Raw genomic sequence first — 70,843 nt, forward strand, 5'->3', positions numbered from 1 at the left:
GTCTGTAGATCCAGGCTAGGATCTTGGGTCGGCAGGGGTCAGCTGTGCAGTAGGTGATCCGGTTCAGAGAGTAGAGGTGGGTGGGCTTCTTCTTGCCTGTCTTGTCTGTGCCCATCCGGATGCCCTGAAGACCCACTGTTAACCTCATCTTGACGCTCTGCTCTCCGTAGTTACTCCTTTGCCAGATCTTAGCCACAGGGTCCTGTGTGCAGCCTCCTCCTTTAGCTGTGATGGTGACGATGCTTCCCAGGTAACGAACGTTGTAGGTGTGCTCCTCTTTATTGAGCTCCACCGTTTGCCTCTTGGTCTGGAAAACGGAGCCCAGCCAGTCAAAGGGAGTGGAGTCAGGGAGCAGGTCGGGACAGGAGCGCACCAGGGAGGAGAGGATGGACTGGTAGGTCAGCCCTACTCCCAGGCTCTTAGGCTTAGTCTTGGCCTCATCCTCCACCAGAACAAACTTACTTCTTCTCCAGGGCAGCATGGTGCAGGCGCAGTGAGTTTGAGGGAGCGAGCCCTCCTGAGAGAGAGAGCAGAGAGAAAGAGGGAGAGAAATAGAGATGCCGCTCTGCCAAGCACAGAGGAAAGACTGAGAGCTGCGAGCATCAGCCAGTCTGTTCCACCGTTTGCTCCTCCTTCCTCTCCTCCTCCCTCCTTCTCCTCGTCTGTCTGCATCATGCAGCTCTGATCAGTGCTGGAGACTCAGCCCCGTGCTTCATCAGCCCCCATTCTCCTCCTCCCTCCTTCACTGTTTTCATTCCAAATAGCTCGCCAACCCCTTTCATTTATCCGGCCAGGTCTGAGAAGGAGATTGGGATTTCTCTGTATTTATGTTTGTCTTAACCCTGAGCACCCTGAGACAAAGAGGGTTCATCCGGATGTCATTGTGTCCTCAGGGGGCTTGATTATGTATTTGATTAGCTGTTACATTATGATATGGAGGTCAAAGGTTGGAACAGTGTTCTAATTAATTTAACTTCCTTGTTTTGGAGAGTGTTAATAGTGACATTGACAACGTGTTAATTACAAAAAACGATTATCATCACCATGGGAATGTCTATGGACTGAAAATGACCATACCAATCCTATTACTATGATTCCCAGCACATTTAGCTGAAAACACATACAATAGAAACACTATAAAGGTTGAAACCCAGCAGATGCTTAGTGCTGAATTATGCATAGTTAAACTCCAACTGATTTACTCTATATTGGGAGGGGACATCACAGGGCAGCGTTTCTGGTAGACCAGTTTTGCAGCAATTAATCATTGCAAGTATTATTTCTATCTGCCACCAAGGGTGCCAGGGAGTAGGACTACATTTGTCATGTGTAGATGAAGTGAGAGAATGACTCAAACTGAGAGGAAGTAGCTGTGTAATTATATGGGGGCAATTCTACGATAACAGAGTGATGCTGAGTCTTACTTTTTCACTTTAAAATGTATGCCAAGCAAAAACCATAGATTGCGAATTTAACAAACCATACACCTATTTGCAGTATACTTTTAACACCATTGGAATTTTTACTAAAATACATTTACTTGAAGAACAGTGCAGATGCAAAGTTTAGTAACAGAATGACAAAAAACTGAGGGAGATTTTACCATGTGACCACGTTTTCCAAAACTCTGTTAAATATCTACTCCGAATTAAGATTCAAAGAACCCACTGGGCACAAACTGGTTGAATCAACCAGTGATGTGTATTCATGGAAGCCAAGGAAAGTCAGGCTTCCCCAAAAAATTTACCAATAAAAAAACATACACCTTTTTTTTGGGGGTCTCTCTGTGTTTTCATGATTTTCCTTCAATTCACAAGAGGCTGAATGTATCTCACCGGAGAAAGCATCTGAGCAAGCAAAACAGTACCCGTCTGTCTATGTATGTGTAGAACATCTATCTGATGCTGTCTGGTCATAAAGAGTATGACATTGTTGCCACCCATAGCATTGAATGCAAGGGAAGCCAGCAAGCATTTGTCCTCCCTTGATAAAAAAAAGGGAGGACAGTTTGGATTTGGGGGAGCCAGTTTGGATTTGGCTTCACTCCTATCACATAGAAATACTTCACCGACAGAAACAACTTGAATTGTTGTATCTCGTTGTGTTGTTGTCCTCCGGTGGCTAGCTAGCTAGCTAAAATTGTCCCTTTCCTAAATTAGCCATGGATGGAGATAGGGATTTGGACTTGTGGTTATACTTAATTCTCCGTACTGGACAATTATTATAACGGCAATTCTGGTCCAACCATAAAATACATTGTGCCCCTGGACTGAGAGGATGGAAGCTCAATATGTAGCTAGATGTAGAAGGCTAATGTTAACTAGCTGATGCTTTATCTTGGCCAGGTCGCAGTTGTAAATGAGAACATGTTCTCAACTGGCTTACCTGGTTAAATAAAGGTGAAATAAATAAAATAAAATGTTGCCCATGAAAGGAAGTTAGGTTAGCGAGCAAGCATTTAGCCAGGTAGCCTAGGACAACAAAAACTAAAAGTGTGTACTGTATGACAGAGTCATAGACCGTTTCGTCAACATGAAATAGAGGAGAATGGCATTGGCGTTTCTCTACAAGTGGGGTGAGTCAACATGTTTTTTCTACTTGCACGAACACACGCATGCAAACACACACACACACACACACACAGAACCATGGACAGCCACATCCTATTTAGCTTACGTTGTTTGGACTAAATTGTTTTTGGTATCTTTTAGTCGTCACTGTATAAGCCTAAGCATAGGTGATTTGATGATGTTGAAATGTTGAAGTTGAAATGGTGCTGGAATAGTGGAGGCAGCTCTTGTTTTCTTTGCGACTTGCAGTAACTCTCCGTGGTTCTAAATCAATAGTTGTTTAGTAGTCTGAAAATGTTGGAAACATGAACTTGCTTGACCATGCTGTAGGTCATGTAACTGTTTGTTACATGCAATATGCTTTGTGGAGTTCACCGGACAGAGGTTGCTCTCCGGTTTTGTGATGAAACAAAGGTGTGGTTGAATTTATTCTGCCACTGTGTCTTCTTATTGTCTCGGCCTTAGGCCTATATATCACGGTCGCAAGGTATATGAACTAACAGGTTATAGAGCAAACAACGCAATTATCACAACAAATAGGTTGTAATATGTCTTTTTTTCTGTCTTGGCTTCCCCAGTGATTTTACCCACGCACCGCTACTGGAATCAACGTTGGTTCAATGTAATTTGTCAACATAGTGTGATGTGGAATCTACATGGAAAATACATTGGATTTGAAAAAAGTCATCAACTGTTGTTTTGAGGGTGACATTTTTACCGCAGGATTATGTCATCATTTGAACACATTTTTAACTTAGACAAACCTTGTATAAAATATGTTGAATTTGCACCTTTGAAACAACGTCAGATCTTCAACATTATATCCACTATTTAAAAAACTATAGGCTGGGCTGCACCTCCTGCGGGAGAGTTGATCTATAGCTTTTAATTTGGTCTCCCATCCAGGGTTTTAACCAAGCCAAGCTTTTCTATTTGTCACTGACAAATGTCACTGATTTATTGAGAGACCTCTTAATTATAAAATATATTCACTGTTGTTATTGAAGCCATTCCAAAGTGTAGGTTTAAAGAAGCAAATGAAATGTAACCATACTTTATAAGTCATCAACAGCTATTGTTGAAATTCAACCCAGGGTTCAACTAAAAATAGACAATACATATACAGTACATTCGGAAAGTATTCAGACCCCTTGACTTTTTCCACATTTTGTTACGTTACAGCCTTATTCTAAAATTGATTAAATTGTTTTTTTCCTTCATCAATCTACACACAATACCCCATAATGACAAAGCAAAAAACAGATTAAAAATGTTGGCAAATTAATAAAAAATAAAAAACTGAAATATTACATTTACATAAGTATTCAAACCCTTTACTCAGTACTTTGTTGAAGCACCTTTGGCAGCGAATACAGCCTTGAGTCTTTTTGGGTATGACGCTACAAGCTTGGCACACCTGTACTTGGGGAGTTTCTCCCATTCTTCTCTGCAGATCCTCTCAAGTTCCTGAGTGGTGCAGCGGTCTAAGGCACTGCATCTCAGTGCTTGAGGCGTCACTACCGACCCCCTGGTTCGATTCCAGGCTGTATCACAACCGGCCGTGATTGGGAGTCCCATAGGGCGGCGCACAATTGGCCCAGCGTCGTCCGGGTTTGGCCGGTATAGGCCGTCATTGTAAATAAGAATTTGTTCTTAACTGACTTGCCTAGCTAAATAAAGGTAAAATAAAAAAATTAAGATCCTCTCAAGCTCTGTCAGGTTGGATTGGTTGCATCACCGGACAGCTATTTCCAGGTCTCTCTGGAGATGTTCGATTGGGTTCAAGTCCGGGCTCTAGCAGGGCCACTCAAGGACATTCAGAGACGTGTCCCTAAGCCATTCCGGCATTGTCTTGGCTGTGTGCTTAAGGTTGTTGTCCTGTTGGAAGGTGAACCTTTGCCCCAGTCTGAGGTTCCTGAGCACTCTGGAGCAGGTTTTCATCAAGGATCTCTCTGTACTTTGCTACGTTCATCTTTCCCTCGATCCTGACTGGTCTCCCAGTCCCTGCCGCTGAAAAACTTCCCCACAGCATGATGCTGCCACCACCACACTTCACCGTAGGGACGGTACCAGGTTTCCTCCAGACGTGACGCTTGGCATTCAGGCCAAAGAGTTCAATCTTCATTTCATCAGACCAGATAATCTTGTTTCTCATGGTCTGAGAGTCTTTAGGTGCCTTTTGGCAAACTCCAAGTGGGCTGACATGTGCCTTTTACTGAGGAGTGGCTTCCGTCTGGCCACTCTACCATAAAGGCCTGATTGGTGGAGTGCTGCAGAGATGATTGTCCTTCTGGAAGGTTCTCCCATCTCCACAGAGGAAGTCTGGAGCTCTGTCAGAGTGACCATCGGGTTCTTGGTCATCTCCCTGACAAAGGCCCTTCTCCCCCGATTGCTCAGTTTGGCCGGGCGGCCAGCTATAGAAAGAGTATTGGTTGTTCCAAACTTCTTCCATTTAAGAATGATGGAGGCCACTGTGTTCTTGGGGACCTTCAATGCTGCATAAATGTTTTGATACCCTACCCCAGATCTGTGCCTCGACACAATCCTGTCTCGGAGCTCTACGGACAATTCCTTCAACCTCATGGCTTGGTTTTTGCGCTGACATGCACTGTCAACTGTGGGACCTTATATAGACGTGTGTGCCTTTCCAAATCATGTCCAATCAATTGAATTTACCACACGTGGACTCCAATCAAGTTGTAGAAACATCTCAAGGATGATCAATGGAAACAGGATGCACCTGAGCTCAGTTTCGAGTCTCATAGCATGGAATCTGAATACTTATGTAAATAAGTATATTTTCAAAAAAACTGTTTTCGCTTTGTCATAATGGGGGTTTGTGTGTAGATTGATGAGGAAAAACATATATTTAATAAATTTTAGAATAAGGCTGTAACGTAACAAAATGTGGAAAAAGTCAAGGGGTCTGAATACTTTCCGAATGCACTGTAGGCCTAGGGTTTCAAGCTTTGGTTGATTTACAATTTAATCTTCAAGTTAATCATTAATATGTTGAATTCACATCTCCATTTCAACCAAAGGTCAAAGTGAAAGCATAGGACTAAATCAAATCAAACGTTATCTAAAGTGCATTTAACGTTTGATTAGATTAGATTTAGTCATATTCTTTCATTTAGATTTTTGGTTGAGATGGAGATTTGAATCCAACATATCAATTATTCATTTGTAGACAAACTGGATATTGAATTGTGTTTGGTTGTCAACTCAACCAAATATAAAATGTTTAAGGAGATGTATCTTCTGCTTGGATAGTTCCATCTGTGCTACTGACTTAGTCTGGCTTTAATTCCAGTTTGTCTACAAATTAATAATGAAAAGTTAAAGAATAAGACTAAATCAAATCCAACTTTAAATGCACTTTTAAATAAAGTTTCATTTGATTTAGTCCTATTCTTTAACTTTGATTATTGGTTGAGATGGAGAAATGAATCCAACATATAAATACATACATTTGTAGACAAACTGACATTTGTTGACAACCAAACAATTCAATATCACTTTTGTAACACAGTAAATAGCCAATTAACTTGTCACCAAGTTAACAGATGTTATGTTGGATTCATGTCTCCAACTAAACCAAAAAAAGTTAAAGAATAGTATTAAGCCAGTGGCTCAGATGAAACTATCCAAGCATTAGATATTCTTTAAATGTTGATATTTGGTTGCGTTGTCAACAAATAGCAAATAGCCTATGTAACATTCAACCTTAAAATTAGTAACACATTCATGGCCACATTTTGGGGTCAGCCTACTGTAACTAATGTCTTCTTATGTAAACATAGAAAGCGTGCATGTTCAAGATAGCATGCAAAGCTCGCTGGTCTGTGGAGATCTTCACAATTGCTGTAATAATCTGTGCAGAATCTTGAACACCATTGATCACTTGCATGATGTACTTTTAATGTAATCTCAACTGCAATCCAGGTCATTTGGTAGTGTTATTAGATGAAGCACAGTGATAACACATTAAATAGTTGTATAAATACACAACATCTGACATTGTATTCCCATTTTAACTTTGTTGTGCTTTTAAATATTTGAAAGCGCAGTGATAACACTAAACAAAAAATCAGACATTGCTTTTCCATTAGGTTTTGCTTTTAGATGGTTGAAAGCATAGTGATAACACATTGGGAATTCAACAAACTCCTGGTTGTCTTTTTGATTGGGTGAATAAAGGTTGAAATCTGATTGATCAATGTCTGTCACACCCTGATCTGTTTCACTTGTCTTTGTGATGGTCTCCATCCCCCTCCAGGTGTCGCCCATCTTCCCCATTATCCCCAGTGTATTTATACCCGTGTTCTCTGTTTGTCTGTTGCCAGTTCGTTTTGTTTCGTCAAGCCTACCAGCGATTTTCCCCTTGCTCCTGTCTTTCTCAAGTTCCTGTTTTCTAGTTTTGACCATGCTGCCTGCCCTGATCCTGCCTGCTGTTCTGTACCTTGTCACACCACCCTGGATTATTGACCTCTGCCTGCCCTGACCCTGAGACTACCTGCCATTCTGTACCTTTTGGACTCTGATCTGGATTACTGACCTCTGCCTGCCCTTGACCTGTCGTTTGCCTGCCCCCTGTTTTTGTAATAAACCTTTGTTACTTCGACACTGTCTGCATCTGGGTCTTCTCCTGAAACGTGATAACGTCTATTATTATCAATATTTCCACTTTGAAATGATGTGGTGTGCCCAGTGGGAATGGGCTGTCAGCTATGATATGACACCTTGAGTTTGAAAAACTCTATTTTGGTTATTGAACTACAGCAAGTGAAGTGGATCAACCCCCGGTAACAGAATGACGGTAACATAATGACATCATGGATCCTTGATCTGTTGTACTATACAGAAATGAATAATTATGAAAGTCATTCTCTTCATGGTGATGTATCCTGAATAGGTACACATGTTTGGGTATTATTCTACAATCTGGCTATTATTCTAATGAGCTCCGTCCCCAAACAAGACCAAGACCGGACCAAATCTGTACCAATAATAGACGTCTATGTTTGACAGGTTTGGACCTCGCAGTACAGCACAGTACAGTACATTACAGCACAGTACAGTAGAGTCAAGTAGAGTTCAGTACAATACAGTAGAGCACAGTACATTAGAGAGTATAGTACAGCACAGTGCAGTGCAGTACAGTAGAGCATAGTAGAGTACAGTACAGTAAAGTAGAGAGTATAGTTCAGTACAGCACAGTGCAGTAGAGTACAGTAAAGAAAAGTAGAGTTGAATATAGTTCAGTACACATGACATTATACTGTACTCTACTCATGTGTGCACTGCTTTACTGTATTGTACTGAACTCTACTCTACTCTTCTTTACTGTACTCTACTGTCCTCTACTGTACAGTACTGTGCTCTACTGCAACTGTGGCTTGTGACTAATATGATTTCCAATTGTGGCCAATTCACTTGCAGTCATTCTGTTACTGATTATTTGGTCACTCTGTTTACCAATCTGCCGTTTTAATCACTTCATAATTCATTAATAAAATGATCAGTAAAAACACTAACTAATTGGTAGGTCTACCTTTACTTGTTACTTCTGTGAGCTTTTATAATCCTCCCTCCTCATGAGGGAGAGAAATTAGAACATATCTTAAAGATATGTGGGTTTTTGGTAACAGAATGACAAGACACTGGGCAATATTTCTTAAACTTACAGAAGGCAAATAAGTTCGGCAAAACTAAATACAAACGATGTTATTTGTCAGGGGTCTTTACTTCAACATTATTGCGTTTTGATATATTTCTAATACCTTAAGACTTTTTCTAGTAGATGTTTTTTAAGTCATTTTTTCATCCATTTGACCAAAATCAAAGCCTTTGCTTATTCCACAATTTTAGGATGGAAAATGGTTGAAAAACACATCTATGCTTTCATTTCCCAAAAATATAGACGCTTAGCTTTCATTTGACACCAAATTTGATATGCTCTTATAAACTTCACATCTTGGTGCTCATGGGCCCTTTTACATGGAAATGACAATTTACAAAAGTTTTAGTTTTGGCCTTGTGTGCATTGTGCAGTAAATGAAAATAAAGTACATGACTAAGTTAAATGCAGACTAAAGTAATTAATTTAAGACACTATAAAGGGAACGAATGTAGAAAATGAATTTACATCATAACAAGCATTATTTTGGGATTCAGAAGAGAAGCCATCTGCATTCACTAAACTATTTTACAGTATAACTATTTAAAAGCATATTCCATAACCCAAGACACGCTCAATTGAAAAGAGCCCTTTTCAACATGAACCAAATCCATAGCCAACAGCTATGACCAACTTTTAGATCTAATTTTACTTTGGGTTTGAGAGAGATTCAGAAATAATGAACTGCAATTCCCCCCTTTATGGTTAGAGGGGAGGAGGATGGGGGATGTGCTAGATACATTAGGATAGGAGACACACTTACAGTTCGCCCTCATGAGCAGCTCAAGATATATATTTTTTAACCTCAAACTAGATAGTTGAATATGTAAGTATCAAGCCCTACTGAGATCTGACCCATTATGAGTGTGTATCTTAAGATCATGCCTTCCCTTGTCTCTCAGTCTCAAGGGAGCTTGATTGAGCAGCTTTATCAGAACATTTGGGGCTCCATAAATCACTGCTGTGATTTGAGGCATCTTCTCTCTCAACTCAGGTGATTAACACAGGCCACATCTCAAATTGCATCCTATTATCTTTATGGTGCACTACTTTTGACCAGGGCCCATAGGGTTCTGGTTAAAAGTAGTGCACTTTTTTAATAGGGTGCCATTTGGGATGTATCCACAGACCTGTGCAGCGGCGCTGAAGTCATCCATGATCCATCACTGCTTGGCCTTTCGAGATGGATGCCTGTGTTCAGTATTGATTGAACTGCCATCAAGATTATCACACTATTGGAGAGTCGGTGAAGGAAATTAGGAAATGTTCAAGGGAAGATCGACTCCTAAGCCGTGTTAAATTTCCGTTTCCGTAATCTTTAGCAGTCCTTTTTGTTTATGGAATTGTACTCCGCTCATTCTGAGCCTCATAGAATTGATCTTACTATAATTATTTTGCATGTGAGGGCAAACTTCTGAACGAACTTCTATATCATAGACAGGAGGAATGAGCAACTGCAGCTATATGATCCAAGTATACAGTGCCTTCAGACCCCTTGACTTTTTCCACATTTTGTTGTGTTACAAAGTGGGATTAAAGTGGATTTAATTGTACATTTTTGCCAACGATCTACACAAAATACTCTAATGGCAAAGTGGAAGAACAATTCTAACATTTATTTTGTATTATTATGGAAAATAAATCTTGATTAGATAAGTATTCAACCCCCTGAGTTAATACCATATTAGAATCACCCATGGTAGCGATTACACCTGTGAGTCTTTCTGGGTAAGTCTCTAAGAGCTTTGCACACCTGGTTTATACAATATCTGCCCATTATTCTTTAAAAAAAGCTCTGTCAAGTTGGTTGTTGATCATTGCTAGACAGTCATTTTCAAGTCTTGCCATATATTTTTAAGCCGATTTAAGTCAAAACTGTAACTAGGCCACTCAGGAAAATTCAATGTCGTCTTGGTAAGCAACTCCAGTGTTTATATTTGGCTTGTGTTTTAGGTAATTGTCCTGCTGAAAGGTGAATTTGTCTCCAAGTGTCTGTTGGAAAGCAGACTGAACCAAGTTCTCTTCTAGAAATTAGCCTGTGCTTAGCTCTACTAAGCTAACATATGGAATTGTCTTTCCACGGATCATTTAGCTATTTGATTTGGAATTTTAGGACCCATTAAGTGTTAAAAAAATATACAGCGCATTCGGAAAGTGTTCAGACCCCTTGACCTTTTCCACATTTTGTTAAGTTACAGCCTTATTCTAAAATTGATTAAATTGTTTTTTTCCTCATCAATCTACACACAATACCCCATAATGACAAAGCAAAAACAGGTTTAGAAAATCTAGCAAAAAAAATAAACGGAAATATAACATTTTCATAAGTATTCAGACCCTTTACTCAGTACTTGGTTGAAGCACCTTTGGCAGCGATTACAGCCTCGAGTCTTCTTGGGTATGACGCTACAAGCTTGGCACACCTGTATTTGGTTTCTCCTATTCTTCTCTGCAGATCCTCTCAAGCGCTGTCAGGTTAGATAGGGAGCGTCGCTGCACAGCTATTTTCAGGTCTCTCCAGAGATGTTTGATCGGGTTCAAGTCCGGGCTCTGGCAAGCACACTCAAGGACATTCCGAGACTTGTCCAGAAGCCACTCCTGCATTGTCTTGGCTGCGTACTTAGGGTCATTGTCCTGTTGGAAGGTGAACCTTCGTCCGAGTCTGAGGTCCTGAGCACTCTGGAACAGGTTTTCATCTCTGTACTTTGCTCTGTTCATCTTTGCCTCGATACTAACTAGTCTCCAGTCCCTGCCGCTGAAAAACATCCGTACAGCATGATGCTGCCTCCAGCATGCTACACCGTAGGGATGGTGGCTGGTTTCCTCCAGACGGGACGCTTGGCATTCAGGCCAAAGAGTTCAATCTTGGTTTCATCAGACCAAAGAATCTTGTTTCTCATGGTCTGAGAGTCTTTAGGTGCCTTTTGGCAAACTCCAAGTGGGCCGTCATGAGCCTTTTACTGAGGAGTGGCTTCCGTCTGGCCAGTCTACCATAAAGGCCTGATTGGTGGAGTGCTGCATAGATGGTTGTCCTTCTGGAAGGTTCTCTCATCTCCACAGAGGAACTCTGGAGCTCTGTCGGAGTGACCATTGGGTTCTTGGTCACCTCCCTGACCAAGGTCCTTCTCCCCCGATTGCTCAGTTTGGCCGGGCGGCCAGCTCTAGGAAGAGTCTTGGTGGTTCCAAACTTCTTCCATTTAAGAATAATGTAGGCCACTGTGTTCTTGGGGACCTTCAATGCTGCAGACATTTTTTGGTACCCTACCCCAGATCTGTGCCTCGACACAATCCTGTCTCGGAGTTCTATGGACAATTCCTTCGACCTCATGGCACGGTCACCTGTGGGACCTTATATAGACGTGTGTGCCTTTCCAAATCATGGCCAGTCAATTTAATTTAGCACAGGTGGACTCCAATTAAGTTGTAGAAACATCTCAAGGATGATCAATGGAAACAGGATGCACCTGAGCTCAATTTCGAGTCTCATAGCAAAGGGTCTGAATACTTATGTAAATAAGTGTCTAAAAACCAGTTTTAGCTTTGTCATTATGGGGTATTGTGTGTAGATTGATGAGGGAAAAAAATTATTGAATCCTTTTTAGAATAAGGCTGTAACGTAACAAAATGTGGAAAAAGTCAAGGTGTCTGAATACTTTCCGAATGCACTGTATATACATTTTGGGGGGATGAAACATTGAATTTGACCTTACTGCTATTAGCCAATAGAAATGCATTGATTAACATATACATTTTCTTAACTGGTAACGGTCTTGTGAGGCTTATGGGCATCCTAGAGCAAAACTGTAACCCAAACTGTTCGGACGAACCATTGGAAAACCTCCCTGGACTTTGTGGTTCAATCTGTGCTTGAAATTCACAGCTCGACTGAGGGACCTTACAGATAATTGTATGTGTGGGGTACAGAGATGGGGTAGTCATTTAAAAATCACCATTAATGAACACAGAGTGAGTCCATGCAACGTATGCGTCTTGTTAAGCACAGTTTTACTCCTCAACTTATTTAGGCTTGCCATATCCAAAGGGTTGAATAAGTACTGACTGAAGACATTTCAGCTTTTCATTTGTAATTTAGTTGTAAAAATTTCTAAAAACATAAACTGGGGTATTGTGTGTAGATCAGAGACACAAAATCTCTATTGAATCCATTTTAAATTCAAGCTGTAACAACAACATGTGGAAAAAGTCAAGGGGCGTGAATACTTTCTGAAGGCACTGTATGTGTTCATGTATGCAGTCTGTAACATTGCTCTAACACCCATCATACTCTCAGGAGAGTATAATTTCTTAATTTGATAAAATAGCAGACATTCTTGCCCATGTGATTTGTGTTGTTTCTGCATTAATAAAGGGAACACTAATAAGGATAGAATAGTCACAAATACTACCCCCTTTCCATTCTGATGGGCATTATAATTGTGACAGAATATGCCATCCTATTTCCATTGTACGCACTTGGCCATAATGTCAACTTCTAAACATGCTTAATTTATTTTGGAGGATCAGCTATGTCCCTGTGTAATGTAATGAAGTATTTGTGTCCTCTGTTCATTAGACTACAGCACTGGAACAAAATGTCAATTGAGGAAAATGTGGCAACTGCATTGCTGCTTTATTATTTACTGGATTGTGACCGAGAGGGTGGAGTAGGCTACTGCTATTAAAGGCCAGCATCCACTTTGCTGAATGAGCTGCAGTTCGGGTTTGTTTACAGGAAGCTGGAGCCTTGGTATGAGTCTTAAATGGCATCCTACTCCCTATAAAGTGCACTATTTTTGACCAGAGCCCTATGCAGGCCCTTCTCTAAAGTACTACACTTTATAAATGACTAAAATGTATAGGGAGCCATTTCAGGATGCACACTGGGACACAGCTTCAGCTCCAACCCTTAGCCCCAGCTGGCTTTTTCTGGCACCCTCACCCATTTATTATCAGCTCTCGCATGTGCCCCAACCCAGGGTGCAGATGCTCCTATATATGGGTTGGTTGTTTAGCAACAAAACCGACGCGTGTGCAACTATGGGGCAAAACAGACAGGGTAGGCTTAGACTGTTGATAACATGTGAACTATATTTAGTCTCCAATGTTTATTGAAAACATAAAGTTGCACAATGGGCACTTCTCTCCAATACATTGTTACAGTTGTTGGTTAGCTAGCTAGCTAGCAAATTGTAGCCATATTAGCAAAACAAGACATGGTATCAAGAACAAGATCAAACTAGCTGAAATGAGCCACTTACAATTCCCCACATGGCAGTTTCTTGTCATTGTTGCTAGCCATCTGGCCATCCAAAACCATTATGCACAGCCTTCTGCCCCTTTGAAGCGCGCATAGTTTTTGCAATGTTGTCACCGTCTATAGCAATCCAATTACTCTTACCTGAGCCCCCCCTACATCTTCTTATTACCTTTAACTTATTTTCCTTGCCTTGTCTGGAACACTGTATGCTACTGTACATATTTTTGTCTAGCAGGGCAAGCTAATTGAATTCGGCTCCCTCTTCATACTTACTGTATCCATCGGGCTGTAATCAATGAATGAATTAATTAATTAATGAGAGAGAGAGAGAGAGAACGAGAGAGAACGAGAGAGAGGCCCCTTGCCTGCCTTCTCTTAGTTGTCAGATTCAGGGAGCTACACTAGGGCAGCTATCAGGAGGGACTATGAGAGGCTGGGCTCTGCTCACTGTAAAGAGTTGGATTGAGGTTGAGAACACATTGTGATCTGAAAACACCATGAATTCAACAGGGATTATCACCAATCCATGAAGTGTGTTGATTAGATGTTTAGAAGTAGTTGCCATTTTATGATGTAGGCTTCCTTTACCTTAAATAAGGATACGAGCCTGAGCTAAGAATAGGAAAACAAACTGTATCAACCAGGACCTTTCAGATGTTGCACACTCTTGAAAAGCACCCTGATATGCATACTACAATTCTAATCATGGTGCAAAATGTATCTTCCAGACATAGGGTCTATAATTCTGTGTGCCACAATTAGAGGAGTAACTTGGAACAGCATTGTGTAAATCTTAATCCATGTAAAAACTGTTATGCTATGTATTTTTGTCAAAGTCAAGAACGGTTTAAATTAATTTATTGCACCACAAAATAGATGTACTAGCCACATATCTTTTTTAGAAAACCCCCCCAAAAAATATTTCTGGCACAGGCTTCTGGAAATGCAAATTAGATATACAATAAACCAAAAATAGGCACTGTCAGAACAGACTTTGATGCTTTTAACTTCTTAAGAACTTCTTCATCCCCTTACTCATTGACCTTCCCACTTTCCCCCTTGAGGTCAGGTGCATATTTCAGGCAAGTTGACGTCGGCTGTAGTGTTTCTGCCACTAGCCTTTGATTCGCCAGGACACACTTGCTGTAAAGGGGGAAAACAAATATTAGCTAGAGAAGGTATTCAAATGTCATGATTTGGACTCAACTGTACCTATAATGACGCTGCAAAGGTTGGAGTCGTCAAAAGCCCTCTTCCCTTTGTTTCCATTCATATTGATCGTTGACATGAGGCTGTTTGTCAGGGTTCTGTATAGAACACAAAATATGTACTTTACAAGCAACACACCATTACCTAATTGAGAAGTGAAACAAATATGGTAATAGTTTACCGGTGCATTGCTCTCTTCACCCAGTCTGGGATGTCTCCTCCCCCCCAGCTTTGAGATATCTGTAATTTTACAAAAGGACAATAATGCATTACACGTGTACAGGATTTTTCCATCCAGTACTACATGTCATTCAACTCATACCAATGAAACATTTAATTTCTTACCATATATTTCTAAAATCATTAGCTCCGACTGTCCTTTAAAAAGGAGATAAAGGATTCTTTTTTAAAATTCTGAAACAAAGTAGTTTTACATTTGTTCACTTCCAAATCTAACAGCCTAATTTGAATATCATTCAAAATGGTTTAAAAAGGAAGTGTTGGTTTAAAAAGGAAGTGTCATACTTGCTTCCGGCATAGGAAAAGGGTCTGGTGAGGGGGATCTCTCATCTGAAGAGGCAGAAGGAGTCCTCGGCCTCCCACATGACCCATCCCTGGAGAATGAAGACTCAAGATTCTCTGCAGTAAAATATTGGACAGCATCATGGCAATTATTGGTACAACAAGAATACCAATGGGGTTGGCTTACGTTGTGAAGGGTCCTCCTCACTATAATTTATTCGTGGCTTGCAGGGTGTTTTTGCCTTTTACTTCTTAGTGGCACTGGCACAGGTTTTCTGGTGCGTCGGAGCAGATTTTAGTGGGTCTTAGGTAGGCCTAAAAACACAACACATAAGTGTAAAATAACATCCAGCATTTTTCTACACACATTTGTAAGGCAACCTAAAAGGCAACCTAAACACAATCTAATTTCTACCAAACTTTAAACTAAAATTCTAAATGGAGAGTTTCATACTTGCGTCTGTCACAGGAAAAGGGTCTGATCCTTTGCAGTGATTTGGTGAGGGGGATCCCTCAATTAAGAAGGCAGAACAGAAGGAGACCTTGAGCCCTCATGCTCCATGGTTAAGCCATGTGAGAGACCAAGATGATTCTCTGAAATAAAAGATTGGACAACATCATGCCAATAGTTTTTTCAATTAGAATACCTTTCTCAAATACAATGATCAAGAATAAAAAGTTGGCTTATGGTGAGAAGGGTTGTCCTCACCATCATTACTTGGTGGCTTGTGCTGCGTTTTAGCCTTTTGCTTCTTGGTAGCAGTGGCACAGGTTTTCTGGTGCTTCGTGCATATTTTGGTGGGGGGTTGGCTGAAAATAAACATGTAAGTGTAAAATAACATCCAGCATTTATCTACACACATTCGTCATGTGTTTAAGTTATTGAAGTGGAAGAAGACTTAAAGTCAACCTAAAAATTAACAAACTTGAAACCAAAATTATTCAACATGACGAAGTTACCCTCCCAAGCCCCTACCCCCTAGCTTGGAAATCCAGATGGATTTCAGATCAGCTTCACGTTTGTTTCGCTACACTAACAATGGTGAAACATGAAGTGATTCCATCTTCCCACTAGCCACAAACTTGTAGATTTGAAAGGATCAGTTAAAGTAATACGTCCTCCCAGTCTATCAAAAGGCAAGGTAGTTGTTCAGTGGCTAGGGTTTAGGGACAAGGGGTTGATTAGTAATCAGTATTGCAGGCTACCATACTTACAGTTGAAGTTGGAAGTTTACATACACCATAGCCAAATACATTTACACTCAGTTTTTCACAATTCCTGACATTTAATCCTAGTAAAAATTCCCTGTTTTAGTTCAGTTAGGATCACCACTTTATTTTAAGAATGTGAAACGTCAGAAAAATAGTAGAGAGAATTATTTATTTCAGCTTTTATTTATTTCATCGCATTCCCAGTGGGTCAGAAGTTTACATACACTCAATTAGTATTTGGTAGCATTGCCTTTCAATTGTTTAACTTGGGTCAAACGTTTCGGGTAGCCTTCCACAAGCTTCCCACAATAAGTTGGGTGAATGTTGGCCCATTCCTCCTGACAGAACAGGTGTAACTGAGTCAGCTTTGTAGGCCTCCTTGCTCACACACGCTTTTTCAGTTCTGCCCACACATTTTCTGTAGGATTGAGGTCAGGGCTTTGTGATGGCCACTCCAATGCCTTGACTTTGTTGTCACCATTTTGCCACAACTTTGGAAGTATGCTTGGGTCCATTTGGAAGACCCATTTGCGACCAAGCTTTAACTTCCTGACTGATGTCTTGAGATGTTGCTTCAATATATCCACATAATTTTCCTTCCTCATGATGCCATCTATTTTGTGAAGTGCACCAGTCCCTCCTGCAGCAAAGCACCCCCACAGCATGATGTTGCCACCCCCGTGCTTCACGGTTGGGATGGTGTTCTCTCGGCTTGCAAGCTACCCCCTTTTTCCTCCAAACATAACGATGGTCATTATGGCCAAACAGTTCTATTTTTGTTTCATCAGACCAGAGGACATTTATCCAAAAAGTACGATCTTTGTCCCCATGTGCAGTTGCAAACCGTAGTCTGGCTTTTTTATGGCGGTTTTGGAGCAGTGGCTTCTTCCTTGCTGAGCGGCCTTTCAGGTTATGTTGATATAGGACTTGTTTTACTGTGGATATAGATATTATTGTACCCGTTTCCTCCAGTATCTTCACAAGGTCCTTTACTGTTGTTCTGGGATTGATTTGCACTTTTCACACCAAAGTATGTTAATCTCTAGGAGACAGAACGCGTCTCCTTCCTGAGCGGTATGACGGCTGCGTGGTCCCATGGTGTTTATACTTGTGTACTATTGTTTGTACAGATGAACGTGGTACCTTCAAGCATTTGAAATTGCTCCCAAGGATGAACCAGACTTGTGGAGGTCTACGATTTTTTTTCTGAGGTCTTGGCTGATTTCTCTGAAAAAGCGTGTGCGAGCAAGGAGGCCTACAAACCTGACTCAGTTACACCAGCTCTGTCAGGAGGAATGGGCCAACATTCACCCAATTTATTGTGGGAAGCTTGTGGAAGGCTACCTGAAACGTTTGACCCAAGTTAAACAATTGAAAGGCAATGCTACCAAATACTAATTGAGTGTATGTAAACTTCTGACCCACTGGGAATGTGATGAAAGAAATACAATATTAAATAAATAACTCTCTCTACTATTATTCTGACATTTCACATTCTTAAAATAAAGTGGTGATCCTAACTGACCTAAGACAGGACATTTCTACTAGGATTAAATGTCAGGAATTGTGAAAAACTGAGTTTAAATGTATTTGGCTAAGGCATATATAAACTTATACATATGCACGCACCACTTTTCCGTGATTAATTTCGTATAATTTTTTGAAACAAGTTATTTTTTTCATTTCACTTCACCAATTTGGACTATTTTGTGTATGTCCATTACATGAAATCCAAATAAAAATCCATTTAAATTACAGGTTGTAATGCAACAAAATAAGAAAAACGCCAAGGGGGATGAAAACTTTTGCAAGGAACTGTACTTCCTTTTCATTTTCCGTCCACACTGCTCTGGCCCACATCCTCTGAGATTAGAACATGGGGAAATAGACAATATAATATAAGCCATAATTGCAAACCAAACTATTCCAATAGATCTGATCATACTTGGCAAAACGGTGCAACAGAGGGATCATTATGTATTGCCTATGATAGGGCAGACACAGCCTTGCTGATTAGGTCCTCGGGAGAAATAATGTTTATTTAGCATTTGCGGATATTTGCGATACTTGCGATGTTAGTCTTTGGAGGCACATGGAAGAATGAAGAAGTTGTCAGGTTGAGTATGGTGAATGACATCACAGACAAGGTTTCCATTGTCTCTTATGTCTTTGACAAATGTCCTGGAGGAGGAAGCAACCATCTTGCATGTTATTCTTGATGTATGCTTGGATGTTCTTGGCAATATGTTTCACTTGGTTTGATTCAGACAATAGCCTTGTCACTTGTACCAATGGATTATGTGGGCTTTTGATGGCACGTTTCAGCCACTGCTCTAAGCAATTAAGGTCATTGAGTGAGCAGTTGTGAAATGCAACATCTGCCAAGTGAGTGAGACCATGTACATTGTAAATGTATCACCATAGACACTCATGCTCATCTCAGCAAAGTGCATCAGCATCTGTTTGGCATAATCAAGGTAACGTCTCCTTTTGTCATCATCTGAATCTATCAAAATTGACATGGCTACACTGAGGGGCAAAGTCGTGATAAACCCTTTTGGAAATAACATCCTTCAATACTATTTTTTATTTATTTATTTTATTTAACCTTTATTTAACCAGGTAAGCCAGTTGAGAACAAGTTCTCATTTACAACTGCGACCTGGCCAAGATAAAGCAAAGCAGTGCGATAAAAACAACAACAACACAGAGTTACATATGGAATAAACAAAAACAAAACGTACAGTCAATAACACAATAGAAAATCTATATACAGTGTGTGCAAATGTAGTAAGTTATGGAGGTAAGGCAATAAATAGGCCATAGTGCAAAATAATTACAATTTAGTATTAACACTGGAGTGATAGATGTGAAGAAGATGGTGTGCAAATAGAGATACTGGGGTGCAAATGAGCAAAATAAATAACAATATGGGGATGAGGCAGTTGGGTGGGCTAATTACAGATGGGCTGTGTACAGGTGCAGTGATCGGTAAGCTGCTCTGACAACTGATGCTTAAAGTTAGTGAGGGACATAAGTGTCTATAGCTTCAGAGATTTTTGCAGTTCGTTCCAGTCATTTGCAGCAGAGAACTGGAAGGAATGGCGGCTAAAGGAGATGTTGGCTTTGGGGATGACCAGTGAGATATACCTGCTGGAATGCATACTACAGGTGGGTGTTGCTATAGTGACTAATGATCGAAGATAAGGTGTGGGATTTGCCTAGAAGTGATTTATAGATGACCCGGAGCCAGTGGGTTTGGCGACGAATATGTAGTGAGGGCCAGCCAACGAGAGCGTACAGGTCACAATGGTGGGTAGTATATGGGGCTTTGGTGACAAAACGGATGGCACTGTGATAGACTACATCCAATTTGCTGAGTAGTGTTGGAAGCTATTTTGTAAATGACATCGCCGAAGTCAAGGATCGGTAGGATAGTCCGTTTTACGAGGGCATGTTTGGCAGCATGAGTGGAGGAGGCTTTGTTGCGAAATAGGAAGGCATGGGCAAATTGCTGCAGAGGGTGCAGAGCTGGTGGCCGGGTTAGGGGTAGCCAGGTGGAAAGCATGGCCAGCCGTAGCAAAATGCTTATTGAAATTCTCGATTATCGTAGATTTATCGAGCCTCAGTGCAGTGGGTAGCTGGGAGGAGGTGCTTTTATTCTCCATGGACTTTACAGTGTCCCAAAACTTTTTGGATTTAGTGCTAGAAGATGCAAATTTTGTTTGAAAAAGCTAGCCTTTGCTTTCCTAACTGATTGTGTATATTGGTTCCTGACTTCGCTGAAAAGTTGCATATCGCGGGGGCTGTTCAATGCTAATGCAGTACGCCACAGGATGTTTTTGTGCTGGTCAAGGGCAGTCAAGTCTGGGGTGAACCAGGGGCTATATCTGTTCTTAGTTCTGAATTTTTTGAATGGGGCATGCTTATTTAAGATGGAGAGGAAAGCACTTTTGAAGAACATCCAGGCATCCTCTACTGACGGAATGAGGTCAATATCCATCCAGGATACCCGGGCCAGGTCAATTAGAAAGGCCTGCTCGCTGAAATGTTTTAGGGAGCGTTTTACAGTGATGACCCATTACGGACGCAGGCAATGAGGCAGTGAGGCAGTGATCGCTGAGATCCTGGTTGAAGACAGCAGAGGTGTATTTAGAGGGTAAATTAGTCAGGATGATATCTATGAGGGTGCCCATGTTTACGGATTTAGGGTTGTAGCTGGTAGGTTCCTTGATAATTTGTGTGAGATTGAGGGCATCTAGTTTAGATTGTAGGACAGCCGGGGTGTTAAGCATATCCCAGTTTAGGTCACCAAGCAGTACGAACTCTGAGGATAGATGGGGGGCAAGCAATTCACATATGGTGTCCAGGGCACAACTGGGGGCTAAGGGGGGTCTGTAGCAAGCGGCAACAGTGGGAGAAGTAGAAGCTCAAACTGTTTGGGCACAGACCTGGTTAGTATGCTAGAGCTCTGCAGGCTATCTTTACAGTAGATTGCCACTCCACCCCCATTGGCAGTTCTTTCTAGACGGAAAATGTTGTAGTTCGGAATGGACATTTCTGAATGGTTGGTGGCCTTCCTAAGCCAAGATTCAGACACTGCTAGAGCATCAGGGTTGGCAGAGTGTGCTAACGCAGTGAATAACTCAAACTTGGGAAGGAGACTTCTGATGTTAACATGCAAGAAACCAAGGCTGATCCCCCCCCCCCCCCCAAAAAAAAAAAAAATTATAAAATAAAAGACAAAAACAAAAAAAGAAACCAAGGCTTTTACGGTTACAGAAGTCAACAAATGATAGTGCCTGGGGGGTAGGAGTGATACTGGGGGCTACAGGGCCTGGGTTAACCTCTACCAGAGGAACAGAGGAGGAATAGAATAAGGATACAGCTAAAGGCTTTAAGAACTGGTCTTCTAGTGCGTTGGGTACAGAGAAAAGGGGCAGATTTCCGGGCGTTGTAGAATAGATTCAGGGCATTATGTACAGACAAGGATATGGAAGGATATGAGTACAGTGGAGGTACACCCAAGCATTGGGTAACTATGAAAGAGATAGCATCACTGGAGGTACCGATTGAGCCGGTCTACGCGTGTGTATGGGTGGTGGGACAAAGGAGCTCTCTGAGGCTGGTTGAGCTGAACTTGGGACTCTACAGTGAAATTGTATAATAAGAACTAACCCAAACAGCAATAGGCTAGGCATATTGACATGGGAGAGAGGCATAACGCAATCACGGGTGTTATTCGAGAGGGCTAAGACAACAACTGGTAATGGTGACGAAAGTGGTGATTTTAAAACAGTGGTTGTGATATGAGAAAACTGAGGATGGATCAACAACACTGTAGTTACTCCACAATACTAACCTAAATAAAAATATTCCAAAACATGCATTCTGTTTGCAACAAGGCACTTAAGTAATACTGCAAAAAATGTGGCAAAGAAATTAACTTTTTGTCCTGAATACAAAGCGTTATGTTTGGGGCAAATCCAACACAATACATCACTGAGTATCACTCTTCATATTTTCAAGCATGGTGGTGGCTGCATCATGTTATGGGTATGCTTGTCATCGGCAAGGACTAGGGAGTTTAGGATAAAAATAAACGAAATACAGCTATAAGCACAGACAAACCCCTAGAGGAAAACCTGGTTCAGTCTGCTTTCCCACAGACACTGGGAGACAAATTCACATTTCAGCAGGACAATAACCTAAAACACAAGGCCAAATATACACTGGAGTTGCTTACCAAGATGACATTGAATGTTCCTGAGTGGCATAGTTACAGTTTTGACTTAAACCTGCTTGAAAATCTATGGCAAGACTTGAAAATGGTTGTGAACAATCAACTTGACAGAGCTTGAAGATTTTTTAAAAGAATAATGGGCAAATATTGCACAATCCAGGTGTGCAAGGCTTTTAGGGACTTACCTAAAAAGACTCAAAGCTGTAATAGCCACCAAAGGAGCTTCTACAAAGTATTGACTCAGGGGTGTGAATACTTATGTAATTACATTTGTGTGTGTGCATCTTTCAGAACATTAAGCCCCTCTTCTCTGAGAATTACCAATAAACGACTTACTGCACTCCTGGTGAGGTTGTTTTCATTAGCTCAAGATACCAGCTTCACATATATACCACCCTTAGTTGCAGTTTGAGAAGATCCTGCATCACACACACTATCAGACGACCTCTCAATCTCATCACTATCAAACAACCTTTCAGTTTGCCTGGAAATCCCAGTTTGAATTGCATTGAATTCTACGTCGGGCAGAAATGAACGTTTGAATCAGGAAAGTTTCCTCTCACGACCTCTACGAACCAAAATGTTGAATAAAATTACTTTACCGGTTGTCTGTGCGGTTGATCCATTTGGCGGTCGGAATTAGGGCTGTCACGATACACTACATGAACAAAGGTATGTGGACAACTGCTTGTTGAACATATCATTCCAAAATTATGGGCATTAATATGGAGTTGGTCCCCCCTTCGCTGCTATAACAGCCTCCACTCTTCTGGGAAGGCTTTCCTCTAGATGTTGGAACATTGCAGGGACTTACTTCCATTCAGCCACAAGAGAATTAGTGAGGGCTCTGTGCAGGCCAGTTAAGTCCACACCGATCTCGACAAACCATTTCTGTATGGACCTCGCTTTGTGCATGGGGGCATTGTCATGCTGAAATAGGAAAGAACCTTCCCCAAACTTTTGTCACAAAGCTGGAAGCACAGAATCGTCTAGAATGTCATTGTATGCTGTAGCGTTAAGATTTCCCTTCACTGGATCTAAGGGGCCTAGCCCAAACCATGAAAACAGCCCAAGACCATTATTCCTCCTCCACCAAACCTTACAGTTGGTACTATGCATTGGGGCTGGTAGCGTTCTTCTGGCATCCGCCGAACCCAGATTTGTCCATCGGACTGCCAGATGGTGAAGCGTGATTCATCACTCCAGAGAATGTGTTTCCACTGCTCCATAGTCCAATGGCGGCAAGCTTTACACCACTCCAACCGAGGCTTGGCATTGTGCATGGTGATCTTAGGTTTGTGTGCGGCTACATGGCCATGGAAATCAATTTCATGAAGCTCCTGACGAACAGTTCTTGTGCTGACGCTTCTTCCAAAGACAGTTTGGAACTGGGTAGTGAGTGTTGCAACTGAGGACAGATGATTATTTACCATTGTTGCTCCAATATGTTTCCACTTCACAATAACAGCACTTACAGTAACTGAGCTCTTCAGTAAGGCCATTCTACTGCCAATGTTTGTCAAAGGAGATTGCATGGCTGTGTGCTCGATTTTATACACCTGCCAGCAACGGGTGTGGCTGAAATAGCCGAATCCACTAATTTGAAGGGGTGTCCACATACTTTTGTATATATAGTGTAACAGTATCGTGATAAAACGATACCAGATTTTCCATGGCAAAAAGAAAACACGAATTAGACTGAACTCTATGGTCCTATAAAAACCTACATACAGTACCTACCCTAATAGGAATGTGAGACAATATATCCACAGGAAAGTATAATTACATCAACTTTTCAAAGCGCTGGTAGTGCATTTCACTGTAAGGTCTACATCGGCGCATGTGACGAATACAATTTGATTTGATTTAGATTTCTATCACCTGAAGCATGCACAGAACCATGTAAACACGTGCACGAGCTCGGCAGGTATGCATGTGTCTCCTGTATGTATTTTTATCTTGTGCGCATGCTTCAGGTGATAGAAATCTGAACGCACTACCAGCGCTTTGAAAAGTTGATGCAATTATACTTTCCTGTGGATATATTGTCTCACATTCCTACCGCCAAAAGGACCAACCACTCGGACAACCGGTAAAGTACGTTAACACATAATTTTATTAAACATTCTGGCTTGTAGAGGTCGTGAGAGGAAACTTTCCTGATTCAAACGCTAATTTCTGCCTGATGTAGAATTCAATGCAATTCAACGTTGGCTTTCCAGGCAACCTATCAGTACAATCACTTGTTGTAACACCGGAGGAGGTGTCACTCAAGTTACCATCTACACTGTTTTAAAATGTCAGATGTTCCACTATTGCTGGACTCAGCCAGAGCTAAAACATCCACATTGAATTGACCGTTTATGATAAGCCATAGATAAATTGCAGTTGTCCAACAAACAATCAAACTAAGTAACATTTGCATTTATAGGTGACACAATGATTGTCCTCTTTGCCACAGGGCTTGATTAGCTTGAAATTGGTTATGCTCTGTGTTAATTATCCTAGGCTATCCATACTAATAAGGCAATCAGTTCAGATGATGTCGCGAATAGGTTGACAAGACACTCTTTTCACTTCAATGTAAAATTTGTAAATCACAAAACACCATATGGCAACTTAGCCCTATAAATAGAACACCAAATGTATGATATTAATATAATAAACATTTACATTTGGATATTGTCTTATCCATATATTTTATGAACAACATATTTATAAAAGACAATATCTAAAGGTAAAAGTTGATTATTAATATAATGAATTTGGCATCCTATTTATAGGGCTAATGGTAACTACTTCTAAACATCTAAAGATCAATCATGAATGAATGATAGCATACCTAGCTACACGTTGAAATGATGGTGTCCTTTGGGCAATTCAGCTGTCAATGTACTACATTGAATGTAGCCTACATAAACACAACTTCACTCTGAATTGACTTACACATAGCATGTGTAAAACAAGTTAGAGGAGTTACTTTCAACAATTCAATGTTAAGGTAGCGCGTAGCTACGCAAATGAGTATGAAAGCTGATCGGTATCCATATGTGTTGACATGATCACTCAGCAGAAAAGAACACAGCTTGTTCCCAAAGCTAAGCATGGTACATAGAGGTAGGCATCTGGGTGGTAGACTAGTACATTACCCCTCATTTACCAGTAGGAGCCACTGTTTAGGCAGGAATCGTTGGACTGTGGCTTCAGATTTTATTTCAATATACATTTACATTTTTAGTCATTTAGCAGACGCTCTTATCCAGAGCGACTTAAAGTTAGTGAATACATATTTTTATTTTTATTGTTTTTGTACTGGCCAGCAGGTATCTCTTTATTTAGGTTGATGGTATGACGTTGAAACAATGACATTGATTTAAACATACAATTTTACTATCAACATTGAAACAAGGTCAAATAAAATATGGCTAATCAAATATGAAATTCAACATAATTTCAACCACTCACTATACTGTATATTGAATATAGGATGAAAAACAGACATTCTGTGCTTCCAACTTTGTGGCAACAGTTTGGGGAAGGCCCTTTCCTGTTTCAGCATGACAATTCCCCTGTGCGCAAAGCGAGGTCCATACAGAAATGGTTAGTTGAGATCGGTGTGGAAGAACTTGACTGGCCTGCACAGAGCCCTGACCTCAAACCCATCGAACACCTTTGGGATGAATTGGAACACCGACTGCGAGCCAGGCCTAATCGTCCAACATCAGTGCCGACCTCACTAATGCTCTTGTGGCTGAATGGAAGCAAGTCCCTGCAGCAATGTTCCAACATCTAGTGGAAAGCCTTCCCATAAGAGTGGAGGCTGTTATAGCAGCAAAGGGGGGACCAACTCTATATTAATGCCCATGATTTTGGAATGAGATGTTCGACAAGCAGGTGTCCACATACTTTTGGTCATGTGTGTATTAATACACACTTGTACATGTGTGAAATAGGACAAATATAAGCACCCACCTAATTATCATATTAAGACAATTGGAACGCCTAAGAGTTGAGGCAACATCTTTAGAACTTACGCGAAGGTTCCCAAACATGACATTTACAGACAACTGTCACAGAAACATCTGACTCACTACACAAATAGTAGTTAATAGTGTTCAATATATCCTGAACCCAAGAGCCTTATGAGCAATAGATACAGCTCTGCTGTAGCCTACACTAATACAAATGTTCCGTACAGTATGTTCAGTACAGTTACAGAGGATGTTCTGTACACGTTCCATGCAGTATGCTCAATTCTATTCCAAACGTACAGCTTCATAATCAAAATCCTTAAATGCTCTTTCTTTAGATGTAAAACATTCCCCTAAACCCCCTGCTTATTGAAACACCTGACAGTGGCTAGATGAATGGCAACTCTGTTGGAATGATTCTGCATAATTTGCATTATGTAATTCCGTATTCTGCATGTATATTATAAATGCACTCCACGTTTGAGGTTTTCTAAAGGACAGACAGGAAGAGAAAATTAAAACCTGCCATAATACAAGCCTTGCCAAATAGCTTCATTACTCATCCTGTGCTGCTTTTGTTTGGTGTAATCCTCAAAGGCAACCCTCCAGGCTTTTAACATTCACCCCATACTGTACCTACCCAGAATGCCATCTGATTTTAATATCTGAGTGATATGGTTTCTGTCTGATCACATGCTTTATCACAGGCTTTTATATGCAGGAGAAGAAATTACAGAGTCGACTTTAGAGAAACACTCCAAAGCCATTATAATAAGTGCAGAGGAAAGAAAAAGGAGAGAGTCAGAGTTCTTTCTAAGGGTGTTTACAAGTTACAGGGAACATCTCCAGCTGTGCTCTATAATCAGATATGACATGTTTCTCATTGTAATATCATCAATAGTCAAAACAGTCCATATATTTTGATATAGCCAAGCTTCATTTTACATTACATTTACATTTGAGTAATTTAGGAGACGCTCTTATCCAGAGTGACTTACAGTTAGTGCATTCATCTTAAAATAGCTAGCTGAGACAAACACATATCACAGTAGATTTTTCCTCAATAAAGTTATCAGCAAAGTCAGTGCTAGTAGGAAAAGGGTAAGGTAGTTATGATACTGTAATAGAAGTAGCAGACATTACAATCACTCTGACTCTGCTCAGAGCATCATAGTTTATCCATGGTATTGTATCTTTGAGTTCTATGTTTAATCTGTGTCAAAATAATCACTGTCTCAGTTAGAGATCCTTATCCCCCTTTTTATGAAACAGAGGGAAATATCATAACAAATGTGGGATAAAGAAAACAGAGAATCCTTTACAATTTCTGTAACATTCCTCGCCACACAGATTTACTTTGCGCATTTTGATGAAAGAGCATGTAGAAAGAGCTGGTAGATTTGAATAATATTGTAGATTCTCTCAGAAATGACAGCATGAAAAGACAGTTCACAAGCACGGCAGAGACTGGAGGATGCACACATCTACTTGACTACCAGATGAGCATGTACATAATTCCCAATCAAAACAAGTATGCAGGCTACACATCCAGGCCTGGAGTTACATCACTGCATCAAGGTGATTAATATTGAGATAAAGCCCTCAGGCATGTTTGGTTCCCTTTTTCAGCTGATATGGAAGAGGTTATGCTACACCGCTCTTGTATTTGGAGTCGGGTAGCTCCAAGTTCTCATAATCTTTCAGCTGTCAGTTGAAAGATATCAAAGCCTGATTCAGTCTACTGATTCAGTCTCTCATACAGCAGTGTTTAAGGGAAATGTGTTCTTGTTGTCTTTGTCATAACCCATGTTATTCTTGTTGTCTCATTATAAACATATATTTCTATAATTTTTGTATTTCACTAAATGTATTTTTGTATATCAATAATATAATCTGGATATCAATGATTATCATTTTTTATATAAAAAGAATAATTTTGCGATATCCTTTATTTTTTATATAAATTAATAGGATTCAATGGATAAACCAATTTTTGATATCGATAATTAAATTTTGTATATCAATAACATTTTTGTATCAAATGTTTAATTATCGATATCAAACATTTAAATCGTAGACATAAAAATTCAATTATTTATATAAAAAATATCATTATTGATATCAATAATTGATTTCTCCATTCAACCCTATGGGAAATATCAAAATAATTGTAGAATTTAGCATATATTTAGCATTATTAAGACTTTAACCAATCAGCTTCTAGTGCCTTGAATGTCAATGAAGAGGAGGGTGGAGAGAGCACCAAGAGACCAATGTACACAACCTACTCCACATTTCTAAAGTGAAAGAAAAATGATAGAAAATGTTTCTAACTATTAAAAAATAAAAAACGAAGACGTCTTGATTGCGTACTGTATGTCTTCACACCCCATAGTTCAGAGGTGGTACCACAGATCCCAGAGTGGTGTGGGGCGGTAAAAAAGTCTGGGGCCCGTAGTTTTTCCTGATCTGGTAACCCAACCAGGAAAACTCCGGACCTTATACGGTATGATGTGATTAATCTGTTGTAAAAACGTTTAATATGGGCTATGATTGGACCAGAGTTTTTCTAATCAGGTCACATGAGATCTGAAAAAAATCCTGGATGAAAACCATGTCAAACTGCAACGACCTTGTACTTGTTCATAGAAATGATATGTTAAAGAAGGACTAGGGGGGTTTCCTATACACAGACACAGAAAGCAACATGATTGGGCATTAAAACTCACAGGGCCTAGCTTGCTTTATGCAGGTTTGCATCATGTAGGCTAGTCCTGCCCTATGCAACTGTAGGCCTAATACAAAAATCACTCACAGTCAATGTCAGCTATTGTGTTTATTGATTAATTCCAGTTAATAATTTTGGATTGAAAAAGTCTAGGTAGCCTAGTCAGCCCAAGTTTGAATATAAACCACATTTGATCCCATTCACATTTTCTCACAAACAAAATGTTACTGCTTCGTTTAACCTGGCCAGAGGGACAGGGCGCATAGTAGGCTAGACTATGCAGCTGCTGTTGTTAGTAGCCTACAGTTGATCAGACTGAAAAATAGTCTCATTATCAAATCAAATTACATTTTATTTATTTATTTATTATTTGTCACATGCACCGAATACAACTGGTGCAGATTTTATCATGAAATGGTAGCTTACGAGCTCTTCCCAACAATGCAGAGTTGGAGATTGTGCAAATTGTAACACGAGGAATAAAATAAAAACCACAAGAATGGAGCTATATACAGGGAGTATCAGTACCAGAGTTTCCATGCAATACAGCATGTCAGATCGCTAACGTTTAGGTGTATAGGCTGCTACATTTACAGTTGAAGTCGGAAGTTTACATACACCTTAGCCAAATACATTTAAACTCAGTTTTTCACAATTCCTGACATTTAATCCTAGTAAAAATCCCCTGTCTTAGGTCAGTTAGGATCACCACTTTATTTTAACAATGTGAAATGTCAGAATAATAGTAGAGAGAATTATTTATTTCAGCTTTTATTTCTTTCATCACATTCCTAGTGGGTAAGAAGTTTACATACACTCAATTAGAATTTGGTAGCATTGCCTTTCAATTGTTTAACTTGGGTCAAACGTTTCGGGTAGTCTTCCACAAGCTTCCCACAATAAGTTGGGTGAATTTCGGCCCATTCCTCCTGACAGAGCTGGTGTAACTGAGTCAGGTTTGTAGGCCTCCTTGCTCGCACACGCTTTTTCAGTTCTGCCCACACATTTTCTATAGGATTGAGGTCAGGGCTTTGTGATGGCCACTCCAATACCTTGACTTTGTTGTCCTTAAGCCATTTTGCCACAACTTTGGAAGTATGCTTGGGGTCATTGTCCATTTGGAAGACCCATTTGCGACCAAGCTTTAACTTCCTGACTGATGTCTTGAGATGTTGCTTCAATATATCCACATAATTTTCCTTCCTCACGATGCCATCTATTTTGTGAAGTGCACCAGTCCCTTCTGCAGCAAAACCCCCACAGCGTGATGCTGCCACCCCCGTGCTTCACGGTTGGGATGGTGTTCTTCGTCTTGCAAGCAACCCCCTTTTTCCTCCAAACATAACAATGGTCATTATGGCCAAACAGTTCTATTTTTGTTTCATCAGACCAGAGGGCATTTCTCCAAAAAGTACGATCTTTGTCCCCATGTGCAGTTGCAAACCGTAGTCTGGCTATTTTATGGCGGTTTTGGAGCAGTGGCTTCTTCCTTGCTGAGTGGCCTTTCAGGTTATGTCGATATAGGACTCGTTTTACTGTGGATATAGATAATTTTGTACCTGTTTCCTCCAGCATCTTCACAAGGTCCTTTGCTGTTGTTCTGGGATTGATTTGCACTTTCCGCACAAAAGTACGTTAATCTCTAGGAGACAGAATGTGTCTCCTTCCTGAGCTGTATGACGGCTGCGTGGTCCCATGGTGTTTATACTTGCGTACTATTGTTTGTACAGATTAACGTGGTACCTTCAGGCGTTTGGAAATTGCTCCCAAGGATGAACCAGACTTGTGGAGGTCTGCAATTTTTTTCTGAGGTCTTGGCTGATTTCTTTTGATTTTACCATGATGTCAAGCAAAGAGGCACTGAGTTTGAAGGTAGGCCTTGAAATACATCCACAGGTACACTTCCAATTGACTCAAATTATGTCAATTAGCCTATCAGAAGCTTCTAAAGCCATGACATCATTTTCTGGAATTTTCCAAGCTGTTTAAAGGCACAGTCAACTTAGTGTATGTCAACTTCTGACCCACTGGAATTGTGATACAGTGAATTATAAGTGAAATAATCTGTCTGTAAACAATTGTTGGAAAAATTACTTGTGTCATGCACAAAGTAGATGTCCTAACCGACTTGCCAAAAGTGGTCCTCTGTAGCTCAATTGGTAGAGCATGGCGCTTGTAACGCCAGGGTAGTGGGTTCGATCCCCAGGACCACCCATACGTAAAAATTTATGCACACATGACTGTAAGTCGCTTTGGATAAAAGCGTCTGCTAAATGGCATATTATTATTATTATAGTTTGTTAACAAGACATTTCTGGAGTGGTTGAAAAACTTCCGACTTCAAGTTTTTACTTGTGTCTGAAGTGATGTTATCACGCTTGCTAAAGAAATACCGGAGGTAAGAGGAGAGTGTGCATTCAAATCATGAGTCAAAATAAATACACTTTGCCCTTTTTTTAAACCCTTGCATTGAAATATTTTATTAAACTAAATCAAAAGCGGTTGAAAAGTGCTGGGGCAAATGCCGCCTCACCACTCGTTTTCCAGCGGCCCTGCCATGGTTAATACTTGGTAGAAGCACCATTGGCAGTCATTACAGGTGTGAATAATATACTTTCACTAGCGACTGTACAGTGAGGGAAAAAAGTATTTGATTTTGTACGTTTGCCCACTGACAAAGAAATGATCAGTCTATAATTTTAATGGTAGGTTTATTTGAACAGTGAGAGACAGAATAACAACAAAAAAATCCAGAAAAACGCATGTCAAAAATGTTATAAATGATTTTGCATTTTAATGAGGGAAATAAGTATTTGACCCCTCTGCAAAACATGACTTAGTACTTGGTGGCAAAACCCTTGTTGGCAATCACAGAGGTCAGACATTTCTTGTAGTTGGCCAACAGGTTTGCACACATCTCAGGAGGGATTCTGTCCCACTCCTCTTTGCAGATCTTCTCCAAGTCATTAAGGTTTCGAGGCTGACGTTTGGCAACTCGAACCTTCAGCTCCCACTCCAGGACCTTAATGTGTTTCTTCTTGAGGCACTCCTTTGTTACCCTGGCCGTGTGTTTTGGGTCATTGTCATGCTGGAACACCCATCCACGACCCATTTTCAATGCCTTGGCTGAGGGAAGGAGGTTCTCACCCAAGATTTGACGGTACATGGCCCTTTCCATCGTCCCTTTGATGCGGTGAAGTTGTCCTGTCCCTTTAGCAGAAAAACACCCCCAAAGCATAATGTTTCCACCTCCATGTTTGACGGTGGGGATGGTGTTCTTGGGGTCATAGGCAGCATTCCTCCTCCTCCAATCACGGCAAGTTGAGTTGATGCCAAAGAGCTTGATTTTGGTCTCATCTGACCACAACACTTTCACCCAGTTCTCCTCTGAATCATTCAGATGTTCATTGGCAAACAGACGGGCCTGTATATGTGCTTTCTTGAGCAGGGGGTCCTTGCGGGGGCTGCAGGATTTCAGTCCTTCACGGCGTAGTGTTACCAATTGTTTTCTTGGTGACTATGGTCCCAGCTGCCTTAAGATCATTGACAAGATCCTCCCGTGTAGTTCTGGGCTGATTCCTCACCGTTCTCATGATCATTGCAACTCCACGAGGTGAGATCTTGCATGGAGCCCCCCGGCCGAGGGAGATTGACAGTTATTTTGTGTTTCTTCCATTTGCGAATAATCGCACCAACTGTTGTCACCTTCTCACCAAGCTGCTTGGCGATGGTCTTGTAGCCCATTCCAGCCTTGTGTAGGTCTACAATCTTGTTCCTGACATCCTTGGAGAGCTCTTTGGTCTTGGCCATGGTGGAGAGTTTGGAATCTGATTGATTGATTGCTTCTGTGGACAGGTGTCTTTTATACAGGTAACAAGCTGAGATTAGGAGCACTCCCTTTAAGATTGTGCTCCTAATCTCAGCTCGTTACCTGTATAAATGACACCTGGGAGCCAGAAATCTTTCTGATTGAGAGTGGGTCAAATATTTATTTCCCTAATTAAAATGCAAATCAATTTATAACGTTTTTCTGGATTTTTGTTGTTATTCTTTCTCTCACTGTTCAAATAAACCTACCATTAAAATTATAGACTGATCATTTCTTTGTCAGTGGGCAAACATACCAAATCAGCAGGGGATCAAATACTTTTTTCCCTCACTGTATGTAGGAGCATGCAAATGTAATCCTGCTCCCATGAAGGTCATTACCATAGATGTTTTTTATATAGAGAAATCATTTCTTGTACAATATATATATATATATATATTTTTTTGTATATATTTTGTTTAATTATTGATATATAAAAAATATAATTATTGATATATATTTTTTTAATGAATATATGTTAAAACGGCTTTCCATAGTAGAGTTGTGTCCATCTGTGACTAATGCTGCTTCCAAATCTCTGTGCTGCACCCAATTAGCACAGGCATACAGTGATGTAGAGAGTCAAATACATAAATCCACATTTATCCCAAAATGTATAGGGAAGTACACTACAGGCCTATACGTTGTACATTTAGCATCATTGCCACACGTTGTTTGTAGATGTTGCATCCTTGTCACATCTTGTGTCTAATGTACAGTGGGGAAAAAAAGTATTTAGTCAGCCACCAATTGTGCAAGTTCTCCCACTTAAAAAGATGAGAGAGGCCTATAATTTTCATCATAGGTACACGTCAACTATGACAGACAAAATGAGCATTTTTTTTTCAGAAAATCACATTGTAGGATTTTTAATGAATTTATTTGCAAATGATGGTGGAAAATAAGTATTTGGTCAATAACAAAAGTTTCTCAATACTTTGTTATATACCCTTTGTTGGCAATGACACAGGTCAAACGTTTTCTGTAAGTCTTCACAAGGTTTTCACACACTGTTTTGGCCCATTCCTCCATGCAGATCTCCTCTAGAGCAGTGATGTTTTGGGTCTGTCGCTGGGCAACACGGACTTTCAACTCCCTCCAAAGATTTTCTATGGGGTTGAGATCTGGAGACTGGCTAGGCCACTCCAGGACTTTGAAATGATTCTTACGAAGCCACTCCTTCGTTGCCCAGGCGGTGTGTTTGGGATCATTGTCATGCTGAAAGACCCAGCCACGTTTCATCTTCAATGCCCTTGCTGATGGAAGGAGGTTTTCACTCAAAATCTCACGATACATGGCCCAATTCATTCTTTCCTTTACACGGATCAGTCGTCCTGGTCCCTTTGCAGAAAAACAGCCCCAAAGCATGATGTTTCCACCCCCATGCTTCACAGTAGGTATGGTGTTCTTTGGATGCATCTCAGCATTCTTTGTCCTCCAAACACGACGAGTTGAGTTTTTACCAAAAAGTTATATTTTGGTTTCATCTGACCATATGACATTCTCCCAATCCTCTTCTGGATCATCCAAATGCACTCTAGCAAACTTCAGACGGGCCTGGACATGTACTGGCTTAAGCAGGGGGACACGTCTGGCACTGCAGGATTTGAGTCCCTGGCGGCGTAGTGTGTTACTGATGGTAGGCTTTGTTACTTTGGTCCCAGCTCTCTGCAGGTCATTCACTAGGTCCCCCCGTGTGGTTCTGAGATTTTTGCTCACCGTTCTTGTGATCATTTTGACCCAACAGGGTGAGATCTTGTGTGGAGCCCCAGATCGAGGGAGATTATCAGTGGTCTTGTATGTCTTCCATTTCCTAATAATTGCTCCCACAGTTGATTTCTTCAAACCAAGCTGCTTACCTATTGCAGATTCAGTCTTCCCAGCCTGGTGCAGGTCTACAATTTTGTTTCTGGTGTCCTTTGACAGCTCTTTGGTCTTGGCCATAGTGGAGTTTGGAGTGTGACTTTTTGAGGTTGTGGACAGGTGTCTTTTATACTGATAACAAGTTCAAACAGGTGCCATTAATACAGGTAACGAGTGGAGGACAGAGGAGCCTCTTAAAGAAGAAGTTACAGGTCTGTGAGAACCAGAAATCTTGCTTGTTTGTAGGTGACCAAATACTTATTTTCCACCATAATTTGCAAATAAATTCATAAAAAATCCTACAATGTGATTTTCTGGATTTTTTTTCTCAATTTGTCTGTCATAGTTGACGTGTACCTATGATGAAAATTACAGGCCTCTCTCATCTTTTTAAGTGGGAGAACTTGCACAATTGGTGGCTGACTAAATACTTTTTTCCCCCACTGTATTTCATTGCATGAGTTATTTGCACATGCCCCTGCAAGCTCATTCTATAACACCTGAAAAACACTAGCCTGTAACCCTGTAACTAAATATCAAATTGGCTGTGACTGTTCAGTGTGGAAAATGAGCTGACGAAGCAGAGAGATATTATGTTAATCCTGTATTCATTATGATTGCCCCAAAAAACGAGTCGGGTGCGTCCCAAATGGCACCCTATCCTTATAGTGCAGTACTTTGACCAGGACCCAATGGGCTCTGGTCAAAAGTAGTGCACTATGTAGTGAATAGGGTGCCATTTGGGAAACAGACCTAGTGAGAGAGAAGAGACTGTATTTTGCCTGTCAGACAGTGGGGCTGTACAGAGTGAGTGAGTGGATTTATGAGACTGAGATTGCACAACAGGCTCAATTGAATGGTTCTGAACTGAAGCCTGCTTTTCCTGCTGCATGCTGACACTTACCATATTTCACCCTGAATAATTGAATGCTCTTCATCTTTATTGCCCCTCTGCACTTCTCCATTGCATCATTGTTCATTGTCGTTTATAAAAGAGAGTGTGTTCACCACGACAAGTAAAAGGATCATGTTGTGATGTGTCCCAGTTTGATATCAAGTCTGTTTGTGCAGTTCATTGTCTGTGTTCTTTTTCTATTATCCTCTTGTGCTTGTTCAGGAAATTGCAATGGGTTCCCCTACCCATTCATGTAGGCCAACATCTTTACATGAGAAGGAGGTAAGAGAAAACATTGGCAGCAGCATAAAGTGCAGTGATGCTAAACTCCCACCTTGTTGTTTCCTGTAGCTGCATGTACTAATGTCTCTCACACAATACAATGCACAAAACTGCCTAGGCTATATCTATCATTTATTCGTATTTTTCAAATAGACTAGAGAATTGAGTTATTAAGATGACCAAGAATAAAACGTTTTTTCAGTGTTTATGTTCCTGTGCTTCTTTTATTCAATAAACCACTAGAAAGGCAATACATTTTGAAGACATGTTTCCTTTGGGCTACACAATATTATTTGTCATGAAATAAATGGTTATTGTTGACCATTTTAACCTTGATAACAAATCCATAAAACTTAATCTAAACGTGATATAATCTAATTTCTCATCACAGAGCCCATAAACCTGGATAATAACGAATCTGTGCTGTGCTTTTCAATTGATAAATGATTGAACACTGCCACCTGCTGGTCAAATGGCCACATTGAACGGGCTTTTATTTTGAAGTGAGAAAGTATAGAAGCCGAAAATATTGTTTACTTTGTGAGGAAGTGGAGGGTGAGCGCTAAACTAGCTATTTTATTTAATCTTGTAACGAAATCGATAGTTTTAAAAATATAAAAGTAGCTAGCCTATTAAAATGAGCTGGATGATATGTTTACAACTAGCTGTCTAGCTACGTCAGTACAGGGCTAAATTACAGAGGCCGGCCTTAGCTACGCTAACTTGTTATGTTAGCTAGCTACAGTAGCTAACTAAATTAGGTAGCTAGAGTAATGTCAACAATCTAGCTAGAGCAATGTCAACAATGCTGTTTAGTCAGTCGATTTTGTATAATTGGATGATACCAAATATTTTATTTGGTATTTTGGCGACAACGTTATCATTAGCATTTGAAATGGTCACTCATCAAGCCAAGTTGATTTTGGCTGGCCCAAAGGAGAAACTCCAGGGTTAGCTAATAATAGCTAGGTGGCAGTCAAGTCTCTGTAAATATGGGTTATTAGGCTGACAAATATAATACTGTAATTCCATGGCATTCATACATTCCATAAGGTCCAACTAACACATTGAATCACATGACCATAACCGTATAGACTGTCAATAGCAGGGCAACAGTTGTCATCTGACTCACAGCCCAGAGGTTGATCCACATACCTGCACTTGTGTTCTTTGACAGACTCTTTGTTGTTTAAGATCAAACAGAAGATCACAGGATGGATTCTAGTGGGAAACCCTCCACAGCCCAATTCCTGCTATTAGCCACCAGCTCAGCACTGACTGCAGTCTTCTACTCTGTGTACAGGAGGAGGACAACAACAGTAGCAAGATTAAAGGTAATCACACAGGCTTGCCTCATCTATCTTTCTTATCTACCTTATCTCTTTAAAACTGTTAGTAGCATGCATTTGAGGTTTTTGATTGTTGTTCAATATCATTAATGTTTTGCAGGGAGCCAAGAAAGTGTCTATTGATCAGGATATGAAGAACATCCTGACAGAATTACCAGGAAAATGTGTCCCGTATGCTGTGATTGAAGGTGTTGTGAGATCTGTGAAAGAAACCTTGAACAGCCAGTTTGTGGACAACTGCAAAGGGGTCATCGAGAGGTTAACTCTAAAGGAGAAGAAGATGGTGTGGAATCGCACCACTCATCTCTGGTAAGTGCTAAAGTACACTGAAGTGCTATGATATTATGTTGCACCCTCTCTTACTGATGGCTGTTAGGCGGATTAATTTTTTGTGTGTGGAGACACTTTCACACACTGACGATGGCCTAGTAATGGCTAACTTTTGTTCTGCTCGTGCTACCTCTAGAATGAAATAATAAATATGAAAGCATTTCAAAGAACATTATGAAAACAAACAAACTTGATGATAAAAAGTTATGCTCTGTACTGCATCTTTTTGTGGATACACATCTCTGTAGGTATCTCTAATATTTTGTACCTGTCAGGAACGAGAGTGAAAAGGTCATCCACCAGCGCACGAACACGGTGCCCTTTGACCTGGTGTCCCACGACGAGGCTGTGACAGCCACCATCCGGGTCATCCGTCCCCTGGAATCCTCGGAGCTGGACCTGGAGACCACCTATGAGAACTTTCACCCCACCGCCCAGTCCCTGACCAACGTCATCGGCCACTTCATCAGCGGGGAGCGCCCTAAAGGTGTGGTCCGGTATGGTCCTAATTGGTCCTGTGTGGCTTAGTTGGTAGAGCATGGTCCTTGCAACACCAGGGTTGTGGGTTCAATTCCCACTTGGGCCACCCATACAGGGAAAGATGTCACTCACTACTGAGTGATTACTCACTAAACCAGGAAAATAAATACCATGATTTTGGGCATTTTCAATAAATGTAATCCATAGAATGGTCCTTGGGAAGAAGGATTGTTGACATGTTTTTGACATTTGTATCTAAAAGCATAATTGAGAAATAATTAATCAAAGCAAAGTTAGCATATTTATGCCATTTTGGACTCAGGCCTCCTTCAAGACTCCATAATGTTTAATCTGTAGGTGCTACAAAGCAGAAATGTGTGTCATATGAAGCTTTACTGCTTGCTCTGCAATATGAGTAGTATCTTGATTTCAGTATATTGAAAATATACCATTTTTGATTAGGCAAATGTTTCAATATATTGATGAACATAACACTGTACGGGCATATCAAAGTTCCAGAGTGGAATCTCTGCAACTTTTAGAGTAATGATCAGTGGTGTAGTGGAGGCTATACACACTTTATTTTTGTGGGCATCGTGTATACTCACTTATTCATCCGCACGATGCGTATCAAACTAGTGTAGTGGAGGTATCAATTAATAAGCTGATGGAACAGATCACAATGTTGAACTTAAAATGTTGATAAACTTTTATTTGTTATATTTTAAGCGCAACAATGTGCACACTGCAGTAGGCCTACGCATAAATGTTCCAAAATGTAATTTGCATGAAAACAAGGCGTACCGCACATGTGAGTGGTTTCATGGACAGAGATTAAAATATCTGTTAGAAATTTAGAAAGAGGGGAGATCTAAAGATGCAACAACTATCATGGGTTTCTAATATGACTAGGATAATGCCTTTGGCTGCTAGACAATGAAAGAAAGTTGATTTGAAAACCAATAGAACAGTAGAGTGCATATGAGGAAGTCTTTATAAAGAGTTGCCTCCACATTTCTATGGTGGGATTCTGGCTGTAGGCTACTTTGAAGCAAAGTAAGACATGCCTCATAATATGAAGTAAAACGTACAGGTTTCAAACAGTTAAGGAACAGGAAAAATATAGCAATGCTAATGATAGGCCTAACCGCCTTCTGGTAGATGGAAAGGCTTTCCCAAAAACCTTCTCGGTGGCGAAGGTGCATAAAGATGGCGGCCCCCATGTACTTAACACAAACACCTAATTTGCTAGTTCGCTGAATTGTACAGTGCTCTCCGTTACTCTTTTTTGTATTGGCATTAGCACAGTATACATGACCCCAATTTTAGCTCCAAGATGGCGGCAATTTGAAAAAATGAAAAAGTAGAACCATGTCGCACGCCGTATTGTAATAAGTCTGTGGATAGTGCTCAAACTAAGATGTCATATCTTAGTTCCTCCATCTTTATCCACCTTCGCCATTAAATGTTAACTAGCTACAAAGTAGCCTATGCCTTCCTAGCAGAATGATATCATGATTCTTTGCATCAATCCAGAGGCCAACTCCATCTCATGTGCGCTACAGAAACACCAAACAACACTCAAAAATCTAAATTTCTTAGATTTTTCCCAGACCTCAAAAGTGGTCTCCTGATGTGGTTTAAGTATTGTTGTGGACTTAGAACATCCAATTTTGTTGTTTTTCTATTTAAAAAGTGTGACTTTGAGAGCGTAAACCTGAAGAAAACAAATCAGGAACCTGTGAATTTCTGACTCTTTTGACAGTCTAATTTATCTATTTCAATGCAGTGCCTTCAGAAAGTATTCACACCCCTTAACTTTATCCACATTTTGTTGTGTTACAGCCTGAATTTAAAATGGATTAAATTGAGATTTTTTGTCACTGGCCTACAGGCAATACCCCATAATGTCTAAGTGGAATTATGTATTTCGAAATGTTTACAAAAAAGTTTAAAATGAAAAGCTTGAGTCAATAAGTATTCAACACCTTTGTTATGGCAAGCCTAAATCATTTCAGGAGTAAACATTTGCTTAACAACTCACATAAGTTGCACGGACTCACTCTGTGTGCAATAATAGTGTTTAACATTATTATATTATTTTTGAATGACTGCCTTATCTCTGTACCCCACACATACAATTATCTGTAAGGTCCCTCAGTCGAGCAGTGAATTTCAAACACAGATTCAACCACAAAGACCAGGGAGGTTTTCCAATGCTTCGCAAAGGGCGCCTATTGGTAGATGGGTAAAAATATAAAAAGCAGACATTTGAGCATGGTGAAGTTATACACTTTGGATGGTGTATCAATACACCCAGTCACTACAAAGATACAGGCGTCCTTCCTAACTCAGTTGCCAGAGAGGAAGGAAACAGCTCAGGGATTTCACCATGAAGCCAATCGTGACTTTAAAACAGTTACAGAGTTTAATGGTTGTAATATGAGAACTGAGGACGGATAAAGAACATTGTAGTTACTCCATAATACTAACCTAATTGACAGAGTGAAAAGAAGGAACTAAAGTAATACTGCAAAAAATATGGCAAAGCAATTAACTTTTTGTCCTGAGGACAATAACTTAAAACACAAGGCCAAATCTACACTGGAGTTGTTTACCAGTTTTCTGAGTGGCCAAGTTACCGTTTTGAAAATCTATTGCAAGACCTGAAAATAGTTGTCTAGCAATGATCAACAACCAATTTGACAGAGCTTGAAGAATTTTGAAAAGAATAATGGGCAAATGTTGCACAATCCAGGTGTGGAAAGAGCTTAGACTTACCTAGAACGTATTGACTCAGGGGTGTGAATACTTATGTCAATTAGATATTTCTGTATCATTTTCAATACATAACACAACAATTTCTAAAAACATGTTTTCACTCTGTCATTATGGGGTATTGTGTGTAGATGGGTGAGAAAAAAATCGATTTAATCTATTTTGAATAAGTCAAGGGGTATGAATACTTTCTGAAGATACTAGTAGGCCTACTATTAGCCTACTTGCACAGTACAGTTTGGGTTGGCCTGACTGTGAAAGACCAATAAGGGATTTATTATTTTAGATAATTCAGAGTGTATGTCACTGTTTGTCATAACTTTTGAACAGGGTGCCTTTCCTTCGCCGGGCGGGCCGGTTGGGATTTTTTTTGCCAAATTGGAGTATTCCCACTTCTCCAGGCACCACTACACCACTGGTTATGATCCAATTTGCAAGCGTTACCGAATGTCAAAATATATTCAAAATGGTTGCCCTCTGCTGGTGATTTGTAGGATGTGCAATGTTACAAGTAAGTAAAAGGAGGTCTGTGATTGGTTACATTGCCTACAATGCCAATTTCTCATTATAAAATGGGCCATAACTTTTAAACTAGCAGAGATCCCTGGGTAAGGCCAAAATCTCATAAATATGCCAACTTTGTTAAATTATTTCTCAATTATGCTTTTAGATACAAATGTCATATGTCAACAATCCTTCCTCCAAAGGACCATTCTATGGATTACATTTTGTGAAAATCCCTAAATTCATGGTCTTTTTTGCCCTGGTTTCGTGAGGAATCACTCAGTCATTTGATTACCGTAATACACTTTGTGATTGATTGAATTTTATTGATTGTTTGATTGGATAAAAGTGTCTCCTAAATGGTATATATTATTATTATCGAAGGGATCCATGAGACGGAGGAGATGTTGCGTCTAGGGGAGAGTGTGACCGGGGTCGGGGAGCTGGTGCTGGACAACAACCTGGTGAAGCTCCAGCCTCCCAAGCAGGACCTGAGGTACTTCCTCAGCCGACTGGACTTTGATTCCCTGGTGGAGAAGCAGCAGAGCAGCGTCAGGTTCTGGAGGGTCCTGACCATGGTGTTTGGTGTGGTTGCTTCCACAACGCTCCTCTTCATCCTGTGGAAGCATTGGGCTTACCATAGACAGAGGAGGAAGGAGAAGAACGTCCTGGAGGAGTTCAAGGAGCAGCAGAGGGAGAGGATGAGGGAGCTGAATGTAGAAGAGGCCAGTGTTTCCCCTAGTGCCTGTACAGTGTGTCTGAGCCGGGAGCGCTCCTGTGTGTTCCTGGAGTGTGGGCATGTCTGTGCCTGTGACCGGTGCTACCAGGCTCTGCCAGAGCCAAAGAAGTGTCCTATCTGCAGGGCGACGATAGAGAGGGTAGTGCCTCTTTATAACAGCTAATGGTCAATGCCATGGGGATGGCCATTGTAAATGGACTAATCTAATGTCATTGAAAAAAGGATTGTGTAGGCTTATCTTTTTCTGTTTTCTTTGCTTTCATAACGTTTCATTGAAAGATCAAGCTGACTTGTAATTCTGTCATTACACAAATGTTGATTTGAGTTATATCAGTTGAGGAAAACATGTAATATCCAGTGTCCTTTTTCCATAGAGAGTTTTAGAATCAACTCAGAAGTAGAATGTTTTCACCTCAATGTTTCTCCAAAGCACACCAAAGCCATTTTGAATAAATAAAGACACACAAAACAAATATATCCTCAACCTATTTTACAAATCTGTAGGCCCTATACTATCCACACACATGTATGTAAAAAAAGTATGGCTGCCAGGAGAGGGTGATGTCTGCCCTACATAAGTTTTCAACAGGGATGAAAGAGTACATATTTTATGATTTATATAAACCATTGCATTTGATCTAAGCAGAAAAGGTACATAAATCATGTGCAAAATAAAGGTATGTGCAAATTAAAAACATTTGATAAAGGATCAAGTTTTGTTTTAAGTGACTGAATCAGTTATTAATCATAAAAGAAGGAGCAGTATACAATGGCATTAACAATTTATTCATGAAGTGTTGACTGCTATGTGATGCCCATTGAACCGAGAAAGTAAAAAATAAATACATCAGGAGCCTCAGTCGGTGACGTATCTTTCTTCTGCCACTTCTGCTAGGGATTGTTTTGCATGGCTCTCCTGCACTATTTGCATTTCTTTCTTCATCAGATTTTTATTCTGTAAACGACTGTATTCCATCGATAAATTACCAATTTATTCGTAAAGAGGACGGAACATTTTGGATAAAATATGTTTTATGCAAGCGATATCATAGGCTACAGTATAATTGTAAGTTGATTATAAAATCAGCTTTTATTGTGAAGACATGTCGGAAGTATTGCCTTACAACGATAAAAAAAATACCAACAACTTCTACTGTAGCCTATTTAACAGACTAAAATACCACCTAAACTCGGACAGATTGGGAGAAGTAAAAGAGGTGAGAGACTATTGTCAACCATAGGACTTCTCTAAATAATAATTACAATAGATACAATAAACACTTTTGAAAATAGGATATAGGCCTAGTGTGTGTGTTTGTTCAAAAATACAGAGTTGGCCTCATTTAAAAATGTGTTCATATTTTCTGTGGCATTACTGGACACAGCATGTATAAATGAACTTTCCCATGAACAGATATAAGCGGAGATGAAATCCACCATCTAGTTTATGCTTGCTTGCATCCTGACTCAGAATCTGACAGAAGGCTAGTAAATGCAAAGCATATGGGATAATATGAGTGGAGGGAAAACAGATCCGAAACTCGCTCTTAATATTTTTACTCAATCTGAGCCTTTTGCTACAGTACTGTTCAGTCTTGCAAAGTTTCAATACTTTTGTGCACAATGTTTAAAGCCGTGTCAATGTGTTTTTCACCTGTAATATCATAGTTGAATAACTTTTTGGATACCCTTTTTGTAGGGTGACCACATTTAAAATACCCAAATGCGGGACAACATAACGATTTCGCCGGACATTCGCGGGACAGTGTAGCTTGCCTACATGAATAAAAACATTTGGCAGCACCCCACAGATATTGAATATTATTATAGAATATGCATAAAATTGCAACGTTTGCCTATTGTCTCAAGAACATTTTCTATTTTTAATACCCTCAAATACCAAATTTGGCATACCTAATTTCAAAATAGGCCATGGCATCATCGCTGTCAATCGCGAATGATAATTCTTCACGTTTTGCCAGTGAAATAAATGTTCAAACTGCGTCTGCATGCCAATCATTTGATCTCCATCAGATTCGTGGGATTATGCATTTAGATCATCTTGAATTACTGTTTCGTGAGCCAATTAGAGCAGATAGTGTTAACAAACTATATAGCCTTCCAATATTTGGTTTCAATCAAAACACAAACTTTACGAAACGAGCACTATTGTGGCGGAACCACGCTCGGATGTGCTCTGGCAGTACTACACCCCGTGCAATTCGCTGCACCGAACGAGCAATTGAAGCGTAGCCAACTATTTTGCATTGCGCAACATTTGGTGATGCAGAAACTAGAGACCACGTGTGGCTGTTTCTGGAAATATTTGGCAAATAAAACAATTATGTTTTGTCTCAGGGGATGTACAACAGTTAGGATGGGATACTTTAAAAGGGGGATTGAGTGAAGTAGCAGCAATAATGTTGAATGCGCAACTAATGAGCATTGAGAGCCTCACAAATTTGACGAAATTACTTTAGCCTATATCTTTCAGTCTAATATGGCTATTTACTTACTTTTGTAGCTCTTCATCAGAAGCATGCTTTTGTAAGTATACTGAACAAAAATATAAACGCAACAGGCAACTATTTCAAAGTTACAGTTCATACAAAGAAATCCGTCAATTGAAATAAAATCATTAGGCCCTAATCTATGGATTTCACATGACTGGGCAGGGGTGCAGCCATGGGTGGTCCTGGGAGGGCATAGACACACCCACTTGGCAGCCAGGCCCACCCACTGGGGAGCCAGGCCCAGCCAATCAGAATGAGTTTTTCCCCACAAAGGGGCTTTATTACAGACAGAAATACTCCTCAGCACATGTTCTGCGGTTGAGAGGCCAGATGGAAGTACTGCCAAAATCTCTAAAACAACATTGGAGGCAGTTTATGGTAGAGAAAGGAACATTCAATTCTCTGGCAACAGCTCTGGTGGACATTCCTGCAGTTGGCATGCCAATTGCATGCTCCCTCAAAACTTGAGACAGCTGTGGCATTGTGTTGTGTAACAAAACTGTACATTTTAGAGTGGCCTTTTATTGTCCCCAGCACAAGGTGCACCTGTGTAATGATCATGCTGTTTAATCAGCTTCTTGATATGCCACACATGTCAGGTAGATGGATTATCTTGGCAAAGGAGAAATGCTCACTAACAGGGATGTAAACAAATTTGTGCACAAAATTTGAGAGAAATAAGATGTTTGTGCGTATGAAAAAAATCTGGGATTTTTTATTTTTGCTCATGAAACATGGGACCAACACTTTACATGTTGCGTTTATATTTTTGTTCAGTGTAGTTAGGAGGCCTAACTGTCCTCCAAGTTCAGCTGGAATGTACAGCCCAAAAAAAGGACTTGAGAAATAAGATTGGTTGATGATAGGCCTATGACATTGGCCTACTTCTCATCTTGCGCTGCGCATAATATCAGATATCAACAATGATTGGAGAAGTGTTTAACATCACCAGTTGGTTTAGACTACCACATCCTTATGATGTACACCACCGTTCAAACGTTTGGGGTCACTTAGAAATGTTCTTGTTTTCCATGAAAACATACAGTTGAAGTCGGAAGTTTACATACACTTAGGTTGGAGTCATTAAAACTCGTTTCTCAACCACTCCACACATTTCTTGTTAACAAACTATAGTTTTGGCAAGTCAGTTAGGACATCTACTTTGTGCATAACACAAGTAATGTTTCCAACAATTGTTTACAGACAGATTATTTCACTTATAATTCACTGTATCACAATTCCAGTGGGTCAAAAGTTTATATACACTAAGTTGACTGTGCCTTTAAACAGCTTGGAAAATTCCAGAAAATTATGTAATGGCTTTAGAAGCTTCTGACAGGCTAATTGACATAATTTGAGTCAATTGGAGGTGTATCTGTGGATGTATTTCAAGGTCTACCTTCAAACTCAGTGCCTCTTTGCTTGACATCATGGGAAAATCAAAAGAAATCAGCCAAGACCTCAGAAGAAAAATTGTAGACCTCCACAAGTCTGGTTCATCCTTGGGAGCAATTTCCAAACACCTGAAGGTACCACGTTCATCTGTACAAACAATATTACGCAAGTATAAACACCATGGGACCACGCAGCCGTCATACCGCTCAGGAAGGAGATTAACGTACTTTGGTGCGAAAAGTGCAAATCAATCCCAGAACAACAGCAAAGGACCTTGTGAAGAGGAAAAAGGGGGGCCTTGCAAGCCGAAGAACACCATCCCAACCGTGAAGCACGGGGGTGGCAGCATCATGCTGTGGGGGTGCTTTTCTGCAGGAGGGACTGGTGCACTTCACAAATAGATGGCATCATGAGGAAGGAAAATTATGTGGATACAGTGGGGGAAAAAAGTATTTAGTCAGCCACCAATTGTGCAAGTTCTCCCACTTAAAAAGATGAGAGAGGCCTGTAATTTTCATCATAGGTCCACGTCAACTATGACAGACAAATTGAGATTTTTTTCTCCAGAAAATCACATTGTAGGATTTTTAATGAATTTATTTGCAAATTATGGTGGAAAATAAGTATTTGGTCACCTACAAACAAGCAAGATTTCTGGCTCTCACAGACCTCTAACTTCTTCTTTAAGAGGCTCCTCTGTCCTCCACTCGTTACCTTTATTAATGGCACCTGTTTGAACTTGTTATCAGTATAAAAGACACCTGTCCACAACCTCAAACAGTCACACTCCAAACTCCACTATGGCCAAGACCAAAGAGCTGTCAAAGGACACCAGAAACAAAATTGTAGACCTGCACCAGGCTGGGAAGACTGATCTGCAATAGGTAAGCAGCTTGGTTTGAAGAAATCAACTGTGGGAGCAATTATTAGGAAATGGAAGACATACAAGACCACTGATAATGTCCCTCGATCTGGGGCTCCACGCAAGATCTCACCCCGTGGGGTCAAAATGATCACAAGAACGGTGAGCAAAAATCCCAGAACCACACGGGGGGACCTAGTGAATGACCTGCAGAGAGCTGGGACCAAAGTAACAAAGCCTACCATCAGTAACACACTACGCCGCCAGGGACTCAAATCCTGCAGTGCCAGACGTGTCCCCCTGCTTAAGCCAGTACATGTCCAGGCCCGTCTGAAGTTTGCTAGAGTGCATTTGGATGATCCAGAAGAGGATTGGGAGAATGTCATATGGTCAGATGAAACCAAAATAGAACTTTTTGGTAAAAACTCAACTCGTCGTGTTTGGAGGACAAAGAATGCTGAGTTGCATCCAAAGAACACCATACCTACTGTGAAGCATGGGGGTGGAAACATCATGCTTTGGGGCTGTTTTTCTGCAAAGGGACCAGGACGACTGATCCATGTAAAGGAAAGAATGAATGGGGCCATGTATCGTGAGATTTTGAGTGAAAACCTCCTTCCATCAGCAAGGGCATTGAAGATGAAACGTGGCTGGGTCTTTCAGCATGACAATGATCCCAAACACACCGCCCGGGCAACGAAGGAGTGGCTTCGTAAGAAGCATTTCAAGGTCCTGGAGTGGCCTAGCCAACCCCATAGAAAATCTTTGGAGGGAGTTGAAAGTCCGTGTTGCCCAGCGACAGCTCCAAAACATCACTGCTCTAGAGGAGATCTGCATGGAGGAATGGGCCAAAATACCAGCAACAGTGTGTGAAAACCTTGTGAAGACTTACAGAAAACGTTTGACCTGTGTCATTGCCAACAAAGGGTATATAACAAAGTATTGAGAAACTTTTGTTATTGACAAAATACTTATTTTCCACCATAATTTGCAAATAAATTCATTAAAAATCCTACAATGTGATTTTCTGGATTTTTTTTCTCATTTTGTCTGTCATAGTTGACGTGTACCTATGATGAAAATTACAGGCCTCTCTCATCTTTTTAAGTGGGAGAACTTGCACAATTGGTGGCTGACTAAATACTTTTTTCCCCCACTGTATATTGAAGCAACAGCTTGGTTGTAAATGGGTCTACCAAATGGACAATGACCCCAAGCATACTTCCAAAGTTGTGGCAAAATGTCTTAAGGACAACAAAGTCAAGGTATTGGAGTGGCCATCACAAAGCCCTGACCTCAAGCCTATAGAACATTTGTGGGCAGAACTGAAAAAGCGTGTGTGAGCAAGGAGGCCTACAAACCTGACTCAGTTACACCAGCTCTGTCAGCAGGAATGGGCCAAAATTCACCCAATTTATTGTGGGAAGCTTGTGGAAGGCTACCCGAAACGTTTGACCCAAGTTAAACAATTTAAAGGCAATGCTACCAAATACTAATTGAATGTATGTAAACTTCTGACCAACTGGGAATGTGATGAAAGAAATAAAAGCTGAAATAAATCACTCTCTACTATTTTTCTGACATTTCACATTCTTAAAATAAAGTGGTGATCCTAACTGACCTAAGACAGGGAATTTTTACTAGGATTAAATGTCAGGAATTGTGAAAGAATGAGTATAAATGTATTTGGCTAAGGTGTATGTAAACTTCCGACTTAAACTGTACATTAAATGAGTTTGAATAGGAAATATAGCAACATGCACAGGAAATGTAGTCATTGACAATGTTAGAAATAATGATTTTTAATTGAAATAATAATTGTGTCCTTGAAACTTTGCTTTCATCAAAGAATCCTCCATTTGCAGCAATTACAGCCTTGCAGGCCTTTGGCATTCTAATTTGTTGAGGTAATCCCAATGCTTCCTGAAGCACCTCTCACAAGTTGGATTGGCTTGATGGGCACCTCTTACGTACCATACGGTCAAGCTGCTACCACAACAGCTCAATAGGGTTGAGATCCGGTGACTGTGCTGGCCACTCCATTATAGACAGAATACCAGCTGACTGCTTCTTCCCTAAATAGTTCTTGCATAGTTTGGAGCTGTGCTTTGGGTCATTGTCCTGTTGTAGGAGGAAATTGGCTCCAATCAAGCGCCGTCCACTGGGTATGGCATGGCTTGCAAAATGGAGTGATAGCCTTACTTCTTCAAGATCCCTTTTTCCCTGTACAAATCTCCCACTTTACCACCACCAAAGCACCGCCAGACCATCACATTGCCTCCACCATACTTGACAGATAGCATCAAGCACTCCTCCAGCATCTTTTCATTTGGTCTGCGTCTCAAAAATGTTCTTCTTTGTGATCCGAACGCCTCAAACTTCGATTCGTCTGTCCATAACACTTTTTTCCAATCTTCCTCTGTCCAGTGTCTGTGTTCTTTTGCCCATCTTAATCTTTTATTTTTATTGGCCAGTCTGAGATATGGCTTTTTCTTTGCAACTCTGCCTAGAAGGTCAGCATCCCGGAGTCGCCTCTTCACTGTTGACGTTGAGACTGGTGTTTTGCGAGTACTATTTAATGAAGCTGCCAGTTGAGGACCTGTGAGGTGTCTGTTTCTCAAACTAGACACTCTAATGTATTTGTCCTCTTGCTCAGTTGTGCACCGGGGCCTCCCACTCCTCTTTCTATTCTGGTTAGAGCCAGTTTGCTCTGTTCTATGAAGGGAGTAGTACACAGCGTTGTACGAGATCTTCAGTTTCTTGGCAATTTCTTGCATGGAATAGCCTTCTTTTCTCAGAACAAGAATAAACTGACGAGTTTCAGAAGAAAGTTATTTGTTTCTGGCCATTTTGAGCCTGTAATCGAACCCACAATTGCTGATACTCAACTAGTCTCAAGAAGGCCAGTTTTATTGCTTCTTTAATCAGCACAACAGTTTTCAGCTGTGCTAACATAATTGCAAAAGGGTTTTCTAATGATCAATTAGCCTTTTAAAATGATCAACTTGGATTAGCAAACACAACGTGCCATTGGAACACAGGACTGATGGTTGCTGATAATGGGCCTCTGTACGCCTATGTAGATATTCCATTAGAAATCAGCCATATCCAGCTACAAAAGCCATTTACAACATTAACAATGTCTAAACTGTATTTCTGATCAATTTGATGTTATTTTAATGGACAAAAAATTGCATTTCCTTAGAAAACAAGGACATTTCTAAGTGACCCCAAACTTTTGAAAGGTAGTGTATACATTTTCATAAGCGCAATGTGACTGCAAGAGACAGGTTAGAATGTCTGACTGAAATACGGGACAAATCAACCTTTCTTTATAAATTGGTGGTGTTTGAATTTGTTGATAAAATGCAGGACATGATTGTTTGGTTGGGACAAATGGACAAAATGCAACACTGTCCCGCACAATCTGGAACATGTGGTCACCATACCTTTTTGCAGTGATGAAAAACTGAACCAGTTGTTTTTTACAGAATGACAATTGAAGGAATACCTTTTTTATTAATCATGCACTTTTTGTTGCTAGTTGTACGTATGCCATTGCTCTAAACTGCCTGGTCATTCTAATGTGAAAAGCTTATTTTTGTATCAGGCAGCTACCTATGAAACAACAAACAACTAGAATGATTCCTGTTTTTGTGATTGTAACAGTCAACACATTTTATAGTACTGTGCTGTCCTTGGGTCACAACGGGTCACAACTGTGCCAAATATCTCAGATGATGCCAGCACATCAATTTATTCTCAGTGATACACTACATGACCAAAAGTATGTGGACAGCTGCTTGTCGAACGTCTCATTCCAAAATCATGGGCATTAATATGGAGTTGGTCCCCCTTTGCTGCTATAACAGCCTCCACTCTTCTGGGAAGGCTTTCCACTAGATGTTGGAACATTGCTGCGGGGACTTGCTTCCATTCAGCCACAAGAGCATTAGTGAGGTCAGGCACTGATGTTGGGCGATTAGGCCTGGCTCGCAATCAGCGTTCCAATTCATCCCGATGGGGTTGAGGTCAGGGCTCTGTGCAGGCCAGTCAAGTTCTTCCACACCGATCTCAACAAACCATTTCTGTATGGACCTCGCTTTGTGCACTGGGGCTTTGTCATGCTGAAACAGGAAAGGGCCTACCCCAAACTGTGTGTGGCTGAAATAGCCGAATCCACTAATTTGAAGAGGTGTCCACATACTTTTGTCTGTTTACATTTTAGTCATTTAGCAGATGCTCTTATCCAGAGCGACTTACAGTAGTGAGTTCATACATTTTCATTTTTTTTGTTTTTATACTGGTCCCCCGTGGGAATCGACCCACAACCCTGGCGTTGTAAGCGTCATGCTCTACCAACTGAGCCACACGGGATCATATAGCTCAGCTGGTCCTCTGTAGCTCAGCTGGTAGAGCACGGCGCTTGTAACACCAAGGTAGTGGGTTTGATCCCCGGGACCACCCATACACAAAAATGTATGCACGCATGACTAAGTCGCTTTGGATAAAAGCGTCTGCTAAATGGCATATTATTATTATATACAGTGGGGAGAACAAGTCCCCGATTTTACACAGATACACTGCCGATTTTGCAGGTTTTCCTACTTACAAAGCATGTAGAGGTCTGTAATTTTTATCATAGGTACACTTCAACATCATTTTCTGGAATTTTCCAAGCTGTTTAAAGGCACAGTCAACTTAGTGTATGTAAACTTCTGACCCACTGGAATTGTGATACAGTGAATTATAAGTGAAATAATCTGTCTGTAAGCAATTGTTGGAAAAATTACTTGTGTCATGCACAAAGTAGATGTCCTAACCGACTTGCCAAAACTATAGTTGGTTAACAAGACATTTGTGGAGTGGTTGAAAAACGAGTTTTAATGACTCCAATCTAAGTGTATGTAAACTTCCGACTTCAACTGTATGTACAGTGGGGAGAACAAGTATTTGATACACTGCCGATTTTGCAGGTTTTCCTACTTACAAAGCATGTAGGGGTCTGTAATTTTTTATCATAGGTACACTTCAACTGTGAGAGACGGAATCTAAAACAAAAATCCAGAAAATCACATTGTGTGATTTTTAAGTAATTAATTTGCATTTTATTGCATGACATAAGTATTTGATACATCAGAAAAGCAGAACTTAATATTTGGTACAGAAACCTTTGTTTGCAATTACAGAGATCATACGTTTCCTGTAGGTTTTGACCAGGTTTGCACACACTGCAGCAGGGATTTTGGCCCACTCCTCCATACAGACCTTCTACAGATCCTTCAGGTTTCGGGGCTGTCGCTGGGCAATACGGACTTTCAGCTCCCTCCAAAGATTTTCTATTGGGTTCAGGTCTGGAGACTGGCTAGGCCACTCCAGAACCTTGAGATGCTTCTTACGGAGCCACTCCTTAGTTGCCCTGGCTAGGCCACTCCAGGACCTTGAGATGCTTCTTACGGAGCCACTCCTTAGTTGCCCTGGCTGTGTGTTTCGGGTCGTTGTCATGCTGGAAGACCCAGCCACAACCCATCTTCAATGCTCTTACTGAGGGAAGGAGGTTGTTGGCCAAGATCTCGCGATACAAGGCCCCATCCATCCTCCCCTCAATACGGTGCAGTCGTCCTGTCCCCTTTGCAGAAAAGCATCCCCAAAGAATGATGTTTCCACCTCCATGCTTAACGGTTGGGATGGTGTTCTTGGGTTTGTACTCATCCTTCTTCTTCCTCCAAACACGGCGAGTGGAGGTTAGACCAAAAAGCTCTAATTTTGTCTCATCAGACCACATGACCTTCTCCCATTCCTCCTCTGGATCATCCAGATGGTCATTGGCAAACTTCAGACGGGCCTGGACATGCGCTGGCTTGAGCAGGGGGACCTTGCGTGCGCTGCAGGATTTTAATCCATGACGGTCATAGTGTGTTACTAATGGTTTTCTTTGAGACTGTGGTCCCAGCTCTCTTCATGTCATTGACCAGGTCCTGCCGTGTAGTTCTGGGCTGATCCCTCACCTTCCTCATGATCATTGATGCCCCACGAGGTGAGATCTTGCATGGAGCCCCAGACCGAGGGTGATTGACCGTCATCTTGAACTTCTTCAATTTTCTAATAATTGCGCCAACAGTTGTTGCCTTCTCACCAAGCTGCTTGCCTATTGTCCTGTAGCTCATCCCAGCCTTGTGCAGGTCTACAATTTTATCCCTGATGTCCTTACACAGCTCTCTGGTCTTGGCCATTGTGGAGAGGTTGGAGTCTGTTTGATTGAGTGTGTGGACAGGTGTCTTTTATACAGGTAACGAGTTCAAACAGGTGCAGTTAATACAGGTAATGAGTGGAGAACAGGAGGGCTTCTTAAAGAAAAACTAACAGGTCTGTGAGAGCCGGAATTCTTACTGGTTGGTAGGTGATCAAATACTTATGTCATGCAATAAAATGCAAATTAATTACTTAAAAATCATACAATGTGATTTTCTGGATTTTTGTTTTAGATTCCGTCTCTTACAGTTGAAGTGTACCTATGATAAAAAATTACAGACCTCTACATGCATTGTAAGTAGGAAAACCTGCAAAATCGGCAGTGTATCAAATACTTGTTCTCCCCACTGTACATACAGTTGAAGTCGGAAGTTTACATACACTTAGATTGGAGTCATTAAAACTCGTTTTTCAACCACTCCACAAATGTCTTGTTAACCAACTATAGTTTTGGCAAGTCGGTTAGGACATCTACTTTGTGCATGACTGTCACGATCGTCGGATATAGAGGACCAAGGCGCAGCGTGGAAGGTGAACATACTTATTTATTAAATGATACACGAACAAAACAACAAATCGATACGTGACGTCCACAGGTGCAAACCACAAACCAACACGGAACAAGATCCCACAAACACTGTGGGAAAACCACCTGACTAAATATGGTTCCCAATCAGAGACAACCAGCAACAGCTGATACTCGTTGCACTGATTGAGAACCACTCTGGCCAACATAGATATACAAAAACTAGACTAGACACAACGAGCACAAAACATAAACTCTACACACCCTGGCTCAACTTAAAAGAGTCCCTAGAGCCAGGGCGTGACAATGACACAAGTAATTTTTCCAACAATTGCTTACAGACAGATTATTTCACTTATAATTCACTGTATCACAATTCCAGTGGGTCAGAAGTTTACATACACTAAGTTGACTGTGCCTTTAAACAGCTTGGAAAATTCCAGAAAATGATGTTATAGCTTTAGAAGCTTCTGATAGGCTAATTGACATAATTTGAGTCAATCGGAGGTGTACCTGTGGATGTATTTCAAGGCCTACCTTCAAACTCAGTGTCTCTTTGCTTGACATCATGAGAAAATCAAAAGAAATCAGCCAAGACCTCAGAAAAAAAATTGTAGACCTCCACAAGTCTGGTTCATCCTTGGGAGCAATTTCCAAACGCCTGAAGGTACCACGTTCATCTGTACAAATAATAGTATGCAAGTATAATCACCATGGGACCATGCAGCCGTCAAACCGCTCAGGAAGGAGACGCGTTCTGTCTCCTAGAGATGAACGTACTTTGGTGCGAAAAGTGCAAATCAATCCCATAACAACAGCAAAGGACTTGTGAAGATGCTGGAGGAAACAGGTACAAAAGTATCTATATCCACAGTAAAATGAGTCCTATATCGACATAACCTGAAAGGCCGCTCAGCAAGGAAGAAGCCACTTCTCCAAAACCGCCATAAAAAAGATAGACTATGGTTTGCAACTGCACATGGGGACAAATATCGTACTTTTTGGAGAAATGTCCTCTGGTCTGATGAAACAAATATAGAACTGTTTGGCCATAATGACCATCGCTATGTTTGGAGGAAAAAGGGGGATGCTTGCAAGCTGAAGAACACCATCCCAACCGTGAAGCACGGGGGTGGCAGCATCATGCAGTGGGGGTGCTTTGCTGCAGGAGGGACTGGTGCATTTCACAAAATAGATGGCATCATGAGGAAGGAAATGTATGTGGATATATTGAAGCAACATCTCAAGACATCAGTCAGGAAGTTAAAGCTTGGTCGCAAATGGGTCTTCCAAATGGACAATGACCACAAGCAGACTTCCAAAGTTGTGGCAAAATGGCTTAAGGACAACAAAGTCAAGGTATTGGAGTGGCCATCACAAAGCCCTGACCTCAATCCTATAGAAGATTTGTGGGCAGAACTGAAAAAGCGTGTGCGAGCAAGGAGGCCTACAAACATGACTCAGTTACACCAGCTCTGTCAGGAGGAATGGGCCAAAATTCACCCAACTTATTGTGGGAAGCTTGTGGAAGGCTACCCAAAACGTTTGACCCAAGTTAAACAGTTTAAAGGCAATGCAACCAAATACTAATTGAGTGTATGTAAACTTCTGGGAATGTGATGAAATAAATAAAAGCTGAAAAAAATCATTCTCTCTACTATTATTCTGACATTTCACATTCTTAAAATAAAGTGGTGATCCTAACTGACCTAAGAGATGGAATTCTTACTAGGATTAAATGTCAGGCATTGTGAAAAACTGAGTTTAAATGTATTTGGCTAAGGTGTATGTAAACTTCCGACTTCAACTGAAATAATCTGTCTTTAAACAATTGTTGGAAAAATTACTTGTGTCATGCACAAAGTAGATGTCCTAACCGAATTGCCAAAACTATTGTTTGTTAACAAGACATTTGTGGAGTGGTTGAAAAACGAGTTTTAATGACTCCAACCTAAGTGTATGTAAAGTTCCAACTTCAACTGTGTATGGAAAATGCTTCAGAGGAGCTAGAAGATACAATACATATATACACTACCATTCAAAAGTTTGGACACACCTACTCATTCAAGGGTTTTTCTTTATTTTTACTATTTTCTACATTGTAGAATAATAGTGAAGACATCCAAACTATGAAATAACACATATGGAATCATGTAGTAACCAAAAAAGTTTTAAACAAATCAGAATATATGTTATATTTGAGATTATTCAAATAGCCACTCTTTGTCTTGCTTTGCACACTCTTGGCATTCTCTCAACCAGCTTCATGAGTTAGTCACCTGGAATGCATTTCAATCAAGTTAATTTGTGGAATTTCTTTCCCTCTTAATGCGTTTGAGCCAATCAGTTGTGTTGTGACAATGTAGGGGGGTATACAGAAGATAGCCCTATTTGGTAAAAGACCAAGTCCATATTATGGCAAGAAAAGCTCAAATAAGCAAAGAGAAATGACAGTCCATCATTACTTTAAGACATGGTTGACATAATGGAGGATCAGATATCCCTGCTGCTTAGTGACTGTCTTCAGGACAGTAGTAGGTCAGTGGCTGTCCTATTAGGTGCCATGTAACTGTAAGCAATCCTGGGTTTCATTTATTCAAGGGCCTAGCGATAGTTATTGCAGTTTTCACAGGCAAAGGGCAGATGCAGTACAGTTCTCTATCAGAGCTATAGAGCACCATTAACCTCATCATGTGGTACAGCTTGTTGACCTTTTCAATGGTAACAGTATGCCCGGTTCAAATAGGAGGACTGGGGTGTGAATTTTCAAACTTTATGGAATATGCAATGTTCCTATACATCAGTTGTTTTTTAAAGGGATAAACTGGTTTTCTATGTCAGCAAGAAAAGTTATGCCCACGCATACTATAGATGAATTCGATGCTAAATGCTTTTGGGCACATTAACGATCAGTTGACATTTCCTTTATCAGTGTAATGTGTTATTATCACAGCTACTTCTTGTAGATTTGAGAGATTTGTTGTGTAATATAATAGTCCACTATATCATAACAGATTACACACACACTGAGCAACACACACACACACACTGAGCAAACACAAGTAATTACGGGCTCTAGCGCCACAGTCCAAAGAGACGCCACATGGTGCAGATCTATAAAAATAAATCCTACCTAGTCTCAACATTGCAGAAACAACTGCACTGGGAGAAGGAGCTTGAGGCTTCGAGCAGTTGCCAAGGCAACTGTCCTGGTGCTGGCAGTCTGTGTGGTGTGTGTTTTGTGTTGTGTTATCCCAGCTCACAGTTGTCATACCAAGAGTGCCGCCATGTGTTATCACAGTTTCCTGGGGAATTCGCTGAACCCCAGGGTGTCTAACATGATGATTCCTATCACATTTTAATGATATCAGCAGGAGTTAGACACTTCAAGTAAGCCAACAACCAGACAGTGTAAGGCAAAAGTCTCACTCAGTGTAATGCATGGTGTGGACCGTTTTCCAACAGTATTGATCACTAAGGCTGCATTTACACAGGCAGCCCAATTCTGATCTTTTGCCCAATTATTGGCAAAAGATCTGTTTTGATTGGTCAATTAGTGGCAAAAGCTCAAAATTGGGCTGGCTGTGTAAACACAGCCCAATTGCCTCATTGCACTGTCATATGTCTCAATTGTTTTTCTGTAATTGTAACCTGAGAAACAAGCTTCCAGAGAAATGAGTCTACATCCTATAATGTTGGTAAATTGCTCCTCTGCAGAGATAAATAATTCAGCAGATCTTTTCATAAGCAACATGTACCTTCAGTATGAAACAGGGACTGTGAGTTTCTCTATTCTCATCTACTTACAAAGCCTCTGTAACACAAAAACCTCAAGTCCTTCTGATTATTAATGCACAGTTAGTATGGGCATGTTTGAAACTGAGGTGTTGTTTTGATTAGGCGTTGTGTGTTTTTGTTCCTCAATCACTTCAGTTAAAGATAATCTTTCAAAATTAGATGTTGACTCCCTTCAGTTGTGGTCTATTCCTTGGGGAGCCCAAGTCATTCCACAAATGTGTTCTATTCCAACACTAGCACACCTGATTCAAGTAGTCAACAGAACTAATCATCAAGCCCTTGATTAATTGAATCAGGTGTACAGTGCTGGAATAACAAATACGTCCATGACATGATACTGGGTTAAAATACATGTAATGGATTATGTGTGCCGGGTTGAATTACTGTAATATATGGTCGAGTAGCTCATATCAGGCTCTGCTGTATCTAGCTGAATATCATTGATGTACACCTTACATCCAGACCATGATTTCAGATGATCTATCTGTTTTGGCTGGCATTTCCTACTGGCCAAACAGAGCTATAGAGACAAACACACTGAGCACTGACAATGCCGATGTTGTTTGTCTTATGAAAACAAATGAAGTGTAAAATGTATTCATGGAAGAGACCAGTCCACCTGCCTACATAAGATTATACAAATCAGCCATGAGGATAATTATAAATATAATTGATTCATTATATATGAAAATGGTTCTGCTTGTATCAACCTAGTGATAATTTATAATATTGCCCCTCCTATAGCAGTAAGGATAGACACTATCCTAATAGGAGTTATATCCATTGTCAGTAAATATGCCCTTAATTCAAAGCTAAAGCAACCATATACAATCATTGTAGATAAGAATCAGGATACTAATCATAGCTGGTCATTTCCGATTGTAGCCTATACCATAACAATACTAGTACTTATACCAGTCTCTCTACTATATTTCTACCTGCCCAGATTACACAGTGATCTCAGCTCCTATTTTCTCTCTCTCTCTCTCTCTCTCTCTCTCTCTCTCTCTCTCTCTCTCTCTCTCTCTCTCTCTCTCTCTCTCTCTCTCTCTCTCTCTCTCTCTCTCTCTCTCTCTCTCTCTCTCTCTCTCTCTCTCTCTCTCTCTCTCTCTCTCTCTCTCTCTCTCTCTCTCTCTCTCTCTCTCGAGACCTGGGCCTCACCTGTGAGCTAATTGGATTCACTGGTGTGTAATTACTCTCCATCTCTCTCTGTCAGACCGATAGGGCAATATAATAGTAGCTTTGAAAGGCTACAACGATTACTGGAGCAGTAGTGGATATTCAGGTGAATCTTTTGTTTTGTAAGAATCTTTCATTCCATAGTAGTGAGAGAAACACAGAAGGGTGTTTCTGAATTAAACAAAACGTGTTTATTAAAAGATAAGGTTGGTATAGGTTCAACACTAGGCCACACTGAGAAGGAAAACATAATAGGAGCAATGTTGGTAATTATACAGTAGGTCTTCAAGAAGGAGACTGCTGAACCAGTGAAGCTGCCCAAGTAGCTGTGATGTGTATTTTTAGGTCATTATAAAATGATTACCAGTGAGAAGAGGGCCATTAGGTTCCTCTTGCTTGATTACCTGAGAATAGTCTGGGGTCCTCAGAGAGTACCGCTGTCAGTGAAAACATCATCTGATGTCACAGCACCCCGAGTGCTGTGAACAAAAATGGTCTCAGGGTAGCTATAATGGACATATGTTGTAAATGGCTTGTTTGGTTGTAGGATAGTGCAAATAGACTCAGGGTCAGCCAGGGCAAAGAAAAACACAGTACACAATTCATTTTCACATTTTAATACTGTTTCAATACTGTTTCTAGCTCCTAGCCAACTTTACTTGACTGTACATTACAAATATAGCTCTGTTCAGTGCCCTCTTTTGCCCTCTTTTGTTCATTGAAAAGAGGTGCAACATACACAATATTCAAAGAAGATATTCTTGAGGTCTGTCATTCCAAGTTCCAAACTATTTGTATGCCAGTTAGTTGTTGTTTTTTACCACTGAGGCACTTCTGTTCTGACTATTCAATGCAAGGGCAGATATTGACAGCCCTCAAACAAACATTACAATCAGAAATGCACATTGGACCATTTGACATAGTATGTGGACACCCCAAAAGTATGTGGATACCCCTTATAATTAGTGGATTCGGCTATTTCAGCCACACCTGTTGGTGACAGGTGTATAAAATCGAACACACAGCCCGTACTGAAGAGCTCAGTGACTTTCAACGTGGATGCCACCTTTCCAAAAAGACAGTTAGTCATATTTCTGCCCTGCTAGAGCTGCCCCGATCAACTGTAAGTGCTGTTATTGTGAAGTGGAAACATCTAGGAGCAACAACGTCTCAGCCATGAAGTGGTAGGCCACACAAGCTCAAAGAACAGAACCACCGAGTGCTGAAGCGCATAACAATTGTCTGTCCTCAGTTGCAACACTCACTACCGTGTTCCAAACTGCCTCTGGAAGCAACGTCAGCACAATAACTGTTCGTCAGGAGCTTCATGAAATGGGTTTCCATGGCCGACCAGCCGCACACAAGCCTAAGAACACCATGCGCAATGCCAAGCGTCAGCTGGAGTGGTGTAAAGCTCGTCACCATTGGACTCTGGAGCAGTGGAAACGCGTTCTCTGGAGTGCTGAATCACATTTCACCATCTGGCAGTCATACGGACGAATCTGGGTTTGGCGGATGCCAGGAGAACGCTACCTGCCCCAATGCATAGTGCCAACTGTAAAGTTTGGTGGAGGAGGAATAATGGTCTGGGGCTGTTACAGCATACAATGACATTCTAGATAATTCTGTGCTTCCAACTTTGTGGCTAGAAGCTACACTATATATACAGAACTACGTGGACACCCCTTCAAATTAGTGGATTCGGCTATTTCAGCCACACACAGTTTGGGAAAGGCCCTTTCCTGTTTCAGCAGGACAATGCCCCTGTGTACAAAGCGAGGTCCATACAGAAATGGTTAGTTGAGATCGGTGTGGAAGAACTTGACTGGCCTGCACAGAGCCCTGATCTCAACCCCATCGAACACCTTTGGGATGAATTGGAACGCCGACTGCGAGCCAGGCATAATCGCCCAACATCAGTGCCCGACCTCACTAATGATCTTGTGGCTGAATGGAAGCAAGTCCCCGCAACAATGTTCCAACATCTTGTGAAAAGCCTTCCCAGAAGAGTGGAGGCTGTTATAGCAGGGACCAACTCCATATTAAATGCCCATGATATTGGAATGAGATGTTCGACAAGCAGGTGTCAATATACCTTTGGCCATGTAGTGTATGCATACTACAATTCTTCTCATTGTGCAAAATGTATCTTCCAGACATAGGGTCTATACTACTGTTGGCTATTGTCATTCTGTGTAACACAATTAGAGCAGTAACTTGGAACAGCATTGTGTAAACCTTTATCCATGTAAAAACTGTTATGCTATTTATTTTTGTCAAAGTCAAGAATGGTTTAAATTAATTTATTGCACCACAAAATAAATGTACAAGCCACACATTACATTCTGAAACAAAGTAGTTTTACATTTGTTCACTTCCTAATCTAACATCCTAATTTGAATATCATTCAAAATGGTTTTAAAAATGTCATACTAGGAAAAGGGTCTGCGCCTTTGCAGTGCTTTGGTGAGGGGATCTCTCATCTGAAGAGGCAGAAGGAGACCTCGGTCTCCCACATGACCCATCCCTGGAGAATGAAGGCTCAAGATTCTCTGCAGTAAAATATTGGACAACATCATGGCAATTCTTGCTATAACTAGAATACCAATGGGGTTGGCTTACGTTGTGAAGGGTCCTCCTCACTGTAATTGCTTGGTGGATTGCGCAGCGTTTTAGTTTGCCATTTCCCCTCACCACCAATACTTGGTGGCTTGCAGGGAGTTTTAGCCTCAACCCCATCGAACACCTTTGGGATGAATTGGAACGCCGACTGCGAGCCAGGCCTAATCGCCCAATATCAGTGCCCGACCTCACTGAATGGAAGCAAGTCCCCGCAGCAATGTTCCAACATTAGTGGAAAGCCTTCCCAGAAGAGTGGAGTCTGTTATAGCAGCAAAGGGGGGACCAACTCCATATTAATGCCCGTTATTTTGGAATGAGGGAGAGGACACTTTGTACTGGGTCTGACTTTTTCTACATAGTAACACAGAGCAGATCAAATCCTTACAATTATTTTCTTATATAGGCCGACACATATTCCCTTGTAGCGGTTAGAGAAAAGCAATAAACAGCTTAAACATTCGAAAAAGATCTTTCAGAATATATCGACATGTTTTGTTCATAAGTTAACAGTTCTTCTCTATACTGAGCCTGAACTCAATAGCAACCCTGTTCCCAAAAGATCCATCCACCCTCATCTCGCCATAAGAAAATAACATAAAAGCTTCATGAAGCTCCTGGGAGTATAACATTTTGCTGTTGTATATTGTAGACCGAGCACTTTCCAGTTAAATGGTTGAACTGATTCCTGTCTCATCATTATTTACAGTTGAAATCGGAAGTTTACATACACCTTAGCCAAATACATTTAAACTCAGTTTTTCACAATTCCTGACATTTAATCCTAGTAAAAATTCCCTGTCTTAGGTCAGTTAGGATCACAACTTTATTTTAAGAATGTGAAATGTTAGAATAATAGTAGAGAGAATGATTTATTTCAGCTTTTATTTCTTTCATCACATTCCCAGTGGGTCAGAAGTTCACATACACTCAATTAGTATTTGGTAGCATTGCATTTAAATTGTTTAACTTGGGTCAAACGTTTCAGGTAGCCTTCCACAAGCTTCCCACAATAAGTCGGGTGAATTTTGGCCCAACTTTGGAAGTATGCTTGGGGCCATTGTCCATTTGGAAGACACATTTGCGACCAAGCTTTAACTTCCTGATTGATGTCTTGAGATGTTGCTTCATTATATCCACATAATTTTCCTTTCTCATGATGCCATCTATTTTGTGAAGTGCACCAGTCCCTCCTGCAGCAAAGCACCCCCACAGCATGATGCTGCCACCCCCATGCTTTACGGTTGGGATGGTGTTCTTCGGCTTGCAAGCCTACCCCCTTTTTCCTACAAACATAACGATGGTCATTATGGCCAAACAGTTCTATTTTTGTTTCATCAGTCCAGAGGATATTTCTCCAAAAAGTACGATCTTTGTCCCCATGTGCAGTTGCAAACCGTAGTCTGGCTTTTTTATGGCGGTTTTGGAGCAGTGGCGTCTTCCTTGCTGAGCGGCCTTTCAGGTTATGTAGATATAGGACTCGTTTTACTGTGGATATAGATACTTTGGTACCTGTTTCCTCCAGCATCTTCACAAGGTCCTTTGCTGTTGTTCTGGGATTGATTTGCACTTTTCGCACCAAAGTACATTCATCTCTAGGAGACAGAATGCGTCTCCTTCCTGAGCGGTATGACGGCTGCATGGTCCCATGGTGTTTATACTTGCGTACTATTGTTTGTACAGATGAAAGTGGTACCTTCAGGCGTTTGGAAATTGCTCCCAAGGATGAACCAGACTTGTGGAGGTCTACCATTTTTTTTCTGAGGTCTTGGCTGATTTCTTTTGATTTTCTCATGATGTCAAGCAAAGAGACACTGAGTTTGAAGGTAGGCCTTGAAATACATCCACAGGTACACCTTCAATTGACTCAAATGATGTCAATTAGCCTATCAGAAGCTTCTAAAGCCATGACATCATTTTCTGGAATTTTCCAAGCTGTTTAAAGTCACAGTCAACTTAGTGTATGTAAACTTCTGAATTGTGATACAGTGAATTATAAGTGAAATAATCTGTCTGTAAACAATTGTTGGAAAAATTACTTGTGTCATGCACAAAGTAGATTTCCTAACCAACTTGCCAAATCTATAGTTTGTTAACAAGACATTTGTGGAGTGGTTGAAAAACAAGTTTTAATGACTCCAACCTAAGTGTATGTAAACTTACGACTTCAACTGTAATTGTTATAAAGACCCACGAGACATAACAAAGGATTGGCGATGAGTACGTCTGAATCTACGGGAACTGCTCTGTCCGTGGTACAGTCTAGACTAATGTTAGCACAGTGTATTACTAGCAGAGGCAAGTGCATAGTCGAGCTAGCTAAGAGAGAGAGATAGCATAGTCATGGATTGCAGAAAAGGATTCGAGACGGACGTCGGAGCGGGAAAACAACGTGATTAAAAAGGGAGGAATATACAGTAAGTAAAGGAAAGGACATTTATTCAACTGTGAAGACAAAATTTGGAATAAAAAAATGCTAAATGAATGAGTTTGAGGATGAAAGGTCAGTGACTGAAGTGAATGAAGATCACGTGACTGAGGAAAATATTGCCGTGGTTGAGGACAATATTGAAATGAGTGACAATCAGGAGCCTATTGAGAAATGAAAAATGGCTGGAATTATTGGAAACATTGGACAGTTTGATTAAAGTATTGAGCAGTGGAGTTCATATACAGAACGGTTTGAATATTTTGTTCTTGCACATGACATGGATGAGGACAAAATTGTGCCTACACATTCACTTACTACATGCCGCGCCCACTGCAATTGAGGCTGCTATCTAGCTAGGACACTGGCATACCGTGTCCTTCGCCCCCGCCTGCCGAGCACTGCTTTCCCGCAGTTATTTTAACACTAGCTAGCTACTTCACTCACCATAATGTTAAGAGCTGCGGGAAAGCAGTGCTCGGCAGGTGGGGGCCTGTATACCGATGTCCCCTAGCTAGCTAGCAGCCTCCTTCTTCTCTTGGTTGTTTTTGGCAGTTGGCATCCAATGTTGGTGCATTGCCACCTACTGTGCTGGAGTGTGGGCCAGAGACAGCGCTATCAGCCTCAATGGCATGTAGTAAGTGATGCGTAGTGGGCGCAGCATGTAATGGGCATGGCATGTAGTAACCGCAGTCTGCACATAAACATTATTGGGCTCGCAGGGCCCTTGCGTGTTGCCATAGCAACCTGACTCACACAGCTTTGAGCTAAAAACGCGATCTCTACCAGGTTGAACATGGTGAGATTGTAGCTCCTAAATTGATAGTGCAGTTTGTTTCAGGAATTCTACAACTAGCTAACTACTTCACATGCTGATATTGACTTTGGTATTATTGTGTGTAGCTACAGTATGTTTTCTACCTAGCTGGGAGAGGCTATACGGACACGCCTGGTGCACAAATTGATGATGTTTGTCGCGCAGTGAGGGTTGATTGGAGATTAAAATATTCAGTTCAGTCAGTCATCCTGATGAGCCCTTCCCAGCTAGCTAGTTTACGCTTGTGGCTAAAAACCAGCGAGAATTTGAAACTTGTCTGCCGAAGTTGGGACTTGGGAGTATCGGAGTCATTTTCTTTTTTTACAACATTGAATCACAATGTAACGTTAGACATTAATGCCGTAGTTGTACATTTCTCCCCATTGAGCAGTGTAGACTGTTTCACGGTGACGTCCAGAGATAGTTACTACCATAATTACAAGTTATTTCTCGTTATCATACTCTAAATAAAATCAAGTGGGATGGAACAAATTGGAGATGGTAACCAAATCCAGATGGTGACCAATACTACAAGTTATTTCTCCCTCCCCCATCGAAATAAACATCACTTTCTTTTACAAGTTCTAATTAATTAGCGCCATGCTGCTGTTGTTGCCAGCTAGCCAGCATAAAGTAGCTTATCAGGACGACTCACTGAACTGAATCCATTCCGACTCTAAGCTGCACGACATACAGTTGAAGTCGGAAGTTTACATACACTTAGGTTGGAGTCATTAAAACTCGTTTTATAACCACTCCACAAATTTCTTGTTAACAAACTATCGTTTTGGCAAGTCAATTAGGACATCTACTTTGTGCATGACACAAGTAATTTTTCCAACAATTGTTTACAGACAGATTATTTCACTTATAATTCACTGTATCACAATTCCAGTGGTTCAGAAGTTTACATACACTAAGTTGACTGTGCCTTTAAACAGCTTGGAAAATTCCAGAAAATGATGTTATGGCTTTAGAAGCTTCTGATAGGCTAATTGACATCATTTGAGTCAATTGGAGGTGTACCTGTGGATGTATTTCAAGGCCTACCTTCAAACTCAGTGCCTCTTTGCTTGAGAAAATCAAAAGAAATCAGCCAAGACCTCAGAAAAAAAATTGTAGACCTCCACAAGTCTGGTTAATCATTTGTTGCAATTTCCAAATGCCTGAAGGTACCACGTTCATCTGTACAAACAATAGTACACAAGTATAAACACCATGGGACCACACAGCCGTCATACCGCTCAGGAAGGAGACATGTTCTGTCTCCTAGAGATGAATGTACTTTGGTGCGAAAAGTGCAAATCAATCCCAGAACAACAGCAAAGGACCTTGTGAAGATGCTGGAGGAAACCGGTACAAAAGTATCTATATTCACAGTAAAACAAGTCATATATCGACATAACCTGAAAGGCCGCTCAGCAAGGAAGAAGCCACTGCTCCAAAACCGCCATAAAAATGCCAGACTACAGTTTGCAACTGCTCATGGGGACAAAGATCGTACTTTTTGGAGAAATGTCCTCTGGTCTGATGAAACAAAAATAGAACTGTTCGGCCATAATGACCATCGTTATGTTTGGAGGAAAAAGGTGGTCGGCTTGCAAGCCGAAGAACACCATCCCAACCGTGAATAACGGGGGTGGCAGCACATGCTGTGGGGGTGCTTTGCTGCAGGAGGGACTTCACAAAATAGATGGCATCATGAGGAAGGAAAATTATGTGGATATATTGAAGCAACATCTCAAGACATCAGTCAGGAAGTTAAAGCTTGGTCACAAATGGGTCTTCCAAATGGACAATGACCCCAGCCCTGACCTCAAACCTATAGAACATTTGTGGGCAGAACTGAAAAAGCATGTGCGAGCAAGGAGGCCTAAAAACCTGACTTAGTTACACCAGCTCTGTGTGATGAGTGTGATTAGAAGGAGTCAGGCGCAGGAGGGTAAATCACCGAATACAGAGTTTATTCCGTCGTACACAGTTGCGCTGGATAGCGACAACAAAATACAGGCACAGGGGAACAATCTACCCCGGCAATACAAGGTACGGGTAGCTCCAACAAAATACAAGCACAGGGGAATAATCTACCCCCGGCAATACAAGGTACGAGTAGCTCCACCGAGCTACACTCAACTCACATAAAACAATCACCCACAAGGGCAAGGGGGCAGAGGGAACACTTATACACGGACTAATGAGGGGATAAGAACCAGGTGTGTGTAATTGACAAGACAAGACAAATGGAATGATGATACATGGAGCGGCAGTGGCTAGTAAGCCGGTGACGACGAATGCCGAAGCCTGCCCGACCAAGGAGGGGAGGCAGCCTCGACGGAAGTCGTGACACTCTGTTCAGGAGGAATGTCCCAAAATTCACCCAACTTATTGTGGGAAGCTTTTGGAAGGCTACCCGAAACGTTTGACCCAAGTTAAACAATTTAAAGGCAATGATACCAAATACTAATTGAGTGTATGTAAACTTCTGACAAACTGGGAATGTGATGAAAGAAATAAAAGCTGAAATAAATCATTCTCTCTTCTATTATTCTGACATTTCACATTCTTAAAATAAAGTGGTGATCCTAACTGACGTAAAACAGGGAATTTTTACTAGGATTAAATGTCAGGAATTGTGAAAAACTGAGTTTAAATGTATTTGGCTAAGGTGTATGTAAACTTCCGACTTCAAAATATATATATATATATATTTTTTTTTTCCTTCTCAGGATTTTGGAAATTCTCAAGCAACCCCATTTTCATATCAGGCAACTCAACATGGGGTCGTGACCCCTGGTTTGGGAACCGCTGCTCTAGGTACATGAATATAAACTACCTTAGAGAGTTAAACTGACATTCTCATATCTAAAAGAACAGCCTTCACATAAATGTAATCTTATTTGCAAACGAAGTGCTTCTTGAGGATTATATACAGATAGGCAGGTTGATGAAAACTCATTCGACAGGACAACAAAGCTCCTGGACACCCAGTATTTTTGCGCAGCAGGTGAGTTCTTTTGAAAGCAATTCATGTCATTTGAACAGAATCTCTGTGCCACTGTCACGGGCAGGATCTGAACCCTGGTCTCCCACGGGAGAAACCAATGTCTTGACTGTTAGAACAAGAGGATATTCCCTAACAGGCCGGGGGGGCTACCTCATCAAGGACAGTGACATCACGTGACCATAAGCAACCATGACCGACTCATGTCTGTTACATTCACCCTCTTTGACCTCCTGCCCCACGAGAGACCATCTCCATGTTGGGCACCATTGTCACGCGCGGGATCTGAACCCTGGTCTCCCATCGGGAGAACCGACTCATGTCCGCTACACTACATTAAACCAGTTTAATAATACCTATATGGGTTAATGCTGAATTGTATTTATTTACAGTAGCCATCATTAATTGGGCAATTCCCACACAATCTTGTAGATTGCCATGGAATCTGTGTGAATTGTGACAGCAAAACTATTTCAGACTTCAGAACAAAAGAAAAGCTGTGCTAATGTCACTGTCCTTGACCTTGGACCTATCAGTATCATGACTACTGAGTTTGACCCTAATGATCCTGAATATTGCCGCTCAATCAACACAGAAACCTTGGTAAACAACAGAAGGAAGCTCCAATAGCCCAGTGGATAGACATTATCTTCAGGGGAAAATGGTATTTTCTCTGAATATAGAAGCAGTAGCCGAAAATAATTCTGGGGGAAGCCTAAAGTGGCAATAAACTGAAAACCAAACTGTCATTCAGAGCTGTGTCTCTAACTAATGTCAGAGAATGAAAGGAGCATAGTCTAATTTCATGGCAATCCCTGTGTAACAGGGTTATATTGGTGATTCCCCTTGCCACTTTATTGTTAAGCCAATGGGTTTTTGGTTTTAGTTTTGCCTTCACCTACTCAACATGGCATCTTATTGGCTGGTTTGCGTGGCTTGCTTACGAGGGAGGATGTTTAAATTAGAATCGTCCCAGTGAACAAGCACCAAACCAGCGTGCGTGAGTGCAGAGTTGGAATGACGTGCAATTTTGTGCTGTTTCTATTAGAATAAATCTCCATGACTGGTGCTACAAGTTGGAGTCCGTGTCGATGATTGTACACAATGCAAGAAGAGTATTGTTACACCTGGAGCTACTGTCAGTGGCTTGCACTTGCACAGAATTGTGGCAAATGGCAGAAAAATCCTGTCTCACTCCAGCATAGTTGAAGGGTTGCTGAGGTTGCCCTTAGAGAGTTCCTCAATGATCTTGACACCTTGATAAGCTCAATTTCCCAACGATGGCTCACCGCTCTTCGTACTTGGAGACTTCAACCTCCTGATGTCTGCCTTTGATTAATTTATTTCCAACTCTTTCTTTCCCCTCCTTGCCTCCTTTGACCTCACCCTTTCTCAGTCCCCTCCCACTCACAAGGCAGGCAATACTCTTGACCTCATCTTTACTATTGGCTGTTCACCTACTAATCTCACTGCAACCCCCCTCCAGGTTTCAAATAACTACAGTGAGGGAAAAAAGTATTTGATCCCCTGCTGATTTTGTACGTTTGTCCACTGACAAAAACATGATCAGTCTATAATTTTAATGGTAGGTTTATTTGAACAGTGAGAGACAGAATAACAACAAAAAAATCCAGAAAAACCCATGTCAAAAATGTTATAAATTGATTAGCATTTTAGTGAGGGAAATAAGTATTTGACCCCTCTGCAAAACATGACTTAGTACTTGGTGGCAAAACACTTGTTGGCAATCACAGAGGTCAGACGTTTCTTGTAGTTGGCCACCAGGTTTGCACACATCTCAGGAGGGATTTTGTTCCACTCCTCTTTGCAGATCTTCTCCAAGTCATTAAGGTTTCGAGGCTGACGTTTGGCAACTCGAACCTTCAGCTCCCTCCACAGATTTTCTATGGGATTAAGGTCTGGAGACTGGCTAGGCCACTCCAGGACCTTAATGTGCTTCTTCTTGAGCCACTCCTTAGTTGCCTTGGCCGTGTGTTTTGGGTCATTGTCATGCTGGAATACCCACCCACAACCCATTTTCAATGCCCTGGCAGAGGGAAGGAGGTTCTCACCCAAGATTTGACGGTACATGGCCCCGTCCATCGTCCCTTTCATGCGGTGAAGTTGTCCAGTCCCCTTAGCAGAAAAACACCCCCAAAGCATAATGTTTCCACCTCCATGTTTGACGGTAGGGATGGTGTTCTTGGGGTCATAGGCAGCATTCCTCCTCCTCCAAACACAGCGAGTTGAGTTGATGCCAAAGAGCTCGATTTTGGTCTCATCTGACCACAACACTTTCACCCAGTTGTGTTTCTTCCATTTGCGAATAATCGCACCAACTGTTGTCACCTTCTCACCAAGCTGCTTGGCGATGGTCTTGTAGCCCATTCCAGCCTTGTGTAGGTCTACAATCTTGTCCCTGACATCCTTGGTGAGCTCTTTGGTCTTGGCCATGGTGGAGAGTTTGGAATCTGATTGATTGATTGTGTCACGCCCTGGCTCTGGGGACTCTTAAATGTTGAGCCAGGGTGTGTAGTTTCTATGTTTAGTTTTCTATGTTTGAGTTTCTAGATCGTGTAGATCTATGTTGGCCAGGGTGGTTCCCAATCAGAGGCAGCTGTAGTTCGTTGTCTCTGATTGGGGACCATATTTAGTCAGCCGTTTGGCACTAGTCTGTGTGGGATCTTGTTCCGTATAGGTATGTTATTAGTCTACCTTGGACTTCACGTATCGTTTGTTTGTTGTTAGGTTCGTGTTCAGTACGTTAATAAATATGTACGCTTATCACGCTGCGCCTTGGTCCGTCTCATCCGTAAACGATCGTGACAGATTGCTTCTGTGGACAGGTGTCTTTTATACAGGTAACAAGCTGAGATTAGGAGCACTCCCTTTAAGAGTGTGCTCCTAATCTCAGCTCGTTACCTGTATAAAAGACACCTGGGAGCCAGAAATCTTTCTGATTGAGAGGGGGCCAAATACTTATTTCCCTCATTAAAATGCAAATCAATTTATAAATTTTTTTACATGCGTTTTTCAGGATGTTTTGTTGTTGTTATTCTGTCTCTCACTGTTCAAATAACCTACCATTAAAATTATAGACTGATAATTTCTTTGTCAGTGGGCAAACGTACAAAATCAGCAGGGGATCAAATACTTTTTTCCCTCACTGTACTTTATTTCCTTTTCTGTCCCCCTCTCCTCCAACCCTAGCCACTCAGCCCCTACCCAGATGGTCATGAGCCGTCGCAATCTTTGCTCTCTCTCTCCCACTTCTCTCCTCTTCTATCCTATCATCTCTCCCTTCTGCTAAATCATTCTACCTCCTGTCTCCTGATTCTGCTTTTTTGACCCTACTCTCCTCCCATTCCGCATCCTATCACTCGCACTGTCCCCTTTCCTCCCGGCTGGCTCTCCCTTCCTGCTCTGTGTCTGAGTGACTCATTGCAAGCTTACAGAACAGGGCTGTGGGAAGC

The 70,843-nt window shown here is 41.0% G+C and overlaps 1 protein-coding gene and 1 pseudogene across 3 annotated transcripts in view; one reads left to right on the top strand and one right to left on the bottom strand.

Annotated features, from left to right (window-relative positions):
• Positions 1 to 675, bottom strand: part of LOC311149567 (protein FAM43B-like) — a 1,184-nt pseudogene extending 509 nt beyond the window's left edge. The window contains exon 1 of the transcript in view: positions 1 to 675. This exon is cut by the window's left edge and continues 509 nt beyond it. The product of the transcript in view is annotated as a protein FAM43B-like (transcript).
• A 35,603-nt stretch (positions 676 to 36,278) lies between these two features.
• Positions 36,279 to 42,687, top strand: LOC311149588 (mitochondrial ubiquitin ligase activator of NFKB 1-like). 2 transcript variants are annotated; one of them, XM_084186761.1, is made up of 5 exons: positions 36,279 to 36,355; positions 36,995 to 37,134; positions 37,250 to 37,458; positions 37,755 to 37,966; positions 41,626 to 42,687. In XM_084186761.1, exons 2-5 carry the CDS (start codon positions 37,015 to 37,017, stop codon positions 42,141 to 42,143), a joined length of 1,059 nt encoding a protein of 352 aa, XP_084042887.1. In that variant the 5' UTR covers positions 36,279 to 36,355; positions 36,995 to 37,014; the 3' UTR covers positions 42,144 to 42,687. The 2 variants fall into 2 exon arrangements, with proteins under 2 accessions (XP_084042887.1, XP_084042888.1); XM_084186762.1 differs by having other exon boundaries at positions 37,004 to 37,134.
• Positions 42,688 to 70,843: the final 28,156 nt, after the last annotated feature.

This window comes from Coregonus lavaretus (assembly GCF_964263955.1).
Source record: "Coregonus lavaretus genome assembly, chromosome: 22".
NCBI classification, from domain to species: domain Eukaryota; kingdom Metazoa; phylum Chordata; class Actinopteri; order Salmoniformes; family Salmonidae; genus Coregonus; species Coregonus lavaretus.

Coding starts and splice junctions, on each gene's coding strand:
- LOC311149588 (XM_084186761.1), top strand. CDS start 37,015: ATGGATTCTAGTGGGAAACCCTCCACAGCCCAATTCCTGCTATTAGCC. Junction 37,135..37,249: donor CAACAGTAGCAAGATTAAAG/GTAATCACACAG, acceptor AATGTTTTGCAG/GGAGCCAAGAAAGTGTCTAT. Junction 37,459..37,754: donor AATCGCACCACTCATCTCTG/GTAAGTGCTAAA, acceptor TGTACCTGTCAG/GAACGAGAGTGAAAAGGTCA.